This window comes from Ipomoea nil, unplaced genomic scaffold (genome assembly GCF_001879475.1).
Source record: "Ipomoea nil cultivar Tokyo-kokei standard unplaced genomic scaffold, Asagao_1.1 scaffold1421, whole genome shotgun sequence".
In the NCBI taxonomy this organism is placed as follows: Eukaryota; Viridiplantae; Streptophyta; class Magnoliopsida; order Solanales; family Convolvulaceae; genus Ipomoea; species Ipomoea nil.
In genome coordinates, this window is record NW_017617849.1 from 2,193,284 (window position 1) to 2,246,024 (window position 52,741).

Genomic DNA, 52,741 nt, shown 5'->3' on the forward strand with positions numbered 1-52,741 from the left:
GTTAAGGAAAAAAATCACAAGTGTTGAATATTAGGAAAGTTGTCTTACTTTTCTATTCTTATTAGTAGTTTCCTAGACTAATTTAGTATCTAGTTTAGTATATATAGAGGTCCATAGAAGTATAGAATATATATTAAGAGAGACAATCTATTGTACTCTTTCAATATAATATATTCTCTTGTTCTTTGGTTCTCACATATCTTGCTTCCGCCTAACTGGCGGGTGGTGGATATTCTCCACCCGCCAGGTCTCTCAAATGTTGTCTTACTTTTCTATTCTAATTAGTAGTTTCCTAGATTAATTTAGTATCTAGTTTAGTATATATAGAGGTTCATAGAAGTCAGTTGTTGGTTCGAGATGCTAACTGTGTTGCCACACGCAGGATACGTTAATCCCCCTAGGGGCCTTTGGCCCCATTCTTCTACCAAAAAAAAAAAGAGGTCCATAGAAGTATAGAATATATACATTAAAAGAGACAATCTATTGTACTCTTTCAATATAATATATTCTCTTGTTCTTTGGTTCTCACATATCTTGCTTCCGCCTAACTGGCGGGTGCCGCCAGGTCTCTCAAATTCTGAATCTTAACAGATCATTAATTTGATGCCCGAGAAGAGATAGATTAGTGAGTGAAGTATAACTCTCCGTTCCTCAACCTACTGAAAAATAAAGAATCAAATGCCCCACACTGGAGTTTGCACCTAAAACATCTCATTTAAGGGATCACAGCTATGCCGCTCGACCATAAGAACTATGATAATTTGAATCAATCTTCTTTGTATTAAAATCAATTTTGTCGTTCTAAAAAAAAAATCAATTTTGTATTGAGAAATTGAATGAATTATTTGGACACGGACCTTTCCTTAATTATTGAGTCAGGGAGCGTGTATTCGATCTCTAGAGTTTGAATGACTTTTTTTTTTTTTTTTTTTTTTTTTTTTTGAAATGACTTATTAATATGCCGACACCACACGATGACACAATAATACACTTTTTTTAAATAAATAATATTATTAATAATACACTTTTTAATATTATTATATTTTAAAAAGAATTGTATTCAAATTTATATTACAAATTAAAGTATTTGTCCAATAAAATAATTATGTTAGTGAACTGATTGTTGATTTGATTATAAATAATTAAATAAATACTATGCTGTAATAGTTAAAATGGCATACTTATTTTCAGGTACCTAAATTTATATATGTATTAATATATTATTATGATCTATAAATATAATAACTAAAGATTATATAACTTTTTGGACGAAAAGATTATGTAACTTTAGATAGTTAAACAAATTATTGAGGTTTTATATAGCTAAAATGAGTATTGAATTATGCACCGCGCCATATGACTTTGAGACTTAATATTGTATATATTCAAATATAATTAATTGTAAATATACAATTTTCATATCATATGTGTGTACATACAAATTTTATGGTTAAAAACACTTCTAAGTCCATTGTAATTAACTTGCTTGAATCAACGAGGTATAAATCTTTGAATATGTCCCATGATTAATTGATTATTCACTTGAATTTAAACTTGATATTTTATAGTGGATATTTAAACTCCATGAGGAATGACGGAAGATGCATATATGTTTCGTCACAAATTAAAATTTAGGTGGTGTTTGGTAAATAGTTATTAGCTAATTGTGTTAGTGAGTTTGACTAGTTGATAGCATTAAGTGATTCTAGAAATATGTTTGGTAAATTAACTGTTAATTGATAATTGATTACATATCTCAAAAAGATGCTTTAAGCAGTTTTTTGAATTTTAGCGTTTTGAAACAATAAGTTTTAGTTACAAAAAGTTCATTAATCAAACACTTATATTGACTATTTATAAAAGTTAAACACCTAACAGTGGTCAAATAAACTAAAATTAAGATAAGCTAATTATGTTACCAAACATGACCTTAGTCAAATTTTATGAATAAATATTGAGTTTAAATTTTATGTTTTACCAAGACTAAGTGGTTTAATGATATCCAGGTTGGATTTTCATTTGGAAGGTTGTAAGTTCGAGTGGAGGCATTATTAGCTTTTTGTGTTTCAGATTGAGAAAGTATATGAACAGACGTTACAGTAGGATACAGACGTTACAGTAGGTTGAGAAAGTATAAGAACAGATACTACAATGTAATAGAGCTAGTAGCATTCAAAAAAAAATCTATCTTTGATCTTCAAATTCAATTTGAACTTGAATACCTTAGAATGTATGTTATCTTAAACAAAATTATTAGTATCAAAAAATGATTTCTCTAAAAAACATAATGTACTATAAAAAACGATATCATCTGTCTAATTCTTTACGAATAAATATAATGAATTTATTTATTACTAGAAAAAAAAAAAAGCATAAATTATTATTCCGTATATATACACGAAACCAAATTCTTAGAAAGCAACAGCTATGATAAATGTGAGAGTTGACGCTATGACCATTGACGGAGTAAATGCCTTCACAGCTGCTGAGTTTGGCGGTGAACCACCAGGAGCCTGGATATCAGCCGGAGTGTTGCCGGAGCTCGGACTGCCTGTTGAAGGAGATGAAGCACTAGAAGGAGGCCCCGTTGAAGGAGCTGTGGATGTCTTTGCCGGTGCTGGAGATGCCAACGGAGCCTGGCTTGCCGGTCCATTTGCCCCAGGAATTGCGGCTGGTCCGGGAGATGATGCCGGAGTGATGGCAATAGCCGCCGGGGAAGGTGAAATGGAACTTTTGGGTGGAGCAGCTCCCGGTGAGTAGCTCGCCGGCGATCCTACTGGGGTAGAAGCTCCTGGAGCATTGCTGGACGGTGAGGTAGCCGGCGATCCTTTTGCAGGAGAAGCTCCCGGAGCATTGCCGTACGGTGAAGTTGTCGGCGATCCTTTAGGTGCTAAAGCTCCTGGAGCATAGCCAGACGGTGAGGTTGCCGGCGATCCTTTAGGTGCTAAAGCTCCTGGAGCATAGCCAGACGGTGAGGTTGCCGGCGATCCTTTCGCAGGAGAAGTTCCCGGAGCATTGCCGTACGGTGAAGTTGTCGGCGATCCTTTAGGTGCTAAAGCTCCTGGAGCATAGCCGGACGGTGAGGTTGCCGGCGATCCTTTCCCAGGAGAAGCTCCCGGAGCATTGCCGTACGGTGAAGTTGTCGGCGATCCTTTAGGCGCTAAAGCTCCTGGAGCATAGCCAGACGGTGAGGTTGCCGGCGATCCTTTCCCAGGTGAAACTCCCGGCGCATTGCCGTACGATGGAGTGGAGGGAGATCCTTTAGGCGAAGAAGCTCCAGGAGCATAACCAGACGGCGAAGTTGCTGGCGATCCTTTGAAAGGAGAAGCTCCGGGCGCGCTGCCTGACGGTGAAACGGCCGGCGATCCTTTAGGCACAGAAGCTCCAGGAGCATAGGCGGAAGGTGATGCTGCCGGCGATCCTTTTATAGGAGAACCTCCCGGCGCGTACGCTGACGGTGAAATGACCGGCAATCCTTTTCTTGGAGAAGTCCCCGGAGCATTACCGTACGGTGAAGCGGCAGGCGACCCTTTAGACGGAGAACTTCCCGAAGCATGCCCCGACGGTGAAGCAGCCGGCGATCCTTTAGGCGGATTCACTCCCGGAGCGTGGCCTGAGGGTGAGATGGGTGATGAGGGAGTGAATCCTTTAGGCGGAGCAGGGATAGGAGCCGGAGACCGTGGCGGAAGCGCACGAGGCGGCGCCGGCGGATACCGGTTCCTCACAGCAAGAACAACAACGATCAACTTCTGTCCCTTTTCACAATTCTCTTGATTCCCAGCGATAAAATAAAACGGACCAGATCTTCCAAACTGGAAAACAGAGTTTCCATCATCCATTTTCTTGATGGGATTTTGCGTATTACACTTGTCATAATCATCTTTGCTCACCACCAACACCGATTCCGATCCTTTCTCATACTTAAACACTGCAATATACATACATAATTATGTTCCAGAAACAACAAAAAATTATAAACATATACTACTCAATAGTCAATAGTACAGTGATCAGAAAATAAGAACTTACAGAGGGTGTCATTGACTTGGAATCTCATACGTCCAGCCCAGTGATTATAGTCTTCTGAAGGGTTTAAGACCCAACCAGTCTTGCCGCCAACGTTGAACTGGTAAGCATGCAAGGATGAGCAAACCAAGGATACTAACACAACAACAATCCGTAGATGTTTCTGAAGATCCATCATAATATTTGCCTATGTATATATATAGATCGAATGAAGTTCGAGATTAGAAGAAAAAAAAAATGAAATGAAAATGATAGATAGGAGGGGATTTGTAGGAGTGAATTAGGGAGATGGGAGGGAGAAAGTAGAATGGAAACTTATGGGATGAAGCAGAGGATGGGTTGGAGAAGGTATATATAGGGCTGGCAGATGAAGAAGGGAAAGCTACTTGCATAGGTTACCGTTGCAATAGTATTTTCTTCGTGTTAGCCTAAATTAAACCAACTTTTTATAACTCCGCCTGAGCGGTATATTAATCTTTTTCATTTAATCTGAATAATCTAAACTGATTTATCTTCAGGTGGTGCTGTATTGATTAGGGTCATCACACAAGATTTAACCGTCCACATTTTCACAAAAATGTGCCTTGTCAGTCACAAACCACAATAACTTTATTTTTCTTAGCCGCATGGACAGCTCAACTGGTCATAGGGGTGAAGTTTAGGAATAATGACTAAGGGTCTAATCTTTATGGTTCAATTGAGTTACCATGATTTACCTCCTCTCAAATGTTTTGTCGAACGGGGGTGTGGGGATCCCTTGGAGTTAGGATTCAACATTTTGAGAACTAACTTTATTTTTCATACTTCATAAAAGGATGCTCATTTAGTAGATATTAAGGGCTGATTAGCTAATTAATTAAACGCACTATTATAAGTAGTTCTGTTTGCATGAAAGTTAGGACTTAACGGTAAAGTATGTTAGTGTGCATTTAATTCCAAAGACGAATAGTGCAAATCTGCAAATGCAAATTAAGATGTGGGACTGCTGTCGTTGACTATTGTCCACGTTCACGGAAGCCCGTTGGTCGTAATTGGGCTTTTATTACTTGCCCATATTATCAAATCACCTGTCAGTCCACTCGTACTATAGGTGAATTTTTTAATTATGATGAAAATTTTAGTCAAAAAAGTAATGGATGATTTTTTTTTTAAATGGAAAAACAACGGAGTAATTTTTTTTTTCCAGCTTACATAGAAGAAAGGTATGTGCATTTTAATTCATCAAGTTTGTTGCATATTGATGAAGGTTGAAGTTTGGGTTCAACTAACACGAGCCAAGAGGGCATAAAAGGAATTAAGGAGAAGAGATACAAATTGAGCTTAAAAAGTTAGATAGGGGTATAAATTGAAAGAGTTCTTCATGTGGATTCCTTTGTCTACATCAATATTTTAAGTGTGGGAGTAAATAATGAGAGTACATGTAGTATTTTTCAAATTGAAATAAAGGGCAAAGTCCAAGAGTTAAGGTGCAAAGTTTGAGGAGCTAAAATGCAAAGAGCTAAAATGCAAAGATAAGAGCCTTGTTTGATAAATGACGGATCTATAAAAAAAAAAAAAAAAAAATTAACAAATTTGTCATTTCAGTGTTTTGACCATGTCAAAATGCTTAAAAAAGCCGTTTGGTAATCAAACAGCGGTTTAGAGCAAATGATTTGCTTAGGAACTTAAAAAGGACACATGTCAACTCAAGAAGTAATAACCTGCTAAACAAGTCATTTAGGACTAATTGAACCAAAAATAAACATTGACCACACCATGAACATTGACTAAAAGTTAGGGAGTAAATATTAAGTGTTCATGTAGCACAACTTCAACTTTTTAGTCTTTCCACAATGATTTTATCCAATTGATGCAGCCGAGAATCCAATGTGTTCCCCTCCTTCCAATCTAATAATCTAATAATAATAACTATTTACATATGCCCTGTCGGGGCCGGGGTGTCGGAAGCACTTGAAGTTAAGAATTCAACCTTTTAGAAAGAATAATACAGAGTAACTATTTACAGAAGTCTTATAAAAAGTCTCTAAAAATCCATAAACACCAATAAATTTTTTAAAATTCTTAAAAGTCTAAATTGATTTTAAAGACTTTCTAAAAATTTGAATCAAATACCCCTTGTAGAGTTTATAAAAGTATTTACAAGTCTACATCAAATTCCAAGGGCATGAATGATTTATTTTTTGCCACACTTTCTGCAAATTTCATTCTAGCTCCACAAATTCTTTATTTCTAAGCCAGGATGCGAAATTGAACATTTGAAGCAAATGCACCCCAAGAGTTCAAAGTCGTGATGAAGGGTTTGTGCTACCGGTTGCATTCCGGTAATCATACACACCAATGCCACGTTTTCTGCCAAGTCTGCCTGCATCAACATACTGCACAAGGAGAGGGCATGGAGCATATTTAGTGTCCCCCAGGCCGCCATGGAGGACTTTCAAAATTGCCAAGCAAACATCCAACCCGATAAAATCTGCGAGTTCCAGAGGACCCATTGGATGGTTCGTTCCAAATTTCATTCCTGCATCAATGTCTTCCTTAGCCGCGACTCCATTGTAGAGTGTATAAAATGCTTCGTTTATCATTGGCATCAAGATTCGATTCACAATAAAGCCAGCGTAATCCTGAGAGCAAACAACTGCCTTGCCAAACCTGCAAAAGCTGTTCTTTACAATCTGGTTTTGATATGAAGCACGCACAATTAGGTTCAGGATTTAGTCCTTCAAATCAACCAAACCCTTTCCCTTGTAGAGACAGGGAAGCTAAAGAATAGGCACAGCATCAAACAACATAAAAATTAATGGGAATGGTCATTTATGAGAGTGCAAACTCAAAGAAAAGCTCAGGAAAAGTTAAGAAAGATCCGGCCTAACAGGTTAGAAAAGTGTACTACTTTTCAAGCAATAATAGTCGTATTGTGATTTCCTTAAAACAAAAATGAACTGCATACAAAAGAGATTCTACCCCTATATAGGCAGTCATAATTTGAGTTAAATAAAGAAAAAAGGCAAACCCTTCCTTCAGCCCACCCCAGGGTGAATGTCAAGGTATTGCAGCAAATATTAAATTAAAAGAGTTTTTCCAGTAAGGCACCTTTCTGCCAAGCTCTTTGTTACATTATATGTCTCATCCGATGTATCTGCACCCCTGATAATTTCAACCAGTTTCATAATGGGAGGAGGATTCATAAAATGCATGCCAATCACCTGCACAAAGGAAATGTAATTGCTTAAAATGGCTATGTTTGCCGAACGGGAAAAGAATCAAATCTGAAAGCAATCAAAATTAGATATATAGATGTAACCGTGAACTTGCTACAACCAAAATTCTCCAATCAGTTTCCCTTTTAAAGGTCAAATGTAGAGGAATAATGCCACAAATATATTGAGTACTAAAATACCTGAATAAAACAAGGTTCATGTATCCATGGAAAGAATCAAACGTTTTGACAGACATGAAATATTGATGTATTTACACAGTCTAAAACATAATTGTATGTACAAGAAGAACATGAACTGTGAAGTAAACCTGTGTAGGACGATTAGTTGCAGATGCCAAACGGGTAATGGAGATAGAGCTTGTGTTAGAAGCCAAGATTGCAGAGCTCTTCACAATCTTGTCTAAATCAACAAACAGCTTTTTCTTCACAGATTCAGACTCCACAATAGCCTCAATAACAATATCCACAGACTGGAAATCTTCCAAATTCTGTGAACATTTTAGACGCCTGATTGCATCACCACCTCGTTCCTATTGAGGGAAGGGGCCACCAAAACACAGTTTAAAACCAACGAATTAAGCGATTTTCACTAATATTTTATGAATTAACATTGTACGGAGTATTATTATCAAAGAATTCCAAACCACGGCAGAAATTACTTCTGGGGTGACGACGATTATCCATAATTGCACGAGAAATTAATTAAATTTTATACTTTGTAATTTAGATAAGGTACGAGGAAACAAAAAATAAATAAAAAATTGTTACTCCAATTACTATATAATTGTAGGAGAATTAACTAATAAATGTTTAATTTAGGTTAGGTACGAGGACACGGTAAATCTGTTTGGAGCAGTTTTGCAGCTCTGTTCTTCCACACATATAATTTTGATTTCCCTCTCTGTTTATATACTGTGAATTTGATAAAGAAATCAATTGAGAATACGGAGAAGATCACCTCAGAAAGTAGAGCTTTTGAGACGAGGCGTTGAATGTTACTAGAGATGGATTTTTGGGCTCTGTTAAGAGCTTCCGCTTCGGTATCGTAAAGGCAAACGTCGACACCGTTCACGGCGGCCAGTTGGGCAATTCCAGAGCCCATTTGGCCTGCGCCGACTACCCCGATGCTCCTCACCGTCGCCATAGTCGTCTTCAGAAAGGACTCCCTGCTCTTGATGAAATGGATTATGGATGGACCAATATAATAATAGTTTGGCCTGACATTTCGACAACGATTACGTGGGGAACTGTTTAAGGTTCTTTTAACTCTTTTTTTTTTTTTTTTTTTTTTGAAAACTCTTTAACTCTATTAAAAATCATTTTTTGTCCCTCAAGAATTATGCTTCATTGTTTTTAACTGAAAGAAAATGTCAAATTGGCTACAAAGTCCAATAAATAAGAAAATTTTCAATAAAATAGTACAATTAGGTTTTTTTTTTTTTTTTTTTTTTTATGTAAACCACATTGTGGTTCGGGTCTTTCTCCGTCCGTTTAACGGTCCAGGTCCATTCGGTTCGCTCCGGGAGGCACAGAAGCTGGCCCAAGGAGAATCGTCACTTGTGGGATTTGAACCCGGGTTATTCCAAAATTGTTACATTAGAATAATAACGCATGTGAAAGTCTAGTCAATGCCAAATTATATCTCATTTTGTTTATTATTGCAATTATATAACTTTAAAGTTCATGATTAATTTCAATAAGGTTATTTTAATTTTTTATTTAAAAAAAATACATGGAATTATTTTTATATACAATGATTCTAAAATCTCTTATAAAGGGTGCAACATATGCATATTTTTAATACATCTAATGAAACATACGTACATAATTTACTCATAAATATACTCCGTACTATTTAAAAAATAGTACTCCTTTATCTTATAGAAATGTCATGTTATCGATCAACGTTGTGTCTCTTTATATCTTGTACATAACCTTAAAGTTTGAGTTTGTACCCAAGACTACTCAATCGATATAACTCAATATCTTTACAATTCATTTTGAGGTGGTATCGAATATGATTATCATTACATTATAATTGAGGTATAGAATTTTGTTATAATTTATCACCAAATTATATCCACCATCAACCATATGCACTTTTAATGTTAAAAAGCCTAATCACGCGTAGAACATTAGTTTTTCATAATTTCTTCAAAAGGCAACAAATTTGGCAAATTATACCATCTAAACATAAATTTAAGTAGCTGGCTTTATTAATGAATTATTTAATCCTTCTGATAGAGTGATAGGCAATAGCCAATCGGCAAACAAAACAATCTCTCTCCCTCAGCTTGAGAGAGGATGGACCACACAGCATTTGAATCATGGACAAATTGGCACGCGGGCTGGGGCCTCGCATTCATTATCTCACCTAACTGCTAATAACCACACAGTAAAATCTAAACAACCAAAACCACAACCTACCGTACACTATCACAATACATTAACCCATTCCTCTTTCTTTTCAAGTAAAAAAGTATTTAATGCCCTTGATCGAGTGAATGAGTAATTATACTTAAAACTCTCTTTCAGCTATGTGGGAAATAATGTGTTCGAGCCTCAGTGGAGGCGTAGTAGTTTATATATAATAAAAATATTAAAAAATTTAGTTGAGCCCGCCTGATAGTCCGAGACTTTAAATTTAAGACCAGATATTTATAACTTGTCGGAAAAAAAAATTAATTAGTCCGATCCAATAAAACTAACCCAAAATCAATATCCAATTGTCATCCTTACATTTGACCCTTCCGAGTTTGTGTGCATTTAATTCTTTCACTGATTAATTGTATCTTCACTCACACCCATGCTGACAAACAACAATATTGGTACTGTGCATATGAGGTATATATACAGACATAGTGGGGGCAGTTGGGTGGGGAGGCGTGGAGCAAATTATTGTTTGGAGTATTGTCCAAAACAACCTTATTGAATTTTATGAGGTAGAATAATGTATATTATGTGTTAAAATAATAAAATTTTTGTGATAAGATAATATACTTTATGAATTAGAATAATATACATTATAAATTATAAAAATGTATATTACAGTGAGTCGCGTGAAAAAAAAAAAATTAACGATGTCATTTTTAAACTGTGATTCACATAGTTGTGTCGACCATAGTCCACGCAATAAGTGTTGGGTGGAGTGGGGTGGAGGGTGTTGGTTGCGGTGGTGGTCCTCACTAACTTTATTTCACCTCTACTGTCACAGCATATTGATCACGCCTTCCCGGTACAATGCATTCACCTCTCTTCTTGTTCATTCCTTAGCTATCTTTAATTTCACCCTGTCTTGTTTCTAAGTATCACGATCTTGGAAAGCGCCAAGAGTATGGAGGCCCATAACCATGGCGGCCGCCTTGCTTCGACCGTGAAGGCAAAGAGAGAAGTTGAGGGGGAAGAAGAAGACGATGAGATGGAGGAGGAGGAAGAAGAAAATGAAGACGACGATCAGTGTCGTCATTTGAGAAAGAAGAAAATGGATGTTGGGTTAGGAAAGAAGGTGTCGTCGCCAGGTGGTGTTGCCGGAGGGGTGACGGCGGCGGCGGCGTGCTGTCAGGTGGAGAAGTGCGGCGCAGATTTAACATTTGCGAAGACATACCACAAGAGGCACAAAGTGTGCGAAGTCCATGCCAAGGCTCCCGCTGTCTTGCTCAATGGCGTTGACCAGAGGTTCTGCCAGCAATGCAGCAGGTTTAATTTTTGAGCGTTTGTCGTCAATATAATTTCAATTTGTGGTTGGAAATTTGAGATTTTGTGTTACGTTGTTTGCATCAGATTCCACGAGGTGTCAGAATTCGACGATGCAAAGAGGAGTTGCCGGAGGAGACTGGCCGGACACAACGAGCGAAGGCGGAAGGCGTCGTCGTCGTCGTCGTCGTGTGAGAATCGCGGCGGTGAGAGCCGGAGACGAGTAGAGGCTCCATTGAAGCAGGAAAGCAAGCAGTGCAGCCGTGGAGGGAGTCAGCTCATCATCTCCGCCGCCGGGACTTCTTCCTACGACAATTTCCACATTCATTGACCTCGGCTCTATTGCTTACTCTCTTCTGTCATCCATCCTTAATTCAATTATATCATAAACTTATGTAAAATGCGCGCACTTATATGAATGCTACTTTGGAGATCTTAGAATATCTGTAACGTGGTACCGCCCTTCTTCTGATTGCAATCTCCGGTCCTGTTCATCCCAGAAACTACCACTGGGCTACTTAGAGCGTATGTAGTACGTAGTAATTAGTTGTGGGAATAGTACATATCCATAATCCTAGGATAATGGAGATATACCACCAACTTCTGTATGTTTTTCCTTTCCAAGAATTGAATAATATAATGCAGAATGAAGAGCCTAAACCAATTTTTAGATCTTTACATTTTTAAAGGGACCCTTACACCCGGTCCTGACAAAGTATTGGGAGGATGTAAATTACTGTAACTTAATAACAAGTTCAAATGAACTAAGAATATGAAAAGAAGACTTGACAATTGTCACTTGACTGAAGATAGAGAAAAGGACTTGATACTTAATTCTCTACTAATCAAAGGTGTGCATGGTCTTCTTCAACTTCCCTCTCATCGAATGAACATTATAGATTTTTTAAATTTATATCAATTTCCTTCATCTAAATATCTAATCTTACATTACTTTATTCTTAATTTTTTTAATTGGCAATAATATTATCAATTGAATCATATTTATTTTCAACATCATTAGTAGCAATGGGAGAGATGGTATTGATGAAAGGCCAAGATGGATAGCTCATGCTTTGGATTTAAGGAAAACTAATTTGTAATATTGAAGTGTTTGAGCATTGGACAAGGCTTGATTTGTGGTCCACGTTTAGGCTAGATTTGTTTTCTTTTCTCAAACTACTGACCCTAATGGTAGAAGCCACTTTTAAGCCCATACCATATTCAGATTAATCTTCATTTGCACCGGACCGATCCAATTAAAGGAAGATTGTTGACCAGATTAATTTTTCTATACAATATTTTCTTAGAGATAAAAAATTAATTCCACTAAATTCATTGGTTGTCAAGTTGATAAAAAGGGAGAAAGCAGGCCATATTCCCCATATTGTGCAAATAGGCCCATACTAAAAGAATGAAAGCGCAGTGTGACCCAAAGAAATACTTTATTGTGGACCGAGAAGGGCCTTCCTACGTGGTCCCATGGACCCCAAAGGCGGGTGCACAGATACCCAACATAGGAGACATCGAGTTCTTTAAGAACCAAGTTTGTCGCTTTGTTTGGGATTGAGAAAAAGTAGGTGAGGTGTTTGCCTTCACTTGCGCACTAAACAGTAAACATAGGAAGCTAAATGTTGATACCATCATTGCAGTGGTCTTTGGATGCCCAGACATCCCCAATATCAGTTATTCCCCACTCCACCTTCCTCATTTGCCCTCTTACATTTTGTATCTATATACTGTACTTATATGCTTCAAACTCCATCTTCTAATTAACAATGCTGTTTATGCTCACTATCATTACTATCCCACACACCTCTAGTTTTGCTTACCTATCAAATTTATTTAGTATATAAACCATTATAGGGTGCATTTATTAACTGGAAAAAGATACATTTTTAAAAGAGAAATGAAGAAATGAAAAAATAGATAAAAGAATTGAAAACCGGATAAATGAAGTGAACGGACCACATCGAATTAGTGTTGTGCTTACTTCAAGCTAAAAGAAAATTTTATATCTTTATGTATGGATGGAATTAGTGTTGTAAAAATCGGTCTAGGCACGGACTAGGCACCTTTAGGTGAGGGGATTTTAGCCCTAGGCGGCTTTTAGTTGATTGGTCAACTAACCGGCCGACTAGACTAGGCGTCGAGTTGGGCGCCTAACTCTGCCTAGTTGGTGCGTAACTAGGCTGAGTTGGCACCCAACTCGACTGAATGATATTTTTTACTTACTCGGTTGCTCATCTTTTATATTCCTTCAGTCATATACACAACTAATCATCTAACATATGTAGTTGACGAGTTTGTGGGATTGTAATAGTCTAACAACTCACAGCCCTGAGTGGAAAAATTAGAGACGATATATTCAAATTACTCGATGACTGCCTAAGAGGCGCTCTAGACTCTAGGCGCTCTAGATTCTAGGCGCTAGGCGCCCCCTTGGCCACTAGCGTTAGCCTTCTGCAACGTAACATTGATCAGATAAAGCAAAACCTATAACTATATTCAAGTATAATTATTTGTGTTTTAAGGAATTCATTATAAAATATAGGATATGAATAAACTAGATATGCAATGTGTGCATCTCAAGCATGAAGTCATGATGATTTAATTGGTTGATAATAATTAGGTGAATTAATCTAAGCTTAATCAAGAGTTGGCACCTTAGAACATAGGTTGATGTATAGCACTATGGTCTATCCATAAAGCCCCAACAAAGGGGTCCATTTCATGCTTGAGAGGGTAAAAAAGCAAGCTCATCATCCCTCTCTTGTTCATATCACCCTACTTTATCTTTGGTATAAAACCAGATGATAGAGGATTTAGCTTTCCCACTTCAACCCACATCATTACTACACTAACAAATTAAACACAGATTTCCATGGAAAGCCGCCGGCGAAACAGCAGTTCCGGAGATAAGTTTTCCTTCCCAATCATCATGCCGGTTCACGAGCAAGACGGGGAGTTCGAATTCGGGTGCGTTTCCACGTCGCCGGGCTCCCCAAATTCCCCGGCCGATCGCCTCTTCTTCAACGGAAAGCTCTTGCCCCACGATTTCCCGTGCCCGCCGGCGTCCGGGTTTTCCTATTCCCGGTCGACGAGCAGAGCGAGCAGCGTCAGCAGCAAGGACTCGCTGATGTCATCCCGGTGCAACAGCAGCAACAGCTCCCGCTGCAGCAGCGCAAGAACCAGTACGAGCGAGTCGTCGGAGAGAAAACTGGCGACGAAAAACATAAGATATCATATGATGCGGAACAGCCATTCCGGCAGGCCAGTTCCCGGTTCCCAGCACCTCACCGCTTCTCAAAGATGGCAATTCATGGCCACCCCGGCGCTGGTTGACCGCAGGAATAAGCAGCGTCACGGTACCGGCGCTTCCCGGAATCAAGAACCGAAGCTAAGGAAACAAGGTGACGACGGTGAAAAGCTTATTACCAACAAGACCGCCGGAAAATCATCGTTTGGTCTGAGGATCTTAAGATCATTCGTGTCTACTTGCAAAGAATGTCACGCCATTCAGCCATCAAACAGAGAGGCAGTGATATTATCGCATAATTAACAATCTCTTTTTTTTTTTTTTTTTGTCAATTATATTCATGATGATTTCATTTCACACAGTACGTACTACGTATTGATAAGATCTCGAAGACAAAATCATTTTTGCAATTGTTAATGATACTATGAATCTTTTGTGTTGTTGAATGATGATGATGACGTGTTTGAAACATGGGGATCGGAGCCCATTTAATATAATCACCACAATTATGGTAATTAAATCAATTAGCAATTTTGGGGACGGTAGATGTTTGTTTCTTTTTTCCTTTTCCTTCTTTTCATTGTAACTTTTTTGGAGGAATGAAATTAACAAAGAAGTGGGAGCTGAGGCCCAATCATATTTCGTTGATTAATCAAATAAGCATGGCAATGAATAGTAATTAGTAAAGCATACAATGACAAGAAGATTTGTTTCATGATGATGTATCACCTTTGAAGTGGGGGCATCAAAGGCATATTTGGGTATCATCAAAGACAAGACAAGACAAGCCAAAGTGAATACATGAAAAACAAGAGGAGTTATCAACAAAGCAACGTTCGATAGCAGCCAGAATATCAGGATACAACGTTATTTTTCCGTAGACGGCAGGCGTCATGGGATTCATCTGATCTCATATCCAAAATGGGCGGCGGCAGGGGTGGAGCTGAGGTGTAAACAAAATTATGAATAGGGGATCGATCATGTACGGCGCCATGGTGACAATTTTAGTTGGAGATTGGTAAAAGACCAAGTCCAATAATTAATAGTTAAGGGATTGTTAGGTGGTGAAGGGTTAAGTCCAACATCATGCTTTTGAAAAATGTGGTGATTGTATATAAGTAAATAAATTAGGTCTTTTCTCTGAGTTATAGCTTTTTACATTGTGATAAACACTTGATCTTTAAGGCTGGAATTATCCAAGCAAATTTAAGCTTTGCAAGATGACATGGATGATGACATGGAAGCACAATATTATTTTCTTTTATTTTTTACTGTCATCTGTCTAGCAAACTTAGCTTGCAGAATTAGCAAGTTTGCTAAACAACTTGCTAGGCAGCTTTTTGTTGCCAACGACAGCTTTATCTGACTTTTTTGTTTTGTTCTATTTTTTAAATCTCTTTTATTATTATTATATTATTATATTTATAATATAATATGAAAGTGGGACCACTTTAGAAAGTGAGAGAATATTGCAGGGATGTAGTGTGAATAGTAGATGATTTGCAAATAAGATATGGGGAAGTGGGATCCATTTTTTAGAGTGGGAGATGTTTGCAGGGATAAGGACAGCCTAATAGACAAGGAGCTTGTTGGTTTCTTGACCACTCAAAACAGTCAACCTACGAACCAACACTATTTGAAAAGTACTAAAAGCTGCCGAAAAAATCCTTTGCTCTCAAATGCTGCTTAACCCTTTTTACAGAGCCTTCTTAGGCCTTTTATACATGCTAGGAAGATTGAAATGCTCAGTCTATCATTAATGTCATAAATGAAGCTATAAATGCTATAAATGCCTTTAATCATGAGAAGTTATACCCGCTTCCTGTTTCCTTAGCGACGAACCGTCTCCCACAACGGCCGATCTCATCATTGCTATTAACTCCGCACAGATTACCTCATTAGTCATTATTGCCCTTCTGCCGAGTGCTAGATTACTCTTCCTATTGTCCCTTATGGCCGACTCCTTCTGTCACTCGGTCAATCCTCCTTAAGCCTTGCAAAGCTGGTTAACGCATCCGTTCTGCTCTTCTATCCGGTTGACCTAGCCAATTCTTCTGCCCTTTTTCCCGGCTAACCTCGCCAACCGTTCTACTTGCTCTGACTGTCTTAATCGTTGAACCTCTTCAGGTTGATTAACTAACACTCTCATCTGGCACCCGAACCAGGGTGCCTCATACACCCCTATGAGTTGTGATACGACTGGTCCAATTCCATCACTCATGCCTTCTCTTGTCCCTTCGACTGACTTGGTTGTCTTCCCTTAACTATATATACTTTGATTAGTTCCCTCGTCCAATATCTTCATTATTTCGCCCTCTAATGCCAACCTCTCGAGCTTGGGTCCGTATCCTATCAGTGTAAAATATATGATAAACCAACTTAAAATGAGTACACACAAATTTGTATAAAAATACTAATTAAATGTGACCTCATCTCATTAGTTTTATTTGGGTGTAAAGTGTTGCAAAATCACATTTTCATATCTTCTACTCCGTATATACTAAAATGTAAGTAAAAAGTGGGAGTATATATAATGAACATTATTCATAAAATATTATTTGCAACTTTCCTAAAAAAGTTGAAAATAAGAACGCACCAACTACTACACTTTGACATTCTTACATAATTGAGCAACCAGAGAAGATAATTTGGTGGGGGTGGGGAGGTTAGTATGTATTCTGAGTGAAGTGATTTATTTTTCCATGTTTCTGAATTTTACAACTATTCATGTTTTGGCTAGCTAGCTAGGTGTTGCATCATGGAGACAGCGTATTTGAAGGAAACACGCAATACTTTTCTCTTTTATGTATGTGGACTGCTTCATATATACATACATATGCCTAATCTTCATAATGTAGCATTGAATCTGTAAATAATTAGACATATTTCACAATTTATAGAGCAATTTATTTTACTTTCTTAGGATTCTCTAATCCTAAACTAGACAACATAATCTAATGAAAAGAAAGATTGAACTCCAAATCACCACAAAAAGCAAACTGATCATGTCCCCTTAATAGATTCTAATCCTCCAAGTCAGTCACACGCCAGCTGCCCACCATATATAACTTATTAATGCATGCACTGTTAATTGCCAGTAACCCCTGCCCTGCACATTCAAATTATTAATTCTCTCGATAATGACGCTTTGACCATAGATTAAGATCACTAATTACAACTATAGCTTAAATTTTTATTATGTATTGAAAAACACGACAATATTTCTTTAGACCAGATGTATTGGCAATTCCAAGTAAACATATATTATCATATTTCTGGGAAAGATGAAGGTAATTTTTTAGTCTACATGAAATTGCACAAATGTTCATTGGGGGAAAAGGAAATTAGTCAAACCTATGAGCTAAAACAAAAACAAACACAGACTATAAGTGAAAATTAATACAGCTAAAAGATTTCACTAAATACATAACCCACTCTGCTTAACCCCTGCCTGCTGCTTAAACATATCATCATTCTAAGAAAGTTTCCATTACATCGGAGGAGCACATTCCGGCTTCGTTTCTAAATTCCCCGGGATTGTTTTGATGTTGCTCGAGTGAAGTTGAAGAAGACGACGAAGCCATTCTAGCAGGCAGCGTAAAGCTTCTCTTGAACTTGTGAACGCTATCCGGGTGGTGGTGGCTATCCAAGCTCAGGAATTCATTTGGATTAGCCCTGCCGCCATTCGTGGTGTGCAAACTTGAAGCGTCTGAATTTGGATTATTCGAGGTCTTTACTTCAAGGTTGAGAGGGTGATGATGGTTTTGGTCCATCTTGTTCCCTAAGTTATCCGGATTAAATAAAAGCCTGGAATCATCAGCTCTACCCGTGAGAGCATTGAAGAAACTCAACCCGTTAGGCCACTTGATATCAGCTTCGTGATCCCCCATCATGTCTTCCATTCGAGCTTCGGAGGAATGAGGAACGAGAAACATGTGGGATTCGTCTTTGGATGGTGGGATTCCAAGCTGCCTGACCCCCGAATTCTGATAGTTTGGAGAAGTTAAGACTGCAGGTGCTGAAGGCATAGGCCTCGGACCCCAGTTGAAAAGCGGTGGAGGGGGGCGGATTGAAATGGAAGGTTGCTTCAAAGGAAGTGTGGAGGAGGGTGAAGTGCTCCGCGTTGAAGAAAAGAGCTGGGAGAGATAGAAGCCAGACTGATAGCCAAGAGACTCAAAAGTATGTCTCATTCTCAGCACAAAATGTAGATCTTCTGGTATCTGAGAAGGATATATAAATACATTCTCCAAATAAGATCATTTCAATGCACTCATTCAGATCCAGAACCAGATTAATTGTCTAGCCATCTAAATAACAATAAGAAAAACCCAAAGATTAGAAAAAGAACTCACAATCTTGCAAGAGCCCAATTGCAATAAGCCATGTCCAGCTTGAATTACAGCAATAGTCTGGTCAACATAAAAATGAAGAAATAAATAAGTATGAAAACTATTGTGGATGACACAGAGATAATATGATTCTGACCTGGATGCCTGACTCAAACTGATCTGTCCACTCTGTGGGAAGCTGCAGGCATGAAGACACAGACAGGGACTCATCAGTCATTCTTAAAAGCAATTTCAAGAAGCCAATAATTGGCAGCAAGAAATCAACTTTCCTAAACCATCACAACAAGGCTCAAATTTCAGACACAAACTGTAATTGATGGAATCTTCTGAAACTAGAAAGATAACAACAAGTATAGGAAGTTGGCATTTTTTGTACTTACAGCATCAAATGAACTCTGCCAGTAGTTGGATATGTTTGGTTCACATTCTGTAGGCTCCTTGAAAACCCATTTATGACACTTATCAGATGCAACTTTCCCCATTAACCTGCAATCAACTCAACCAATCAACCCACCTACTGGTAAAATTTCTTGTCATTTTTACTTTTTATTTTCTTATACTCCCTTTTAACTATATCCACAGAGACAGTGAGAGGGAGGGAGGGTTAGAATCCAATACCAAATCACCTACCCAGTACCCACCCTTCTCCATAATTATATAACTGAATGGACATCTTGCTGAAGGCCTTTCTCACTGGGTCCTCCCCATCCATCTCTTCCAAACACTCTGCAACTCTCCCTCTGCAGAACCCATCTTCCCACATCAACATCCTGCTCCCATACAAAAACAAAGATAGTACCTTTTTACTTAAAACAAGCTTGGTAACTGAAATCAGCTGAAGCAAACTCAAGAAATAAGCACCTTTTGGTGCCAATTAAGTTCCTTTTTCTTGATTAATAAAAAGCAAATTTTTTTTGTAGATGCCCTACAATACCTCAGACCTTGAAACAGTCTTGACCGGTAAGCTAAAGTTGAGGTTATCAGTAAAAAAAAGTAAGAAGAAGAAGAAGAAGAATAAGAATATATATAGGGAATGAAGTGAACATACAAGCTACCATTGTCATCTCCAACCTTGCAACCATTGCCACCGCGAACTCTCCTGCAAGAAGAGAGACAAGAGGGGAGGAGATAAGCAAGCAAAATAGAGGAAAGGAGGAGGAATGGAAGAAGGGATTAGAGACAGAGAGACATACGGGCGAGGACGAATGGTCCAGAAGACTGAGTAAGTCCAGTCTGAGTTGAGACAAACGCTTCTGAGGGCCTCATGAAGGGCCATCATCCCAACTGCTTCTTTGCTCCTATCTGATGCTCCTGAGCCCACCATCTCTCTCTCTGTCTCTCTCTATCTCTCTCTATCTATCTATCTAGATCTCTCTCTCTTTCTTGCTTTTTCCCCCACTCCCTCCCTCTCTCTCTCTGCCTTTCTCGAGTAAAACCCTTTTTCTCTCTACTCCTATGGGAGCTACAACACTACTATTCTTGTCATGTAAATTTCTCCAACACTCTGCTGCTTTTATCTTTTTCTCTCTCAGCCTCACCAACTCCTACACAATGCTTATGAACCACAGGCCATACCCTTTCTTCATCTCTCTCTCTCTCTCTCTCCCCACCCAGCAAAAAAGTCTAAGCTTTTGCTGTGAACTTTATTTTATTTTTACCTTATTCACTCTCAGATAAACCAAACCTGATTACATGGGGAAAAAGGGTGTGCTAATTCTATGATAATGCAAATAGCCAAACACGGAAGAGGAGAGAGATATATAGACAGAGAGAGAGAAACCGTGAGAGAGTGAGGAAGGTGACAGCGTGTGTGCGTGCGTGTGTGAAGGATGTTTGAAGGTTGTTTACTTTTGTTTTTTACCAGGAAAATATGGGAGGCTGTGGGGTCACCTTTTATCCAACCCCCTCAGGGCTGAGAGACCTGACCTTAGCTGAGCTGGCAACTACAAGGAAAACCCCTTCACTTCTCATGCTTAAATTACTTATTTACCCCTTCTTGTGTCGGGTAAAACTTTAAAGGGCGATAAAAATCGCAGCCTCAGTAGTGACAGTATTGACTCTTTTGTGCTTCAATAAGTTGAGAATATAGTTATAAACAGATACTGTATTATAACAAAGTCAATAATACTGAAGAAAAAAATCTTAGCCAAGAATTTAAATGATGAAAAATATCATAATTAATGACTTATAATTTTATAATTACTAAATCAATAATCTGAACAATCTGATTTACCTCTATTAACACAAAACATAAACTCTAACACGAAACTAGGAAATCAAAGGTGGCAGACTTAGCACTCACATGATGCTGTCTGTTTGAAGTTTGAAGTCAATGCATGCAACATGGTCTGCTTTGAATATTGTTGCAATATCAGGTGGATTTTTACTTATTTCCAGACTATTTCACACGATTTTCACACACAATTGCATCCCATTTTCCAACCCCATATGCATTTTTTTTCTTTAATTTGCTTCACCAAATCAAATTAAAGATGAGTCACAACATCATAAAAAGGGGTTTAAATGTATAATTAAACTTACAGATAGCTACATCATTATTCATTACTACACATTCTTAAATTCCACTTTAAGATTTAGCAGTTGTCATGCATAGTACGTAGTTTTATATACAATTTGTGTCCGTACCGGCTTAACCCACTAGTTCAGTAGATAATATTTCGAAGAAGAAACCAATAACGTTTGAACATCGACAATTACAGTGTATGGATAATGCTTAAAGTAGGCAGGTTCATTGTGGACACCAGCAACGTGATTTATATTGTCTCAAATGCTGTCAAATTCTTGGATAATAATATACATATATGCCTCATAGCGCAGCTAAGCGTCCTTCAATTCTTTACTTTCTACAACTACTTTCTATAGCAACGGAAAAGAACACTCACGACATGTGTTTTATATCATCGTTGAAGTTGTCTTGGTAGCAGTTGTGTTACATCCTTTTTTTAATTTCCTCCCCCGCTAAGGCCACAACTTGTGCATGTAACCTACATAACACAATTCTTTGTCAACTAGAAAGACAGTTTTTTTTTTTTTTTTCTTTCATTTCTTTTTGTCTAAAATATGTATTGTTAGAATTGTGAATAGGCTGACATGGAGGCAAGAAAGCGAATAAAAGTCTTGTAATGAACCTAACAAACTAGACCATAATGAATACAAGTCAACCCAAGACTAAAATTTTGAAACTAATCGCCCATTAGCTAATTAAATCTATAGTCTCATAAATCTATATATAATTTTCTCCTTTTTGGTTTCCTTTACTTTGTATTCTGAAAAAAAAAAATCATGGTAAATAAACTAAATTTAGTATCGTTTCTTCCTAACATGATAGAGCAAGATTAATTAATCTAATAAAAATATACTAAATTTATCCAATAGTGAGGGAATGACAACAAGCCAAATAATACTAAGTTATCGACCCTCCTAAAGCTTAATATGATGACTTTGGGTTGTTGATAATCAGGTTCATATAGCATTATATGAATATCCCATACGTGATCGTGTGTGTATTGTTTGTATTTATTTTAAAAATATATATATTAATTGAGCTTCTGGACTGTTTAAATAATACCCTTCAAGAAGTTTTGAATGACTTTTGGGATGAGTATTACTGTATTAGTAATATTCCTTCAAATTCAAGTAATTTTAAATGTATTCGAATAAATAGTTTGGTACCCTACCCTTTGCTATCCCATTAAATACCAAATCTTGTACATGAAACAAGTGCAATTAGAGGTGTCCATGGTTGGATTTAACTGATGGTTAAAAATCAAATCATGCATGGTGTGAATCAACCCTAAACTGTAATTGTACATAAGATTTCGGTTAAGGTTTGAACAAGGCGGACTATAGTTACGGTTAAGGTTTTTTTTTTTTGATGAACCATGAACTGTTAAATAAGATGGTTCACGCGATTACAAATTGTTACTATAAAAAAAATCTAATAAGGTAGGACCATGAGTTCACAACTTACTTTAGTACTTTACAAATTTAGTCTTGGTAAAATTAAGTGCAAGTTCTTCCTTAAAACAAAATTTGTAATACTTTAAACATTAAAACATAGCTACAATATTTTTTTTTTAAACTTTGGTCGACATTGTTGGTGACCTCGCTCCCTCGTTGACATCTGACGTTCACCTAAATTTGTTTGAATTTAGGCAAAGACATTTTCTTTGATCATATTCAAAGTATCTTCATCCAAATCGAACAAAGATGACTTCATCTCTTACGAGAAATGATAAAAATGAAAAGTCTTATTTTTATTACAATAAAAGCCAAGTTTTTTAAAAAAAAAAAAAATATTTTTTTAATATCAAATTTATATTATTATTATTATTATTATTATGCTACATTAATTTTAAAAATACAGAATTTGGGTCAAATTACTTTAGAAAGTCATATTACGTATCTTGTCAACATATATTACTTAATGATAACCTACTAAAGGTACTAATGGTATTTTAAACAAGTTTAAGGGTCATTTTCCCTCAAATTTTAATGAGAAATTTGGTATGAGGGGCAATAAAGACATTTTAATGATGGGGAATCTTTACCAGTCAAAAGCAAATAAGGTCTCTGAGAGCTTAGATTTGATGCTAATATTATAAGCATTATTAAATAATTGAGTGCTGAGTTGAAAGAATAATATCCCTATCTCTATCCCTATCCCAATTCATTATTAATAATATTGTACGGTCTTTGTTAAAATACTCCACAAATTTTATCATTTTGGCGCTCCCTTCCCCTCCTTAAAATACTCACCTACTTCCTCATGAAGTATTCCAATTTCACTCTAACTCAACATTACACCTTTTTTGTTGGTACATTATTTTCGCTATTTAATAATTACATTTTATATTCAATTTTAAATAAAATTTAAACCTGAATTATTTAAAACTTCCATTTTAGAAGATAAAAAAAAAAAATGGCACCGGGCAATAATAATAATTTCCAGCGTGTTATATACTTATATATGAAAAGAAAAAAGGTGTGCCGGGTAGCATAAGGTAAAAAGTAAAAAAGCAAGGGAGTATGAAATGGGAAATGACAGGATTTAATATTAACCAAACAAATAAACAAACAATGTAATAAAGAATAAGAGATTAAGGAGTCACGTGCACACGTGCCGTGGCAGTGAGTCGGTGCATCGTTTACCATAAAGAAGTACGGAGTAAATAAAAGAAAAAAAAAAAAAAAAAAAAAAAAAAAAAAAAAAAAAAAAAAAAGAGCAGCGCACGAATTGCGGGGCACTACATTTCCCACGCGCCTTTCCGTTGTCATCTCCAACCTTACCTGCAACCATTGCCACCGCCAACTCTCCTGCAAGAAGAGAGATCAGAAAAGAGGGAGGAGATAAGCAAAGATGAGAGAGAGGCGGCATATATACGGGCCGGGCAAGGACGAATGGTCCACCGGCCAGTCTGATCGAGTTGAGACAAACGCTAGCTTCTGAGGCATCAAGGGTCACTCAACAGGTACATGGGCTAGATCATACTAAAAGATTGAATTCAATCAATTAGTCAATCTAACCCATAGACTTATAAATTCATATATTCTCACTTATTTTATCAATGTGGGACACTCTTAACATCTCTCCGTACTTGTTCTCATGTAAATTTCTCCAACTTAACACTCTGATCTGTTGCTTCGGAAAGTGTACGTAGAGCTGAGCGAGCTGATCGGAGGGACATGGAGCATGTTACGTTACCTTGAAACTACAAAAGGCATGCAAGAGCATGTGATAGATGCAGTAAGTTTGATTCTGCATTTTAACAATTATGTTTGTCAGTGATTTTCTGGTTCCTTCTGGAATATAATATTACAGTGTTTTTATAACATTCATAACATATACATAATAGTGCTGCTGACTCTGAAAGTATATATATAAAATGTAAGTGTATTAATTAAATTAATTTAATTGGAATGACAAAATACAAAACTAGCTCTATACCATCTCAATAGAGGATAGAAAACCTTTCAACGAAGCTAAGTCTCTAAATGTACTTAATTAGGTATCTTCAAACATCTTATTACTATTATATTGACCTGAATCAACTCGATAAGGACATACATGTGACGCAACTGATCTTAATATGGCACAATCAGGCTACAAGTAATTAATATACAATAAGGTCAATAGGTCCAAGTCGATCTCATGCCAAAAAAAATTATTTAATTAAACAATTGATAAAAATTTACAATATGAAATATACTTAAAATAGAATATTAACATTGGAGACAAGTTTTAGTACGAATTGTTTCTACAATGAAATTTAATTTCTTGAAAAATATAGTTTAACTTTTTGAGAATCTAATGAAAATTTTCACCATGATAATAAATAACAACTTTTTATGGTTGATTGTAATGATTGTAGAATTTGATATGAAATGCAAAATCATTATCTTATAAATCACAAAATTCAAAATGAGTTAATTTTTCTTTTAGCCCAAAGTGTTAGAAATTTTATTACTCTGTTTAATTATTGTTGAAGACTTGAAGTAGAGACTAATGTTTTTCTATAGTTCTTGATTATACCACAAATGTGAATCATTAAGACCAAATGGATGATGTACTAGTAGGATGGGTTAATATCTCTAGTAACAATATTGATGGGGATATAGGGAATGTATACTTTACAAATAGGTCTATCCCACAAGTTTTGAAGCTTTCATGACTTCCTAGATTGGGAAGCCAACCTTGAAAGTCGATTTATGGTAGCACAAATATTGTATAAGTTGTCAATATTTTGAAGGTCATCCCTCTCGACTAAAATTGTCCACTAATGTCTACCACATTAGCTTATTAGTGAATCTCCAATATGCTCAAACTCTATAAGAGCATCTCCAATAGTGATTTTTTTTGTGATTTTTGAGGTGCCAATTAGGAAAGAGAAGAAGGGAAAAGAGACAAACAAAATTGAAAAACGGGTTTGAGGCGAAAAAAAAAAAAAAAAAAAAAAAAAAAAAAAACAGAGCTTCGGCCGTGCCGACTAGCACAGTCTGTGCAACCCACTCATGCATGCACCTCTCATTTTCCTTTTCTCTCTCATGACAGCCCCACAAAACAATATTTTTTGCTGGAGGAACTCATATCTTCTCTCTTATTCCTCTCCATCCTCTACATAAGTCGTGTTCTCATAAAATAAAAAAAAAAAAATAAAGAAAATGGGAATACTCTAAAAATTGTGGTCTATACTTTTTTAGACTCGAGTACAATGGAGGGAAAGGGAAAGTCAAACCCCACTCAGCTAGAACCAGCACCAATTAAAAGTGAAAAAAGTAATTCTACATGTACTCTCATTTTGTACTTCATATGATGATTTGGCATGCTTTGATTGTTTAATTTTATAGGGGTCATGATATTTATCAATTTTTTTTTTCTTTTTTCCAATCAAATTGAACATAAGTGGGAGTAAAAGTAGGGAGTATGTTTTTAGGAGTACATGTAGTATTTTTGAAGTGAAAATAGAGCTAAAGGATTCCCCAAATACTGTTGAAAAATTTTCCTATGATAATGGTAATGAACAAGGATTTAAGATTGAGCATGAATCCAACAAATACATGTCTTTCAATTCACCCTTAACCCACTGATCTGCTCAATCCTGCATACACATGCATATATATATATATATATATATATATATATATATATATATATATATATATATATATATATATATATATATATATATATATATATATCATTCTAAGAAAGTTTCCTTCTTTGTTTCTAAATTCCCCGGGATTGTTTTGATGCTGCTGCTCTAGTGAAGTTGATGAAGACGATGATGCCATTCTAGCAGGCAGCGTATGTAAAGCTCCTCTTCAACTTGTTTTCCATTTTGCGAAAGCTAGCTATCTGGGTGGTGGCTGTCCAAGCTCAAGAATTCATTAGGATTAGCCTCGCCATTGGTGTGCAAACTTGAAGCCGCATCTGAATATGGATTTGAAGTAGTAGTGTTTACTTGAAGGTTGAGAGTGTGATGGTTTTGGTCCATCTTGTTCCCTAAGGTATCCGGATTAAATAAAAGGCTGGAATCATCAGCTCTACCCGTGAGAGCATTGAAGAAACTCAACCCGTTAGGCCATTTGATTTCATCAGCTTCGTGATGATCTCCCATTCGAGCTTCTTCTTCTTCTTCTTCAGATGCATGAGGAAATCCAAGCCTGACCGATGAGTTGTGATGATAGTTTGGAGAAGGCATAGGCCTGGGACCCCAGTTGAAAAGTGGGGGAGGGGGCCGGATGATTGAAATGGAAGGTTGCTTCAAAGGAAGTGTGGAGGAGGGTGAAGTGCTCCGCGTTGAAGAAAAAAGCTGGGAGAGATAGAAGCCAGATTGATAGCCAAGAGACTCAAAAGTATGTCTCATTCTCAGCACAAAATGGAGATCTTCTGGTATCTGAGAGAGATCAGATGCATATATGCATGCATAAATAATACATTATTATTCCATCTCCAAATAATTAAATATGAAGAGAAAAAGAAACTAACTCACAATCTTGCAAGACCCCAATTGCAAAAGGCCATGTCCAGCTTGAATTACAGCAATAGTCTGGTCAACATAAAAATGAAGAAATAAATAACCAAAAAAGTATGAAAACCTACTATATATATATATTATTGTAGGTTGATGGCATTTGATTCTCACCTGGATGCCTGACTCGAACTGATCTGTCCACTCTAAGGGAAGCTGCAGGCATCAAGACACAGACTCATTCTTAAAAGCATTTCAACAAACCAATAATTGACAGCAACGCTCAATATATAGATAGAGTTAATAATTCATGGAGGCTAGGGAAACTAAAAACAACAAGCATATATAGCAAGTTGGTATTTTCCTGTACTTACGGCATCAAATGAACTCTGCCAGTAGTTGGATATGTTTGGTTCACATTCTGTAGGTTCCTTGAAAACCCATTTATGACACTTATCAGATGCAACTTTCCCCATTAACCTGAAATCAATTCAACCAATCAACCCACCTACTGGTAAAATTTCTACTTGGTTTTTTTTTTTTGGGTTTACAAATACTCCCTTTTAACTAGAGACAGTGAGAGGAGGGGGGGTTTAGACTTTAGAATCCAATATATAATACCAAATATAATCACCTACCCAGTACCCACCCTTCTCCATAATTATATAACTGAATGGACATCTTGCTGAAGGCCTTTCTCACTGGGTCTTCCCCATCAATCTCTTCCAAACACTCTGCAACTCTCCCTCTGCAGAACCCATCTTCCCACATCAACATCCTGCGTCCATACAACAACAAAGATAATACCTTTTTACTTTTTTTTAAAACGAAGCTTTTCCGGCCAAGAAATCACTTACACTAAATTAAAAGCTAAGCTTGATAACTGAGATCAGCTCAAGAAATAAGCACCTTTATTTTGATGCAAATTAAGTTCCTTTTTCTTGACTATTTAATAAAGAGCAAATTTATAGTAGATCGCTTATAAGACCTCAAACCTTGATACAGTCTAAGCAAAAGTTGAGGTTATCAGTAAAAAGAATAAAAATATATATAGGGAAGTGAACATACAAGCTTCCATTGTCATCTCCAACCTTGCAACCATTCCCACCGCGAAGTCTCCTGCAAGAAGATAGACAAGAGGGGAGGAGATAAGCAAGCAAGCAAGCAAAATAGAGGAAAGAAGGAGGAATGGAAGAAGGGATTAGAGACAGAGAGACATACGGGCGAGGACGAATGGTCCAGAAGACTGAGTAAGTCCAGTCTGATGAGTTGAGACAAACGCTTCTGAGGGCTTCATGAAGGGCCATCATCCCAACTGCTTCTTTGCTCCTATCTGATGCTCCTGAGCCCACCATCTCTCTCTCTCTCTCTCTCTCTCTCTATATGCCTTTCTCAAGTAAAACCCTTTTCTCGATCTCTACTCCTATGGGAGCTGCGCTACAACACTACTATTATTCTTCTCATGTAAATTTCTGCTAGCTTAGCTTAGTCTGCTGCTTCGGTAAGTGTACGTATAGTAGAAGGAGATGGAGCATGTTACGTTGAAACTAGAAAAGGCAAGAGCATGTGATCTACATTTTAAACAATTCAGTTTGTCAGAACAAGTGATTTTCCGTTTAATATAAATTAATTGCAGTGTTTTTATAGCATTATTGATAAGATATAAATGATACTATATAGTACTGTGAGTATAAAAAGCAAGTGTATAAATGATACCAAATTAAACCTGTTCATCAAGTTTGGCTTTGAATTGTATTCGGATCATGGTAAAACTTCAATTTTATATTTTATCATTCCTTTATCTAACCAGAACTTTTTGTATTCTTATAAATACTTCAGAACTTTTTGTATTCTTATAAATACTTTGTAAATAAGGAATACAAAGTCCTAATAACATCATTCATCAGCTTTGGATATTATTGCATTATCATCCATTCCAGAATTTCACACAGAATTGCATCCTATTTTCCAACCCTATCTTTTTCTTCGCTTCACATAATAATCAAATTAAAGATGCATGAACCAAAACATCATTAAAAAAAAGGGTCTTTAAATGTATAATTAAGCTTATAGATGGCTACATCATTACATTCTTAAACTCCCCTTTAAGATTAGCAGCTGTCATGGATAGTAGTAGGTATATATACAACCTGTGTCCTGCCAAATTCTTGGCCACAAGTCCACAATTCGTGCAGGCCTATATAAGACATTTCTTTGCCAAACATGGATCACATGTTTTTTTTCCGTTCTTTTTGGTTAAATGTGTATTGTTCAAATTATGAATTTGGGTTGGAGACCGGAAAACCAATACAAGTCTTGTCATGAACTTAACAATTCAACTAGTTCATAATGAATTTGAGTCAAATCAAGACTAAATTTTTGAATCTAATCCATTATTAACTAGTTGAATTTTGAATTTTTCATCTTTGATTCCATGAATATTTAAACATCTTCACGTTTGGTCCCAAAATATTAATTTTTTGCACATTGTGTCCGACGACTTTTAAAATATTAGCGTATTTGATCCTCAGACTTAATTTCTGATCACTGATACGGTGACCAATTTTATCCTTCAAATAAGTCACTTGATTATTATGCACTTGTGTTCAATCAAATAGAGATACAAATGTGATCATTGGTGATCAAAAATTAGATCAGAGGATCAAACATGACAATATTTTAAAAGTCATAAGACTAAATGTAATAATAATAATAATCTGCAACCAAATATGAAATTGTCCAATAGCTGTTGGACTAAAAGTGAAAAAAAACTCTTAAATTTATATTTTATCCTTTTTTACATTTATATTTTATCTTTTTTACATGTATATTTTAGATTTAAGTTTAATGGTGGGGTTGTATATAGTATTTAGGGGGAAATTGGGGTGAGGGACAATAACCAAGATATTCAAAGACGGGGAGGGAATCTTTACCAGTCAAAACTCAAAAGCAAAAAGGTCTGTGAGGGGTTAGATTTGATGCTAATATTATAAGCATTATATTAATAATAAATAATTGAGTGCTGAGATGAAAGAATAATATCCCTTTAATTAATATATTGTACGGTGTTCGTTAAATACTCCAAAAAATAAATTATGATTTGAGCGCTCCCCTCCTTAGCTTAATACTTACTCACCTACCTATCTACTCCGATCCCATCTCACCCTAAGTTAACATTACATATTTTGTTTTGTTTTTTTTTTTTTTAACATAATTTCTACTATCTAACAATTACATTTTATGTTCCATTCTAATTAATTGTAAACGTGAATTATTTTAAACCTACTTTCATTTTAATATTTTATAAAAACTATATTAACATTATTTTTGCTTTGATTCCAAAAAATCAAATTTACAAGACGTTTGGTTGAAATAAAGAGATTAGGGGGAAAATAAATTGTAATTTGGTGAAAAAAAATAAGGTAGAATAAATTATGAATTCAAATTATATTATTTTGGTAGGGAGGAATAGAATAATTGAGAATGGGAAGGACAGAAGTGATATAAAGATTAAAATATCTTTGTGTAATAATAATAATAATAATAAATAAAAATAAAATAATAATAATAATAATAATAATAATAATAATAATAAAGGAGAATTTAGTCATTTTCCTCTTCTTTTTTTTTTTTCCTTTCCTAAGTGCATTGAATTAGAATTTCTAGGGGATACATGAATTCTAATTCCACAAAAAGAGAGAATTCCAATTTCGTCCAATTAAATCCTGTAATTTAGCATGTCAAAATTATGTTAGAAACAAAATGCAATTACACCCTACCAAACAGCTTGTAAATGTTATTAAGCTATAATGTTAAAATTTGCACTTTAAAGTTAAAAAAAAAAAAAAAAAATTTAATGGGATGTCACAATGTTTTTTTTTTTTTTTTCAAACTGAATTAGATCCTTTAATTTAGATGTTTCTGGATAGACATCTAAGATTGGTTATTAATTCTTTCCTATGAGCATGTTCTCATGTAAGTAGGCCCTATATCTATGAGAATTTATTTTCAAAAGAAAAATTAAGAACCAATTTCAGCTATCAATTTGAAAAAACTCTAACAAATCTAAACCAAAGAAAGGAAAAACACACTAGATTTTGGTAAATAACTCAATTTATAAGTGCATTAAATATTATGTGAACGTGCATTTTATAGTGTTGCAAAGTGCATTATGTACTAAACTTATTATACTCTCAAAACTAAAAGAACTAAAAAAAAATAAATTTTTTCCAAAGTTTTGAATGGAGTTTAATTTTCTTTGACTCAGTGAAATTATAGTGGATAGTCAGTCATTAGTATATTATTATTGACCCTTCATTGTTGTTTATCACTATACTAGTTAATTGAACCACGTTGTGCAATTAAATCAATGTTCAATGATAAAAAAAAAAAAAATGTAAAATTACATTATAAAAAATAATAATAATAATAAATAAATAAATATAAAACTATTATAGTTCTATTAAAGAGTTAATACTCAAAATGATCCTCAACTATAATGATTTTTTTTTCAATTTCGTCATAAACAAATTTTGTGACTTAGGGTGTGTTTGGTTCGCACATAGGAATCGGAATCGGAATAGGTATCAAAGACTTGGTAATGGTAATAGGTTTTGGTGAAAGTATTTAACATGTTTGGTAGTAGGGTGGAATGAGAATAGTTACTAATAGTAGTGCTTGAAAATAAATAAGGGAATAAAACCCTTATTGTATTTGGGTATGAGTTTTTCAATTGATGGGGTATTCGAAACCCATAGTAGTGTTCTAAAAACCTATCAACCAAACAACAACAATCACTTTCATACCCATTCCTATGGGCAAAACCTACCAACCAAACACACCCTTAATGTATTCCTAGACTTTTGTGTTTTTGCTCAATTTAATATTTCATTATATTTGTTATTTCGTCCATTTGGTGTTAAATAGAGGGACAATTCAGTAATTTCAATATTGATATCTCTTTACTCCTAGACATGCGAAATGCGAAATCCATCTTTCTTTTACGAATTACTCCCAAACCTGCAAATATAAAATTTGATTCGTAGGTCTGCAGTAATTATGAAAGTAATTTGTAAAAGAAAGAGGAATTAAAATGTACATTCAGTACACGAATAATGTACTTTTTATTATGGTCCACAGAGCATTATTTGTACCATAGTCCATACACTAATTTGTCATTAAATTCCTAAGTTGTTTCGTATTGGATATACTTCTTGAATTTCCTTGATCCTTTTAATTACTTTCTTGGGTCGGTTCATGTAACACATACCCTTTTAGTTGACTAGTTCGATTGGTCAGCCCAATATACCATCCATCAATGTACATAAATTCACTATTGTTAATGTGATTTTTATGTATTTAATTTTTTAATGTAGCAACAATATTATTTTTATGTACTTAATCCATCATGTATTCACGTAATGTGAATCCTGACCTATAATATAATTTGGCACTGATGGGCCGGCCAATTTCTTTAATTGCGGTCTATCTTGCCACTGCAGGCACTGGCAAATTATGTCCTGGACCCGTGTCCACAATGAATTGTGGACACGGGCCCAAAACGACGTTGTTTAAAAAAAAAAAGTGTCATTTAGTTAAAAAATAATAATAATAAAAAATTGTGTGCGTTTTGTCGTTAACGACGTTATTTTTTTTGGATTATGAATGTACAGTTATGCTGTTATGAATGTACAGTTATGCCGTTATGAATGTACAGTTAATTTCGAATTTAGAGATTTTTCATAAGAAATTTTGTGATCATTTTTCTTTTCTATATATGAAAGAACTTATTGATTATACATAACTTCTTCTTCTTCTTTTTTGAATTGTACATAACTTCACATGTAATTAAGAGTTAATTTCTAAAATGGTCCTCTGATTATGGTCTTTTCTCAAATGGGTTCCTTGACTTTTAATTGCATCTAAAGTGATCCTTTCACTATTGAATTTTAAGTCAAAATGGTCCTCCGTTAGATTTGGTGTTAAGTAATAAGTAGGTGTTAAAATGAAGGGTAAAAAGATATTTTATATTTTTGTTGTTTAGAGCTTTGACCTGCCGATTACTTCTCCAAATTAGTGAAAAGATTTTCTTCAAATTAAAGAATATAAACCTAGCTACTTGTGATTTTTCCCTTCTTCCCCAAATTGCAATTTTCCCTTGGGAAAAATCTTTTCACTAATTTGGGAAAGTAATCATCATGTCAAAACTCTAAACAACAAACAATATAAAATGTCCCTTTTACCCTTCATTTTAACACCCACTTAACACCAAATCTAACGGAGGACCATTTTAGCTTAAAATTCAATAATCGAATGACCACTTTGGGTGCAATTAAAAGTCAAAGAACCAATTTAAAAAAATATTATAGCCGGGGGACCATTTTAAGAATTAACTATGTAATTAATTATATAACAATAACAATGTTGCATTTTTCGTTAATATCCAACTACATATAAAAAGTGAAAAAAATCATATTCTATTTTTTAATTTTCTTTTATATTCAAAAGACTTGTTCTAGGAGTCATGAGTAGTGTAGCTCATGGGCGAAGCTATGTTGGAGATAATGAACCACAATCGATTTAATATCCGTAAAATAATATTTATATATATACACACGAAATATATATAAAATATTATTGGATATATATCCGAAATATATATATACACACAAATATATATAAAACGGACCCAACGGTTATATATACATGTATATCTACGAAAAAGATATACCAATATATATCAACCAAAAAGAAAATATAATCCTTAGATTATAGTTCCAAAACAGCAAGAAATAACGGATTTTTGCTTAAAAGCATAATCCAAAACAAGAAAGAAGGAGAAGGAAGAAAGAAATGTACGAGTTAGGCAAAGTGCCTGTCTTTCCTTAAAACCTTATTTGCCACCTCCCAAAAGTGCTAGGAGCGTTGTGGCCTAGGTTTCCCAGGATAAAACGTACAACGGTTCGACGTTTGAGCACCCAAACGAACGAACCCGGCGAACTAGAGCACGGGCAAAACACAGTAGCAAGAATGGAGTAGGAGCAGAGTTTTTGGAGCTGGGAAAAAACAGAATTTTCTGTGTTGTGTGTGTTGTTCTCTCTAGCTCTTCCCTCACGGTTGTATCTCTTTTTGCAGTTCAAAGACCTCTACTCCCACTACACTCTTATATAGGAGGTTGGTACTTAATAGCATCATCATGACACATTAACCAACATAAATTCAATTTAAAAATTGAATTATAACGTTTGAAACGGTCGTACTTATTATCGAAATAATATCAACGGTCACGAACTTAATATCCGATTAATTCGTACCGACCATAACAACCAGTTCCAAAAATATCTGAGTGACCGAGAAGTCCGTACAAATCCGAAAGTTTAACACATTGGGACCGGAAACCACACCCAAGTGGTCCGCAAGCACCGAAACGGTGCAACACGAATCAATGCATATAACATTGATTCGTGCTCACCGAATCTAAAACCACGAAAGGAGCTCACATATAACGAAAGGAGCACGAAACTTCAATTCCATGCAGCTTTCGTCCATATGCATATTTCCCAATCCAAAGCTTAATTAAGCTTTCAAAATAAAGGAACATTCGTGCATGCATATTTGCAACATTCCCAATTCCAAAGCTTAATCCACTTAGGCACCAACTTTCGTGCAGTGCAAAAAAATTAATTAGAATGCTAATTTTAATTAGCATCTAAACTTAAGTTTTTGACTTCTCTCAAATAGGTTCACTTTGAGAATCAATTTCTCATTCACCTATTACCCATTTTGAGCGTACATTATATCAAATTCTTCGTCTCACTACGAAGAACCCGAATCCACCTTGACCCGACCCAAATCGGAAGTGGATCCCACATATATTTGTACCACAAAATAATTACTCAAAATATCATTTTAATGCTATTTTTCCAACAAGCTACAGTGGAGTTAGCTGTCCCCTGCCCCCCTCCTCCAACTCCACCTCCATGTATAGTCCTAGTAATTGTATGGATGTATTGTGTGTGTGTGTGTGTGTGTGTGTGTGTGTGTGTGTATATATAATTAGGTTCTGGTGTGGGTGGCAGCCCCATGTGCGGTTGTGCGGGGAGAGGAGAGCCATTGATTTTGTTTAAATCAACATCCAAGATTTACCAAAATTAAAAAAAAAATACGGTGACAATTTGGTAATTTTTGTAACTATGTCAAATTTAAGGTGCGTGAGTTTTGTACTTAAGGTGCGTGTGTTTGTGCTTAATGTGAGTAGTTGTTGAAACTTAAGGTGCGTGAGTTTTGTACTTAAGATGCATATGTTTTGTGCTTATGGTGCGTGGGTTTGTGCTTAAGGTGCGTCATGTTTCTTCTTCGCACATGATAAGTGCTTATTTGTCTATATTTTTGCTCCTTTCACTAAGCCATTTTGTTTATAGATCATTCCAAATTTCATTAGATTAGGACTAATTTGTGTTATTTTGCAAGGAATTTGGTTTGAAAAGCTTTGGAAGCAAAAATGAATATTTTCATGCATTTTGAAGGACATTGGAGTCAAGTGGAGCATTTTGGATGAATTTGGAGTCAATGAGAGCCAAATATGAAGCTATGGAGATGGATGCAACACTTCCAAAGGAGTCTAGGGTGGTTCTTTCAATGGTCTTGGTCATGTGGGCAAACCAAAGCAAAAGAGAAGCAAGCGACCATGCAATTGCAATTCCCGACCTGCACGTCGACGTCATGGTTTTTGGACCATATCTCAAGCTAAAAACATCCAAATTACATGATTCTTGTCCCATTGTGAAGAATACTCAAAGGACTACAACTTATATTCAGACATAAAAGCCTAAAAAGGAAGCCACAGTGGTCAAAATCATCCTTGAAGTTGAAGTTCCGAACTTACAGATTTCACCCGAAACTGACCACTGTTTGGTAATTTGATCATATCTCGACCTAGGATTGTCCAAATTAAGTGATTCTTGCGCCATTTGAAAGAAGACTTGAAGATCTACAACTTTCATGAAGACAGAGAAGCCTAATTCTGAGCATAAAGTGGTCAAAATCAGCCTACAAGTCGGAGTTGCGTTGCAGAGAAGCACTCGACGCGTCGAATCTGGGCAGTGAGGTCGCGATTTGCATTCTGTAAATGCTCGACGCGTCGAGCCCCCCGTCTCTGCTCTATTTTAGCTGAGTTTTCACTCATTTGTACTCGGTTTTGAACCCCATTCGAACCCAAACTCTTTTCTACTCTTTCCTTTCATATTTTAGTGTTAGATTATGTGTAGATTTAGGTTCTTTATCATATTTCAAGCTTCTATTCAAGGATTCAACATTTGGATTCCAAGATTTAGCATCAATTTCTTTAGAGAAGTGTTCTTTCCCTTATCTCTTTTCCTTTGCAATGTTTATGCTTTACACTTGTGTTTTTGTGTTCTTTATGCTATTAAATCATGAGTAGTTAGTTTATGGACTTGAGTTAGGGTTGTATTATCTATCTTGATGCTTGATTTGTGATTATTGCAAAAAGGGGAAGAACTCTAACCTAGGGTTCTTGAGTTTATGAAGGATTTGTGTTTGTATATTGTTAATGCTTGGTGTACAACATTCATTGACATGTTTTGGAGGATTCTTGGCCTCAATGAGAGTTGGGTTAAGATTCCAAGCTACTCCTTGCATAAACCCGATTTTTCCTATGAAAATGGGGGAAATTGGGGGTTTTAGATGCTTTGTGTTCTTGAAGAACTTGGAGTTGATTCACCACGAGAGTGGGCAATTCCTTGTTCTAATCCTTGTTAATTTGCTCACGTGAGTGACTTATAGACTAGGATTCCTACGTGCATCCCCTCTATTCCTTGGTTGTGTGATTTTCCCCAATCCTTAGGTTGTGCTATGCATCTAGAAGATAATGCTCCCTAGCTTGAGTCCTGTTTCTTTATTTTGTGTTTACATCTTCTTAATATGTGTTCGTGTTACTTTGTTTAGTTACCGTAGCCTCAATCTCGTTATGATTTGCTTAGCTTCTTGTTGATTTCCTTATGCTAGTGCCTAGTTTATTGCGATTGCATATTGCGTGCCATAACCCCCAATCCCCCGAGGACGACATAACACCCGTACACTCACCATTACTCACATTTGCTATATGAGCACACCATTCTCTGTGAGTCACGGGTAGTTCAGACCCTCAAGAACAACAAAACTTTTGAACTGAGGAGTGGTTTAGACCCTCAAGAAGAACAAAACTTTTGAACTGAGGGGTTGTTCAGACCCTCAAGAACAAAACTTAATGTGCCTTATTTTAACACTTAAGGTGCGTTGTTATAACACTTAAGGTGCGTTGTTCTAATACTTAAGGTGCGTCTTGTTTCTTCTTCGCGCACCGTTCTCTGTGAGTCACGGGTAGTTCAGACCCTCAAGAAAAACAAAACTTTTGAACTGAGGGGTGGTTCAGACTCTCAAGAAGAACAAAACTTTTGAACTGAGGGGTGGTTCAGACCCTCAAGAACAAAACTTAATGTGCGTCATTTTAACACTTAAAGGTGCGTTGTTATAACACTTAAGGTGCGTTGTTCTAATACTTAAGGTGTGTGTTTCTATCACTTAATGTGCGCCATTTTTAGCTCCTTTCTTCCATACACAATTTTTTTTTAAAAAAAAATTCATTGATTTGAGCCGTCAACCGCATAACTGCACGGGAAGCTTTTATCGCACCCGAACCCTTCCATATATATAATATATAAAATATAGATAAAAGTAAATGAAATATAAGTTCATTGCTCAAGTTGGTAAGGCAGGTGTATAACTTATGAAAGTTCTTGAGTTTTAATTCATTCTTAACATGATTTAGTGTAGTAAGGCATGAGTCAGCTACAATGATAATTTTTTTAAAATATTTGTTTTTCACCATATCCAATAATTATCATTTTTAATATATTAATAATGAGATATGAGAAGTGTGATTTATAATGTATTTTATATTCGAATCATTTTATCAAAGTAATTATGTTTCATATTATGTTATGATTATTTTTATAAAGTTTTGATGTATTTTATTCTTCGTCCATATCCAACAATATTTATATGTATCTTCATATATGTTTTATTTATATATGGGTAAAAATAAGAGTTTTTGATCAGAAAAATATTATGTCCAAGGCAAGGTATTTATAGAAATAGTGGGATTCATTAACAATCATAACATTCAAAATTGGATTTAAATTTTAAATTTGTAATTCGCATATCTGACAAATTAATCAAAATAAATTTAATGTTACAGAGTTAATTCTCAACTAAATTATAATTAATCAATATTAATTCATAATATTAGAATTAACTCTCAAATAAATTAGAATTAATCAATATTAATTCCTAATATTAGAATTAACTCACTAATTTCCAATATGTTGCAACATGTAGATGCAGTAAGGAGATACAACCTTCACCAAAAAAAAAAAAAACATGTAAGGAAATACAACAACGGGAAAATAGATACAAAAACAATGTAAGGCAATAAAGTAGTAAGTTCACTGAACATTAAATGTGTGGCTAGTAATAATTAAGACACCTCTCTTACTGCTCCAAAGCATAACAATGGAGCCTTATAAGACACCTCAATATTTGATAATTGACCAATGATTTAATATTATACAATACCAAATACCGCAAAAGCCAGAGAAATAAAAACAATTCAAAGTAAAATTCCAAATTGCAAATAAACAATGAAACATTCTGAGTTTCTAACTTAAGTTTCACTTACATCTTCGTAAAAAAATACATATTCTAAATTAGGTTCATCCAATAATAAGTTGGTAAACTGAAGAATGCCAACATCATCAGTGCTTACAAATTCATGTCCTTCTAACATTACACATTTTTTTTACTTGACATCATGATATTCAATTGTATTTCTTGATAAAGATGAATGTTATTATGAAAAAAACCAAATCTTCAACACACTTTGGAGTTATTCTTTCTAAATGAATGGATGAATGAATAGCTACTCCATTTCCTTTCAAAACAAGAAGATGAAGTAGGTTGTTCAAGAAGATTTTTTTTTTTTTTCCAAAAAAAAGAAAAAAACCCAACCTTTGAAGTAAAGGTGCACTGTACTTGAACCACAACATGTCCACCATCTCATTATTGGATATGTATCATACATGTTGCGAATAGAATTTGAATCACTAAATATAATGAAGTGCAGTTTGATTTAAAAACAAAAAAAAATTGATTTCAATTTAAGATATAATTTTGCATATTGATTATACACTTTAGTATGCATTTCATTAATTTTTTTTTTAAAAAAATCTTAAAACATTTATTCTGTTATGTGGAAACTTCAAGATCCATACGTGGATGCTTTATGTATTCGTTCTGATGGAGAGGCATGAAGTCGCTGCTGAAAACTGTTAACTGATAGTTGTTAGTTGTTAGCTGATTGTGTTAATTAGAGAGTATAAATAGTTAATAATATTAGCTGATTGTAGAAAAGTGTTTGATAAATTAGCTGTTAGCTGATAGCTGTTTGGTATAATTTCTTTTTTCAAAAAGTTAATTGAAAAAATTGTTTGGAGTAACTTTTTGAATTTTAGTCCTTTGGAGTTGCAAAAAGCTAATTAACCAAATATTTATATTGATATTTTAACTAAATCAAACAATTAATAGTGGTCAAATAAGTCAAAATTAGCCTATTGGCCAATTTTTTACCAAACATGGCCTTAATTAACGGAAGAAAAATGAAAATTGAAGATGTTAAACTCTAGCGCTTAATTTTATTTTTCATATATTAAAGTAACCCGCAATTTGTATTTGTATTTTTCGTGTAATGACGGTTGCTGCCGGTTTGATGAGGGGATGCACATTTTCTATCCTAGAAAACGGTCTCAAAACTTTTGACAAATTAAGAAACGACTTGAAAATGTTTCTTTGAGTTTTGGGTATGAAATGTTTTCAAAACGCGAAAAGGGGATCTCGATGGAGTTTCAGTGCAGCATAGGTGATCAATCGATCAATGCCTTATTCTTTTGACATACCAAACGCCACAATTGGTCGGTCTTTCCAATCCTCCTATATCCTCATATAGGGAGTTAATATAGACAAACTTTCTAGCTAACCCCATGAAACTTTTCTTACCCAATGTTGAACATTATTTGTTAATTGTTGATCTCTATCACTACCTCCTTACTAATAAATGAAATGATAGAATTTATAACACCAACTTTTCATATTGTGTTCCCATATAGGGTCATAGGTGGTGCCAATGACATTTATTTTTAATTGCAATCCCAACACAAAATTATGTGGATTTGATGTTTAATGAAAGAGATCTGATGGGATGGTGGTAAAATATGTATGAAACAAAAATAATGAGGTGCCAACCAGCTAGTTTATAAAGAGAACATTGTTTTCAATGATGATCAATACAATCTAAATAATATTATATAATTTATCATTAGCAATTAGTACACCTCCTCCACTCACGAGATATATTTGTATGTTCTTGCATACTTTTTACGCGCCTTCAACTACAATTCACATTCTCCTCATTTTCGCATAAACTCTATCACGTAAGGAGTGACGATGTTCAATAGTGGGCCAAGCGCATTGAATATGATATTTCTTTTTAATCGCAACCCCAACACAAATTACGTTGATTTGATGTTTAATGTAGGAGATCTGATGGGGATGGTGGTAAAATATGTATGAAAACAAAAATAATGAGGTGCCAACCAGCTATTTTGTTTATAAAGAGAACGTTGTTTTCAATGATGATCAATACAATCGATATAATATTATATAATTTATCATTAGCAATTAGTACACCTCCTCCACTCACGAGATACATTTGTATGTTATTGCATACTTTTTACGCCTTCAACTACAATTCACATTCTCCTCATTTTCGCATAAACTCTATCACGTAAGGAGTGACGATGTTCAATAGTGGGCCAAGCACATTGAATTTTCAAAAGCCATTACCGTAAGTAAGAGTGCGTTACTTAAAAAAACTATTATTATATATAGTCCAACAAATATATGGTGTTAGTGTGTAATTGCATTTCTTAAATTTTCTACGGTAAAGAAACCGAAGAAAAGGAAAAATGGGTTAACGGGGTTGTTTTTATGTCCGGTTCATTCACCCGGTCCAGAAACGAATTATTTCGCCCAATAATAAACGATACTACGTACAGGAAACATCTTTCTTTTTCTCTTTCTCCTCTTCTCGATCCCTTCTGCAGAAACCCACAAAGCCAGTGAGGAGAAGAAGACAACAGTTTTCACACACAGACATAGAGAGAGGACCAAAGAGAGATCCACAGCTCATCGATGATTTATCCACTGGGTAAATTTTCATTCTCACTGCCGTAAATCCACAGAATCAATCATTCTTTTCACCTTCGAATTCACATTTACAAGGTTAGTTTATTTTATTTTGTTTATTTTAGACAAACCCTGAGATTCGTAAAACACTCGAAGGCCCTCTTTCAAATCTCTGAAACAGGAGGTCACTGTTTGGCGTTGTTTCGCTATCGTTTTGTTCTGAAAAAGATTGGATTTTTTTTGGGGGGCAAGGCGTTGGGTGTGTGAGAAAGTGCACAAGATTTGTTGGATTGTCATTTTAGCACTCCCCACCCTACCTAACGAGTCTGTTTCGTAAAAATTGCGTCTTAGAATTTACCACATTGCGGTTTTGAAATTGAAATTTATTACGACATTTTAGATCTCCAATTGTGATTCTATTTGACTTTTTGTGTTGTTGAAGCTATATTAGTGATTTGTTATAGTAGCTAATGCTTAGGAGTGAGTTTAAGCAAACATGTTTCTCCATGTATTGAATTTGCAGTGTGTTGAATACGGAGGTGGAGTAGAATGTTTGTAATTTGTTCACTGGTGTTTGTATTGGGAGTTTGAAGGAGAGTTGTAGGTAGAGATGGCAGATATGGCTGATGCAGCACTCCTTATTGAAGCCTCAGGATCCAGGTTTAGTGATCTGGAACTCATTGGGAGAGGTTCGTTTGGTGATGTCTATAAAGGGTAAGCATTTAAATACTTTTCCTGTGTCATAATATTCCATCAATGGCAGGTGCTTATAATAAATGTTTAAAGGTGTAGAACCATTCATACTTGTGCTTATTTTGTGATTTGACCTTCTGGAAATACACTTGTGGAATGTGGATAGAAGTGGCAGTTATTTGGGAAAAAAATTATTGAACAAATATGTTTTCTTTATTTTGTTGTTGTCTAATAAGGGAATCTTTGTTGCAAAATCTAGGAAAAGTTGCCTACCTATATCATGTTATTTTCCATGAAGGCTTTCATAGTAGGTGTAGATATAGATTTTTGCTGGGAATGCCATTAGTTTGTGGTCTTTTAATACCCTTAATTGCCTTAGTAGATTGCATTCTTTGAAGTTGTGGATGCAATACTCTTATTCTTCTGATGCCTGCTTTAGGAATTTAGGGACACTGATGCCAAGTCTTATAGGTCCCAAAACATGCGCAGAGTGGTTGAACCATCCTGCATACTTCAGTTTTATTAACAGTAGTTTCAATAATGACACCCTTCAGGGCTTATAATATGTTGTTCACAATAGAACCCTCTGGTATTGCTCTTCACAACACACTGCATGCTTCAGTTTCATGCAGCAGTATAATAGTTATAGTTATAGTTATCATTTTAGAAATGCATTGAGTCCATTTCTTAATAAAGTGAGAGCTCTTACAAGAAGAGTTCTGCTTGCTTCTGTTGTTACCTATGGAAATCTCATCTCAATGAGTTATTTGTCATTGTAGCTGTGCATCTTTATGCTTCATCTTTCATTCTTGGATTTGCAGGTTTGACAAGGAGCTGGGCAAACTGGTTGCCATTAAGGTCATTGATTTAGAAGAATCGTGAGTATATTTCTTTATTCTATTCAGTGATATGAGATGCTTTTTCTTGAGTCTTGCTTAGCATGGTTCAGTCAAGCTAATTATTGTGATTAAATGGGGATTCCTGTCTTGGGAATATATCTTTAGTCCCTTATTCCCTTGCTTCAGTTTCATACTTGTTGTGTTTATTCTAAAATGTTTCTTGGAACTATTTTATTATTTTTTACAGAGAGGATGAAATCGAGGATATTCAAAAGGTATCTTTTAATTGCACATTGCATGTAGCTAATCATGATTTTCTGACAGAGTATTTAAAATGGATTAGTAAACAGTTTTTTGTTTGATGACTCTTTTTAGGAAATTGCTGTCCTCCAACAATGCCGATCTCCTTATATTACGGAGTATTATGGGTCTTATCTGCACCAAACTAAGCTATGGATAATTATGGAGTACATGGCTGGTGGCTCCGTTGCTGATATAGTAGGTCACATATTCTAAGATATTCCCTACCCTCTACTGGCAGGAAATATTATGATGCATTTTCCCCAAATTTACCATTGCAAATAAATAAATAAATATAATGTGAATAATTTTTGCATTGGCTATTTTCTAGTCTAGAAGAGTCTTTATTGACACAGGTAATGCCTTTTTGTGGATCATATGGAACACAGCACCTAGCAGATGTGATTCTTGCTAGCCAGCCTTAACTCTTACGCTTGTCTAACCTATTTTTCTTGTTTAAGGGTTTTGGGCCATTTGGTTAGCCTAAACCTCAACTAATATTTTAAAAGCTTTAGGCTCTTTTTTTTTTTTTTTTGTTTTTTTGTTTTTTTTTTTGTTTTTTGTTTTTGTTTTTGTTTGTTTTTGTTTTTTTTTTTTTGTTTTTGCTTTTGTTTTTGTTTTTGTTTTGTTTTGTTTTTCTGTTGGCTTCTTATTCTCATACTTACTAAGAAATTTTCCATGCAGATTCAACCAAATCTACCATTGGATGAAATGTCCATTGCTTGCATTTTACGTGATTTACTCCATGCTATTGATTATCTACATACTGAAGGCAAAATTCATCGAGATATTAAAGGTTCTCCCTTTTCCAAAACTATTTATGAAGCAGTGCTGTAAATGTTAAGAGATCTATTTATTAAACATGGGAAATTGAGGTAATGCTTTTGGGCTGCCAATGTAGGTGCATGGTAATCAAACAACAATGAGTGCATAACTGGAATGACTTCTATGGATTCAATTAATAATGTCAATGGCTGATAAATTTCATTACTTCTAGAAACCATCACATGTCATATTTGCTTTTAGCCTTTTGTGTTACCATAACCTGCTTAACTTGTAGTAATTCTGTTTTCTGTGTGCATATTAGAAGTTATTTGCCTTATCATATTTCTTTTACAGCGGCAAATATCTTGTTATCAGAGAACGGGGATGTGAAGGTATGTTCTTTGTTTATGATTCCTATTTATCATTATGCATATAATAAGAAAACTAACATCATGTGTAAAATCAACAAGCTGATTATATATCAACTAATCAACCACCTTTTTTTTTGTTGTTTTTTTTTTTTTGGTTACCTTGTAATAGGTTGCAGATTTTGGTGTTTCTGCTCAATTGACAAGGACAATTTCAAGAAGGAAGGTACCGTTTCCATGTCCTTGAAATTAATTCTCCAAAATGCATGCGCAAATTGTTTGATGAAATTATGTTGTTGGTATGTTGGCATAGTTGAATTTATATTTATACATTTTTTCTTGTCTTTAGTCCTCCTTTTATGTGTTAGGTCTTCTCTTCGTATAAATGTCGATGTGGGTGGTCCCATAAAAAGAGGAGTAGATTTGTTGGTTATTTCACTCTTTTCCTCCAGCATTTTCATTTACTGCAAACTTAAAAGTGTTTTAGTTTCCTAATCTATGTGGCATCTTGGATACTTAATTACTTATTGAACAGTAATTCAATTGCTTATGTTATTCCTTTTTTGTGTGGCCTTCTGATCAGTCTCTTGAAACTTGAAAGTACAAATAGAAATAGAAAGGGAAAAGGGTCAAATAAACCCTTGTACTATTACTATATCAAAATTATGCAATTAAGCCACCAAACTATAAAAAGTTTCAATTAACAATCAAACTAACAAAAAAATGCAATTGGTATATTTTTGCAGGTTACCATTATGTAACCAGTACTAACCTGTTGACTAGATGCTTTTAGCTGACTTGGTAAGCTGACGTGGCTTCCAAGTGTGTTTTTAGAGTTGATGTATTGTATTAATTCAATAATAATAATAACAATAATACACCTAGGGTGCCTTGCACTATCCTGTAATAATAATAATATGGAGTAATATGTTACTGACAAGCTAAGCACCACTTTTTTTAAGAACTCAATGAAATCTGTCAAACCTTTATGTCACCATCTCAGCTACTACTGTACAGCATAATAGCATATATTGGGAGAACGTTTCATCTTTTCAGTTGTCAATAAAATCACTTGCCACCGCCGGACCACCAAGCCCAACCAAAACCGCATGGCCAGAGTAGCATCTCTCGCCCCTCCCTGGCCCTTGATTTTCTTTCTGGCTTTGGGTGTGGATGAAATTCGTCCAGATATAGTTTCAGATCTGAAGAACTTGTCCGGATCTCAATGAGTTCTTCACTTTTATTCCTTTTCTTTTTTTAGAGTTCATGTTGTGCCCTCTAGATCCTTGTTCGTTTGGGATGAAGAAGGAAAACAACCATGGCAACCTTCACCTTGGCTGCCATGGGGTTAAAAACAAAAAAATAGAAAATAAAAATTCATGGTTGAATTCATAAATCTGGACGATTTGTCTTCGTTTATGATGAAGTGACGTGATCTGCTGGTCTTTCCTTTCGCTGGTGCTTGTTGGAATGTTGGATGAACTGATGAAGAATCTCCTATTCGGACAATTACCATAATCTATGCCCAACTTTGTCCATTTTCCATGGTTGATGGACAAAATAGGAAAAAAACTAAGTGATATCACATAAATTTTCTTTCAAAGACATTTTAAAACACACACACACACACACACACACACATCAGCAGCATCAAGTCAGCATTAACTGTCACTGGAAGCTTACCACCAAAAAGGTACTAATTGCACTCTTTTTTGCTAGTTTGATGGCTTAATCAAAGTTTTTTGGAGTTCAGAGGCTTCACTATATTATTCTGTATAGTTCAATGGCTTATTTGACATTTTTCCAAAGTAGGAATAAATGAAAAATCTTTTATGATCCAAGTAATGGTCTTATCTATTATATTTCCTTTCTTACTACCTAACTATTTTCTTCTGTTAGCACATTTTCTTATTTAGTATATATATTATGTTTCTATTCCATAATTTTTTGTTTGTGGATTATGGATTTGCTCTGGATAAATCCTAGGTATATAGTTTAGTAACCTGGGTTTCTTTTTTCCATACTAGGAATGTTTTTTTGGATATAGTTCTAAGAGATGTGGCAGATACAACTGTAGTAATATGCATATAAAAGGGATGTTTCTCATAATTCAGACTGATGTAACAAATATTTACAGACATTTGTAGGAACACCATTCTGGATGGCACCAGAAGTAATTCAGAATTCAGACGGATATAATGAGAAGGTATCTTTGTTCACTTGTTAAATTATTGAGGCAGCACTTGGAAGTCTTTTACGTCTCAAAGTTAGTGTTTACTTTTAACACCATTCGAATGCTGCGTGTCTTTGTTTGATGCAGGCGGATATTTGGTCTCTGGGTATAACAGGTATTGAGATGGCAAAAGGTGAACCTCCACTAGCTGATCTCCACCCAATGCGAGTTCTTTTCATCATACCTCGAGAAAATCCACCACAGGTTTGTTTTACTAATTTTCTAATCAATTTGGATTTTAATATCTTGTTCATAGAACTGGAGTCTTGGTTCATTTTTTATATTTTCAATAAATGGTTTTAATTTATTGGTCATTGACACTTACATATTTGCGATGCAGCTAGATGAACACTTTTCTCGTCCTATAAAAGAATTCATTTCATCATGTTTAAAGAAAAACCCTGCTGAGGTTGGTTTCACCTTCTTATACTGTCTGAACAAAAAGTAACTTACTGCATTGAAGGTGAAAATAAGTTGAGGATAAATGAAAGCATAGATAATTGAAATTAAACCTTTTTCCAGAGATCTACTGTTATGCACATTGCATCTTCATTTCTTCCGAATTAAGTTATGCAGTTGTTACTTGACTTGCATATTTCAATGGTTGGTCATGTGTCTCATTCACTCTGATCTCCTTCCTAATTTCAGAGGCTAAGTGCAAAGGAACTTCTAAAGCATCGTTTTATCAGGAGTGCAAAGAAGAGCCCAAGACTTTTGGAGCGAATCAGGTACATCCCATTTTCGACACATCTTATGTGGGTACATGAAGGCATACTTTTTGAAACATGCTTGATTTGTGAATGTAGTTACATATTGTTATCAGCTATGGTTCTCTGATTTAGGTAGTAATAGTAATAGATATGCTGGCATCAAGTCACGGCACTGAATATTTTAAGTTCAACGTAATTTTAAAAATGAGATTTCAGTATTAATGCTTGCACTAAAATTTTGAGGTTATTCACCTTGTTATCTCGTAGGGAACGCCCTAAGTTTCAGCCAAAGGATGACACAGTAACCCCTAGAAGCGGTGTAAAGCCATTAGGGGAAGCATCTGGCACTGTTAAGGTGACTAGAGATTCTGGAATAGATGATACTGTTCGAGTGAGGTTTGTAGAATCTCTTGATTCTGCTTATTGCATTTGTTTTCTGGATTTTTGGCTTAATGGTACTAACTTTCATCAGTCAAGGGAAAACCCAGAAAAATGCTGGATGGGACTTCGGCACTGAAGGATCTAATACCGGAACTGTGCGAAGTGTTGTAAGACCTCCCCAAGCTAGAGATAGGAAACCAGACATTCCATTAAACCAAGCTGCCTCAAGAAAAAATCTGGATAATCGTAACCAGTGGTCTTCTGCTTCTGGAACTGTCACTTATAATTCAATATCAGAGATGTCCAGTGGGAAAGATCCTGGAGATGCTTACATTCATGAGAAACAAGATTCCTTCTCGGAAGATGTATGCTTCCCATCTCTCTCTCTCTCTCTCTCTCTCACTCATGTGATGTTGAGATTTCATGATTAGATTGAGTAACCTGTAAGGTGCTCAAATTAAGTGGTTTCTGATAAATCTCTTGCTTTTTACTTCTTGTATATTGTCATTTCCTCACATCTCCTGTTTGGTCAATCTTATATCATTGATTTGCAGGAAGATTTGTCTGCGAGTGGGACAGGAACTGTAGTCTTTAGAACCCCAAGAGCAGTTCAGTCTTCTTTAGTTAGTGAGCGAAGCAATCTGGTAGTATTCCTTTTTCCACTGAAATATCTAAACGGATAAGCTAATATCTTTTCCTGTGGTAATTGCCAATTGACATGAGGATAATTCTCAGTCTAGCAGCTCATTTGCTGCGGTTGAAGATGCTTCTACTAGTGGCACTGTAGTATATCGTGGACGAAATGATGATACAGATTCTCCTCGAACTCCTAGATCTCGGCTGGGAATTCAAGAGAGATCTTCAAGCACATCATTAGAGGACAGTGAAACAAACCTTGTGGAGGTTTGCTTATACTTCAAATTACTTAAAAAATTTATATGAACTAATTTGTACCCGAAAGTTCTCAATGTTTGGTTATTGAATTTATAAATAAATTTTATCACTTTATATTTATAAGACTAACATAACCATAATTTAATCAGGCAAGGGCTTCAATGCAAGCAGCCATAAAGAAAGTAAATGTTCGAGAAAGGTCAATGTTGGGCAAGGCCAACAGAGATGGGAAAGAAAATAGTAGAACAGATCAATCAACAGTGACCACTGATCCTTCGAGGTGTGCTGTGTATTTTATGCGGGGGCACCCCATGCAAAATGAACCAGTTTATGAACTTGACTAATTGTACTTTCGTCTTTTACTTTGTATCCTGAAATTTCAATCTTCCATTGCAGATATTCCCGTGATTACTTTGATGCACAGAAAGCATTTTTAAGACCTCACCGTACTAGTGATGCAGATGATGCTGCTAGGATGCCTGCAACGCATTCTTCAGCCACGTTATCTACTCTTCTCGTACCTTCACTAAGAGAGGTATACATATTTTGCACTCCCTTTCATCATTCTTGATTCATAATTGGCATTCTTGATTCATAATTTGCTCATATGTTGCATTTGGTCGTATATTTGACGTAGGCTGTAGCTGGGGATGGAGAAGGATCATATGCGCAGACAATGGCAAGCACTTTTCTAGAGATGGAGCGTATAAAGCCTGGATCTTGTGATATATTTGTCACCAGGCTACTTCAGCGATTGGCAAGGTTGGTTGATTGTTGTAGTAATTTCTTGTTTCTATATGATATAATTTTAGGGTAACGATTATATTGTCAGAAAGGTATACCTTTAAGTAGAGTGCACATTCTTTTATGCAGTTCGAGGGAATCTTCTTTGAAAGATCTGCAAGAACTGGCAGGCCGAATCCTTACAAAAGGCAAGACAGAGAGTTCAAGCACAGAAACTGATAGCAAGAAAAAACAGCAGAGCAAGGAGCTCCAATCAAATGCCAATATGAGCTCACTGGCGAGGTTCTTACTCTCAAGGTTAGTCATATGATTACTCGATCAAATTGTTGTTTGCAATGCAAAAACACGTAAATCAAAATAATGCTATCTTTAAGTTCCAAAACTTTGAAATTGTGATTTCCAATGATTAGCTGCAAAAATGAATTGTTCAAACATACCTTTGGTTCTTCATCTAGGTTTCACTCATATTCTGAACACTAATGTAATCCCCAACATGTTTTGAATGCAGATGGCAAGGACAAGCATCCCGAGACCTAAATTCTTGAATCTTGTAATGCGAGAATGCCTTTTGATTTTGGTTGCTTTTAATTAATTTCGATTAAATGTACATATCATTCTAAGAAACCCTGTTTTTATATATTCTAATTCATTTTTATATTTTTGTATTTTTTTTCTGGTTGAAGAGATACCCTTTCCGAGTTGTGTTACCCTTGCAATTCACATGTTAATTAGTTTGTTTTTCATAGTTCATACTAAGTGAAAAGTTAAGGAGAAATTGTATTTTCTGATTATAAAGTTTATGCAAAAAGTTTTCTTTTGTTCAGCAGATTTCAAAATTGCCATTTTTGTTTACACCCTTTAGCTATGATAGATTTACACCGACAATGATTCTTCAAGAACGATACAATTTTGTGCTACAATCTTAAGTTTGCAATAATTATAAAATAAATTATATTCTTTAAAGTTTTTAATAATTATAAAATTGATCTTGCGTTTTTTTCACTAAAATCTTTAACTATTGATAAATTTTGATAAATGATTAAGATCCATCTTAACATTTTATAGGAGTACCATGTTCTCATTTGATTCATTTGTGTATGTGTGTATAGTAGTAGTCGTAATCAAGTGAGAACGTGTAGATTAATCTTGTGTGTGTTTTTATTTATTTAGATGAGATAGATTTGATTTCTTAAGAAGACACATTAATTTTTTTAAAAAGTGGGGATAATAATGTCTTTATTATTATTGATTTTTGGACTTTTGGCCGCTCGTCAGTGCTCCAACACAACCGGAAATGGATAATAGCTCGCGAGAAAATAGTAAGAACTCTTAAAATGTGCTCACAGAACTCTCGTGTATATTTAGAATGCTTAACCCCTTTCTTAGTGCCCTACAGTCTACAGAGGCCTTTTATAGCGATTTTGAGTGACCGTTGAGCTCAGCCTATTATTAATACATTTAATGAGCTAATATTAACAATAAATGCCTTAATTATACCCTAGACATGGCCAGCTCTAGCCCTCCTCCACGACGTGCTTCATAATGGCTTTTAATCCTTGTTAATTGCGTGTTAATGGCTCATCACAACGGACTATTCAGACTTTTCTCTTTCTAACTACCGACTCCGTTCATCACTCGGCCTCAGAATTGCCCCTCTCGGCTCCTCCTGGCTCCCTGACCCTCTCAGATCATCTCGATTGGCTCCTTCATTCATCAAGTATTCGATCCCTTCGCTGACTCGGTCCCCACTTCCCGGCTCCTTTACTCATTTGGTCCCAGGTTCTCCACTCACTCGGTCTATTCTGACTCCTACACCCGTCCGGCTCCTCCAAATGGCTCTCCTAGTCATCCGCCTAGCAGGATGGCTTCCTCACTCTCCCGGCTCAGGATGGTTCGCGGACTCGTCCGTCCTTTCGAATGGGTCCTGTTGCAGGCGGCGCCTCGTCCGGTTTGATGACTCTAGTAAGATCAGTATTCACCATATTTGCCTTAGCAATACATATCCTTTAGTAATACACTATCTAGCTCTTGTAGCTCAGTTGGTTAGAGCACCCATTTAGTAAGTGGGAGGTCTTGAGTTCGACTCTCAACAAGAGCATTAGACCTTGAGAACACAAGCTTCAATTCTTCTTCATCTATTTAGTGCTCGTCAATGGAAAGTGACTAATATTTTTTTTTTGTTTTTTCAATTTTGTTTAGTATAGATGGTCTATATTTGGATGTTGGTGTATATGTACACATTATGGGTGGTACAATTGTGCATTCAATTGTGTTGATTGTGCAACCCAGTGTTGCTAGTTGTGCATTGTAGGCTAGTGAGCTGTGCATTAGTTCGCTTAGTGCGGTGCATCGTGGAACTGTTGATAAATTTATGCTTTTAGGAAGGGGTGCATTGTAGGCTATTGAGCATTGGAAAGCTAGGTGTGGTGCATCATAGAACTGTGAGTTGTGCATTATTCAAGTATTAGTGCTTCGTTGTTGTAGTTGTGGTGCATTACACTGTCGTTACGGTTTTTTTTGTTTTTTTTTTTTGTTTTTGTTTTTTGTCGTGGAATTTTGTTTTTTGACTTCTAGGTGTAGTGTTAGTATTAGTAATTAAAAATAATTATTTGTTTCCATCAATATTGTTAGAGAAGAAACATGTTTGGAAATCATAGCGTGGAAGGAATATTTTTCTTTTTTGTCACGGTTGGCAGTTGCTTGGAAGACTAATTTGCGTTTGAGCAAATATTCTTCACTATTTTATTCTCCTAATTTTCTTAATGTAATAAGATTTGTTGGTTTAATCACAACCGTGGATCTTTGTTTTTAATGGTCCATATTAGACCACACCTTTTTATCTGAAGAGTGGTTCTAGTTCTCATGGGAGGCGGATCCTATATGTGTGTGTAGGCGCGCGCGCGTTCTTTAAAAATGTGAAATAGTATTAGTTGTTGATCTCTGTTTATTAGTTCTTGAATTAAAATGACATGTAATAACTTTTGGTGTAAAGTTTACCGGTTCATGGACTTCATTGACTCAATTTGACATGTTTGAAGATTCAATTACACTTTTATAAAATTTAGATGTCTAATTAACTTTTGGTATAAAATTTAAGGACTTATTTGACTCGTTTTTCTTATTCTTGCAAAATTTTCTTTCTCAAGATACTCTTCCCTCGCCTCACCCTCTCTCTCCTTCAAACATGCAAACAAATTTCTAAACATCTATTGATGAAAATCCTCTTTTAAGTATTACTCCGTAGTAACTATTACTTGATGTGGCAATAGTCAAATACCCAAATCAAATCAAATCCGTAGTAACTATTACTTGATGTGGCAATAGTCAAATACCCAAATCAAATCAAATTGAGGGTTAAAAGGTTTTTTTTTTTTTTGGCAAAAGTATTGAATAGCTCTATCTACTATTCGTGAATGCTCAATTAACCTCTTGTTCTAAAATAAGATCTATTTAACTACATTTACTTTTAAAATTATATTCGCTTAG

The 52,741-nt window shown here is 35.5% G+C and overlaps 7 protein-coding genes and 1 non-coding gene across 12 annotated transcripts; 4 read left to right on the forward strand and 4 right to left on the reverse strand.

Moving 5' to 3' along the window:
- Positions 1-2,233: 2,233 nt before the first annotated feature.
- LOC109187791 (early nodulin-like protein 2) lies at positions 2,234-4,369 on the reverse strand. The gene is made up of 3 exons (XM_019338121.1): positions 4,030-4,369; positions 2,968-3,928; positions 2,234-2,859 (listed from the first exon to the last, which is right to left on the reverse strand). The coding sequence occupies exons 1-3, from the start codon at positions 4,202-4,204 to the stop codon at positions 2,412-2,414; spliced, it is 1,584 nt and encodes a 527-aa protein (XP_019193666.1). The 5' UTR covers positions 4,205-4,369; the 3' UTR covers positions 2,234-2,411.
- Positions 4,370-6,065: 1,696 nt separating this feature from the next.
- Positions 6,066-8,507, reverse strand: LOC109187794 (3-hydroxybutyryl-CoA dehydrogenase). Its single transcript, XM_019338124.1, has 4 exons — positions 8,202-8,507; positions 7,552-7,773; positions 7,117-7,229; positions 6,066-6,675 (listed from the first exon to the last, which is right to left on the reverse strand). The coding sequence occupies exons 1-4, from the start codon at positions 8,385-8,387 to the stop codon at positions 6,306-6,308; spliced, it is 891 nt and encodes a 296-aa protein (XP_019193669.1). The 5' UTR covers positions 8,388-8,507; the 3' UTR covers positions 6,066-6,305.
- A 1,933-nt stretch (positions 8,508-10,440) lies between these two features.
- LOC109187798 (squamosa promoter-binding-like protein 3) lies at positions 10,441-11,591 on the forward strand. Its single transcript, XM_019338126.1, has 2 exons — positions 10,441-10,939; positions 11,024-11,591. The coding sequence occupies exons 1-2, from the start codon at positions 10,578-10,580 to the stop codon at positions 11,265-11,267; spliced, it is 606 nt and encodes a 201-aa protein (XP_019193671.1). The 5' UTR covers positions 10,441-10,577; the 3' UTR covers positions 11,268-11,591.
- Positions 11,592-13,874: 2,283 nt separating this feature from the next.
- On the forward strand, positions 13,875-14,495 carry LOC109187380. The gene has a single exon (XM_019337567.1). It carries the CDS (start codon positions 13,875-13,877, stop codon positions 14,493-14,495), a length of 621 nt encoding a protein of 206 aa, XP_019193112.1.
- Positions 14,496-17,430: 2,935 nt separating this feature from the next.
- LOC109187792 lies at positions 17,431-20,329 on the reverse strand. Its single transcript, XM_019338122.1, has 7 exons — positions 19,735-20,329; positions 19,590-19,640; positions 19,183-19,311; positions 18,922-19,027; positions 18,678-18,719; positions 18,545-18,601; positions 17,431-18,412 (listed from the first exon to the last, which is right to left on the reverse strand). The coding sequence occupies exons 1-7, from the start codon at positions 19,863-19,865 to the stop codon at positions 17,663-17,665; spliced, it is 1,266 nt and encodes a 421-aa protein (XP_019193667.1). The 5' UTR covers positions 19,866-20,329; the 3' UTR covers positions 17,431-17,662.
- Positions 17,722-48,016, reverse strand: LOC109187793 (transcription factor EMB1444-like). Its single transcript, XM_019338123.1, has 9 exons — positions 47,996-48,016; positions 28,255-28,414; positions 28,102-28,152; positions 27,683-27,811; positions 27,408-27,513; positions 27,208-27,249; positions 27,055-27,111; positions 26,388-26,958; positions 17,722-17,806 (listed from the first exon to the last, which is right to left on the reverse strand). The coding sequence occupies exons 2-8, from the start codon at positions 28,386-28,388 to the stop codon at positions 26,410-26,412; spliced, it is 1,068 nt and encodes a 355-aa protein (XP_019193668.1). The 5' UTR covers positions 28,389-28,414; positions 47,996-48,016; the 3' UTR covers positions 17,722-17,806; positions 26,388-26,409.
- Positions 41,157-49,964, forward strand: LOC109187790 (serine/threonine-protein kinase 3). Of its 5 annotated transcripts, XM_019338117.1 has the most exons (22): positions 41,157-41,350; positions 41,454-41,512; positions 41,852-42,042; positions 42,843-42,899; positions 43,108-43,135; positions 43,236-43,358; positions 43,845-43,956; positions 44,280-44,317; positions 44,466-44,519; positions 46,431-46,499; positions 46,614-46,730; positions 46,867-46,935; positions 47,175-47,254; positions 47,504-47,632; positions 47,709-47,982; positions 48,172-48,261; positions 48,353-48,520; positions 48,661-48,791; positions 48,908-49,046; positions 49,149-49,273; positions 49,385-49,552; positions 49,764-49,964. In XM_019338117.1, the coding sequence occupies exons 3-22, from the start codon at positions 41,939-41,941 to the stop codon at positions 49,798-49,800; spliced, it is 2,112 nt and encodes a 703-aa protein (XP_019193662.1). In that variant the 5' UTR covers positions 41,157-41,350; positions 41,454-41,512; positions 41,852-41,938; the 3' UTR covers positions 49,801-49,964. The 5 variants fall into 5 exon arrangements, with proteins under 5 accessions (XP_019193662.1, XP_019193660.1, XP_019193664.1 ...); XM_019338115.1 differs by lacking the exon at positions 41,454-41,512 and having other exon boundaries at positions 41,175-41,424; XM_019338119.1 differs by lacking the exon at positions 41,454-41,512 and having other exon boundaries at positions 41,175-41,350.
- Positions 49,965-51,279: 1,315 nt separating this feature from the next.
- Positions 51,280-51,353, forward strand: TRNAT-AGU. The gene has a single exon. It is a non-coding gene; the product is annotated as a tRNA-Thr (tRNA).
- Positions 51,354-52,741: the final 1,388 nt, after the last annotated feature.

Excerpts from the sequence above, each read along its gene's own strand:
- LOC109187791 (XM_019338121.1), bottom strand. The coding sequence starts at position 4,204 with ATGATGGATCTTCAGAAACATCTACGGATTGTTGTTGTGTTAGTATCC. Across the intron at positions 3,929-4,029 it reads CCAAGTCAATGACACCCTCT|TGTTTAAGTATGAGAAAGGA; the intron begins GTAAGTTCTTAT and ends TGTATATTGCAG. Across the intron at positions 2,860-2,967 it reads TCGCCGGCAACCTCACCGTC|CGGCAATGCTCCGGGAGCTT; the intron begins TGGCTATGCTCC and ends AACTTCACCGTA.
- LOC109187794 (XM_019338124.1), bottom strand. The coding sequence starts at position 8,387 with ATGGCGACGGTGAGGAGCATCGGGGTAGTCGGCGCAGGCCAAATGGGC. Across the intron at positions 7,774-8,201 it reads CAAAAGCTCTACTTTCTGAG|GAACGAGGTGGTGATGCAAT; the intron begins GTGATCTTCTCC and ends TTCCCTCAATAG. Across the intron at positions 7,230-7,551 it reads CAACTAATCGTCCTACACAG|GTGATTGGCATGCATTTTAT; the intron begins GTTTACTTCACA and ends TCCTTTGTGCAG.
- LOC109187798 (XM_019338126.1), top strand. The coding sequence starts at position 10,578 with ATGGAGGCCCATAACCATGGCGGCCGCCTTGCTTCGACCGTGAAGGCA. Across the intron at positions 10,940-11,023 it reads TTCTGCCAGCAATGCAGCAG|ATTCCACGAGGTGTCAGAAT; the intron begins GTTTAATTTTTG and ends TGTTTGCATCAG.
- LOC109187380 (XM_019337567.1), top strand. The coding sequence starts at position 13,875 with ATGCCGGTTCACGAGCAAGACGGGGAGTTCGAATTCGGGTGCGTTTCC.
- LOC109187792 (XM_019338122.1), bottom strand. The coding sequence starts at position 19,865 with ATGGTGGGCTCAGGAGCATCAGATAGGAGCAAAGAAGCAGTTGGGATG. Across the intron at positions 19,641-19,734 it reads TGGACCATTCGTCCTCGCCC|GAGAGTTCGCGGTGGCAATG; the intron begins GTATGTCTCTCT and ends CTCTTCTTGCAG. Across the intron at positions 18,720-18,921 it reads GGCAGAGTTCATTTGATGCT|CTTCCCACAGAGTGGACAGA; the intron begins GTAAGTACAAAA and ends TCATGCCTGCAG.
- LOC109187793 (XM_019338123.1), bottom strand. The coding sequence starts at position 28,388 with ATGGTGGGCTCAGGAGCATCAGATAGGAGCAAAGAAGCAGTTGGGATG. Across the intron at positions 27,514-27,682 it reads TTATATAATTATGGAGAAGG|GTTAATGGGGAAAGTTGCAT; the intron begins GTGGGTACTGGG and ends AATTGATTTCAG. Across the intron at positions 26,959-27,054 it reads AATTGGGGTCTTGCAAGATT|ATACCAGAAGATCTCCATTT; the intron begins GTGAGTTAGTTT and ends GATCTCTCTCAG.
- LOC109187790 (XM_019338117.1), top strand. The coding sequence starts at position 41,939 with ATGGCAGATATGGCTGATGCAGCACTCCTTATTGAAGCCTCAGGATCC. Across the intron at positions 42,043-42,842 it reads TTTGGTGATGTCTATAAAGG|GTTTGACAAGGAGCTGGGCA; the intron begins GTAAGCATTTAA and ends TTGGATTTGCAG. Across the intron at positions 48,262-48,352 it reads TTAGTGAGCGAAGCAATCTG|TCTAGCAGCTCATTTGCTGC; the intron begins GTAGTATTCCTT and ends GATAATTCTCAG.